Source organism: Saccoglossus kowalevskii, chromosome 2 (genome assembly GCF_978046115.1).
Source record: "Saccoglossus kowalevskii chromosome 2, keSacKowa6.1, whole genome shotgun sequence".
NCBI lineage: Eukaryota > Metazoa > Hemichordata > Enteropneusta > Harrimaniidae > Saccoglossus > Saccoglossus kowalevskii.
In genome coordinates this window covers 39,967,151-40,026,607 of record NC_140642.1, presented here as the reverse complement: position 1 = coordinate 40,026,607, position 59,457 = coordinate 39,967,151, and the positions used below count along the sequence as shown (strand labels likewise).

Sequence of the window (59,457 nt, the reverse complement as noted above, 5' to 3'; positions counted from 1 at the left end):
GATTTTCTTAATTGAGATTATAACAGCATTTTGTTCAAATCGTAACTACTATTACCTCATATCTATCCTATAGTCTTTTAATTGGTGAATTACATCATTGATTAGAGCCCTCAACGGTCAAGTTGCTATTACGCCTTAGCTGGCGGCGCTCTAGGATACTTCTGAGAGGTGTACCTTGAATAGATTTGTCAATTGCATAGATTTTTTCCTGAAAGTAATATTTTTTTCAATAAGTTTTTTTTTTCTTTTAACTTCAGTTGAAAGAGAAATTATTTGTCGTATTATTGAGCCTGTAGATTTGTTTTCCCTGATTTAAAACCTCATCATTTATTTCCCCAAAATCCGTCAGCTGGTATTACACTGTGTAATTTTAGCCAACAATCATTTTTGCTTTGAATTCAATTTATTAGGTGGAGCCCGAAAAAATATTTCAAAGTGTCCGGAAATGTAACCTATATAGTTCGAGTGGTTACCCAGATCCAAAAAGTATGGGTAATCCCTTGTGGTGTTTTAATAACAGTTTGACATTCTATATGTCTTCAATTGATAGGCGGTATCTTTCTGTTCTACAAAATGCTGACAATCGAGGGTCTTTATCACAGAGTATACCGTTATACCTCTCTGTCAGAACCCATGCTTACATTGGAGGCCGCCTTTGGTTTTAGGCGTAATATGCCTATATAATGTAGTTTTGTTCACATGTACTAATTTCTGTAACTAATATATTTGTAATTAAACTTAAGTATATTCGTTACCAACCTAAGTCAACTCTTCTTTGCCGTTTATGTGCACGATGACTCATAAAAAATACCATAATAGTAAATAGTTCGGATTTCAATAAAGTAATTATTAGTATCATCATATGTGAATGTTAGGTGATTTTGTAAGGAGCCGAGTGAGCCGACTAAGTCTGGACGCAATCACTCTCTAAACATAAAAGTTTTCGCCACGTGCTTAGATACTGTAACGTGAACGTAGCTAATGTATCGTATCAAAACTTTCAGATCATCAATATGTCAAATAACAGAAACCCACGTACATGCTACAACATGTTATATAACATAAACAAATCGGGGGTGAGGGCGAAACCTACCTGGGTGGCAGACATAAGGAAACTATTGTTTTTATGTAAATTATAAAATGTTTGGTATTCGCAGAAAGTTGGCAATATTCAGGAATTTGTAAGCGTATTTTCATGTCATTTTAAGAAATGTCTACATTTTGAGTGGCTTACTGATATTTTTTCCTTAGCAAAACTGGTTACATATCTGGAATTTAAGGTTACATTGCAGCCGGAAAAATACTTAAAATCTGTTGTAATTTATTTCCATACAGTAGCTCTTGCACGGTTTCGATGTTCTTCTCACTGCCTTCGCATTGAAAGAGATCGTGGTGTAATTGAGAGAGACGAACGAACGTATTTGCTCTCTTTGTGACATAGATGAAATTGGAAACGAGTTCCATTTTCTCCTTGTTGCCCATATTACCATGAATTGCAAACCTCGTACCTACCCACTACATTTTATAATATCCCGTCTTTTGATAAATTCATAGAAATTCTGACATTGTAAAACCATTGGCTGCATACATTTTTCATGCATTGAAACTGAGGAACGAGATATGTGATTTTATTTAAATATTCTTCTTGTACATGTAAATACTTTTATGGGCCGATGGCCTTCAATTTGTAAATTAAAACCATAAAAGGAAAATTAGTAAGTGTTTTGACAACATACACCGCATCTCAATTCACTAAAACATTGACTCTCTCAATTGTTAGCATTTTTTTCTGTAATTAAATATATGTGTGTGTGCTGAGTAGATATAGTAAAGAAATCTTCCCAAATCATAATTATAAATAATATAGCTATTAGTTTTAATGGTTGTATCTTATGTCTATACCCCTCTCATTGTTTATGTTTTTTCAAAATGTTGTTGTAGACAAAATGTAGACAAATTGTTTTGTTTCGTTTCAAATGATCGAAAAAGTTTTCTTAATTGAACGTGTTTTACTTTTTACCCATGGAGTCCCGTGCATAAACTCCGCGTTTCACATATAGTAATATCACATTCATGACATATATTCGGTCTGTACCGTATTTTTCCTTTCCATTCACATATGACCTTGTATAGTAATAGGTAGTGATAAGACTTTCATGAAACCTTAATGAGATGTCATTGTATTGAATTCATGACAATGTCATCACTGATGCATCTTTTCTTAGATTCTATTCCAGGCACTTTTCATCATTATAAACAGCATCTAATGGCCTCTTTTGTCCTCTAGATTCCAGATTCCATGAAGCTCCATTCATGTTTTGTGATGTATGTTCATCTTCTACAGTATTCTGGTTCTGGATAAGCCATACCATAACAATAAAATCTTTGTATTTTCTTTGCTCTTTCAACTTTCTTTAGATACTCTTCAGTTGTTATTGTAATTTTCTTTTATTACTCATATAATTAATATGTGTTATAATATGTGAGAACGTGTAAACCAAGTGTTTTATTGACTATCAAAACATTAATAATTCTTTGAATACATTGAGGCTAAACGGTTCATTGCGTATCGCGATGAAGATCATTGACTTAATCATTGAACACCGAATTCTCAATTATTTGTTAAACACTGTAAATGTATTCGTTGCATACTGAAACTTAAATGTATTCTTTGAATTATAATTAATTCCTGGAATACGGTGATTTATATGATTCATAGCGTGAATGATTCACTGAATATCGTAACCTAAAGAATAACGTCTCTACATTGAATCTGAATAGTACCTGTACATTGAATACTAAATGTACTTTCACATTGACTATCATCTCATAAATGCTACTTCTACACTAAATCCTGTAACTGTAAAAGATACCTCGACATTTAACCTCATTGCATAAATGATGCCACCATGGTCATTACAAATCGTAACCTAAATGTTACTTCTATGCTTCTGTACCGAGTTCCGTAACCTGAATGACGGATATCTATTGAAAACGGTGGCCTGAATACCCGGCCTAAATATTACCTCTACATTAAATACTGCAACCTAAAAATAATGCCACTGCATTGAATACCGCGACCCAAAATGTGTATCTACATAGAACGTCGTAGTATACTAGTAAATGTTACCTAAATATCCAATTTACAACGGCACCCCAATCCCTTGCATACGAGCACCTAATTACGTGAAGAACCTAGAACACTAAGCCGGGGTATTTAAAACTAAAAATTGGCATTCCAGCTCAGCAGCCAATCAGCGACGGCCTAACGCTTAGATGACAATTTCGGTTTCAAATACCCCGGCTTAGTGTTCTTGGTTCTCCGCGTAATTAGATGTTGTATGCAAGGGATTTTCCCACATAAAAATGACGAATTAGGCCGAATTTTGTTATCGGTTGGCTTAATATAACCCCAACGGACCGTATTTTTGTGAAACATTGGTATTTTCGTCCTGATTTGTAGGAATCTGAAAAACGCGTTTCACAACTTGTCTCTTATTTAGTTTTATGCGTCATTCAAGATGGCGGCACACATATAGTAAATATTGTATTTATTTTATTATCACGTGTGCGCCAGCTGACTGTGGTGGTGAAACATCATCAATAATCATCATATACATGTGACTTACTGTACCAAAGTTATTTATGTTCCTCTAGTTATGCGAGATATAACTCATTTGTTTTCAAAGACTACATAGCATATATAGCATATATACCAATTTTCAATTTTACATACATACATGCGATGTTGATAGAATTACAGTGGACACATTCTACAGTCACAGGATCATGAACGGAATACGAGAAAATATAACACGAAGTTACCGGTAGTCTGTGCATTCCTTTTGACATCTGCGATGGCTTCACCACCTGTCACGGAATCAGACATGCTTACTTCGCAGAGCCAAAAGATTACCAGTATCACAGGATAGAAACCAAAAAACACCCAGAATAGTGGAAATGATCACATAATTGGAATATGATTATTTGCTTAATACAAAAAAAGAATATCACAGTAACCATATTTATTGAACTTGCCCCGTGCAAAAAAAATTGTCTAAGCGTTATTGATACTGTTTTTGACTATGTATACCTAAGTTGGGGTTAGTGACTCATTTCTGAATGAATCTTTATTTGTTCTTAAAGGCCACCGACCCATTTCACAATATACATAGAAAAATAAATACACAACTAATACTTTCCTGAGGTCAAAAGTGGCCTCATGTTAATACTTTCTTGTCTCAAAATGTGTGCTTTATGTACAAACATTGCTAGTTTTGTGATTATTTGGTCAGATTCATTTGACATAATGGAATAATATTTTTCTAACGTTGTGTATGACTATGAGGGTAATCATTTTTGTCCAATGTTTTCATACATTGGTCATTTTAAAACGAAATGGAGTTCATCCTCTATTTCAGGGGATTCATATATTTTACATATTCTCTGTTCTACATCCAGTCCCATAAATCTACCCTGTTCTATTTCTAGCCTATGACTAGTCTAAGAGCACCTGATACAAGCAAGAGCACTTTTTAATTTATCAGTTTCTAGACAATAAAAATATACTTCTTGGTGAAATGAAGTTTTGATATTTCGATATGTCCGCAGCTTTTCTTTTGAGACAACATTCCCCCACCGCTCTTGCTTAAATATATCAGATGCTCTGGTCATACATAGTTGTAAAAATGCATCAAAGTCTCCTGGTCCCTGTCATAGCCATACCTTTCCGATACCCATGCACAGATAATAGATATTTTACTTTTGTTGCCCAATATTCCCTATTATTATTATCAAGTGAAATTGCCAAATCATATGCTTATTCAGTGATTATATTTTGAGACGTTTTTAGTAGTTTAAATTGGAAACCTGCCACATTCTCCTAAAACTACTGCATCAGGTGTTGATGTTTTTACCCCCAAAAATGCTTTACAATATTTTAGCTGTACTCTTTCCATCACATGATATTTACTATGCCCCCATATTCAGCTTCATAGCTTATAACCGGCAAAACCATACTATCAAATAATTTAAAATAATCTTGGTGAGGCATACGAAAAATTGTGTACATGACCTTTCGTGCTTGTTGTGTAAGCGTTGTTACTGTTTTGCTCCAAGTGTTTCTACTCGAAATAAGTAAACCCAACTATGTATAGTACCCAACGGTATTTACAGGATTGCCATTTAGAAACCATTTTTCACTCCACACGTCCAAAAACTATAATTTGTGTTTTAGTCATATTTACTGCCATTTTCCAAGTTGAGCAGAAAGTCTAATATTGCTAAAAGTCTCTGCAGCCCAATAGGGGAGTCACTAAATATCGCAACATCATCAGCATACAAGAGAGAGAATAAATTAATCAACTCTTGTTTAATTTGTATTTCCCGATACCTTGAATTTTCAAGCATAATTATTTAATTCATTTATAAAAAAAAAAACGTAAGAACAAAAAGGGACTAAGCACACCCTTGTCTTACGCCAGCATTACATGGGAAATAATTTGTTATACCAGACTGGCACTTCACACATGATTTGACTCCTTTATACATAGATTTTAAAATATTCAACATTTTCCCACCACCGCCCTCAATGTAAAGTCTATACATCAGTAAGTTGTGATTAACTGAATCAAACGTCTTGCTGAAGTCAACAAACATACAGTAGAACCAACCTTTTGATTTACTTAAATATTTCTGTACCTATAACATGAAGAGTGAAAATATTGTCAACAGTACAATAACCCTTTCTAAAAACCTGCTTGGGACCAGTTACCAGCCTTTTGTTCAAAATGTACGTAAACATTTTTGTTAGGGAGTTTAGTAACGTGATGTAATTTGGGGGGTCATTTACATTGCATTTTTCATGTAAAGGAACGATAAATCTTTTAGCCCATTCCTCTGGAAAAATGCCTGCGTCAAATATTGCATTAACAGCAAATTTCAAAACTGGAATAAGAGCATTCTTTGAACACCTGTAAAATTCATTTGGAATACTATCTGGTCCTGGTGATATCTCTGGTTTCAATTCAATTAATGCTTTCATAATTTCATCTTCTGATATAGTCCCATTTAGTTCACCTAATATTGGATCTTGAAAAGTAAAATCCAATTTTTTTGGGTATTCTTTCACAGTTTTGCCAAAAACAGAGTTGTCAAATATTGGATTGTGAAGCATTTGGAAGTGGTTGACCCTTTCAAAAGGTGTAATACTTGGTCTCTGTGTGTTGACTCCAGCAAAATGTATAGCATTAGTTACTTTTATATTATAATTATTTGTGCTCTCCCTACAAAGCCCCTTATTAATAAACAGAGATTTGGAATTTTTATAACGGGTAAGATTTTCTATTAAAATGGGACGATTTCTGAATTGACGTAATGCTTCATACATATTTTGCTTTGCTATCTCACACTGTGTTTTAAACCAACTGGGTTGATTATTCGATCTCTCTCCCACCCCTTTATTGCATTTTTTAAAATCGGCAGCTGCCCAATTTAGCAAATCATAAAATTATTATAAAAATTGTCATCATGTCATCCGTCCTGGAGTTTATGACTGCTTGTGACCTTTCCCTTCCCTCATTGGGCAATAAATTTCTAATAAAAATATCAGACATTTCTTTATCCCATTTATAAAATACATAACTATTACAAAATTGTTCAAAATTTTCACCTAATTGTATTGCAACATTTATCTCTAATTTACATATTAACGGGAAATGGTCAGAAATACTTTCTTCTCCAACACCAAAATCAACAATATATTGAAATAAAGAACTAGATGCTAACACATAATCCACAACACTAACTCCCCGGTTTGCTATGCATGTATATTCCCCACACATATCTTTCCCATTCATTTCAAAGAATGATTATGACTGTATAGACTCCAACTCGGTCATATCAATGTCATGATTGTGGAAAATTCATATACTATTAAAGAGCATCACAGATTGACACTCACTCGTGATGAAGCCAGTCTGAAGTATTGGGCGCGATGTACATACTGCATTGCGTGTTTAAAACGCACAATTGTATGATTCATCAACATGGACCAAGTAGTCCCCTCCAGTTAAACGGGTTCTTCACTGTACCTTCTGTGCCTGGCACCGAACGGCAATTTCGCTATGTTACATGATGTCGCCCCCTCTCATCATAGATTTGATAACTTTTGTTTTTATACTGCATCACGTGTTTAATCCTATAAAAATCGAGCCACGCGGGAAGAGTCAAGTATGACAGAAAAGTGATTCATATGTGAGCAGGTGGAAGCATTTTGTGATGCTAAAAACAAATATATTTATATCCAGTGTCATGAATGAAAAACAATCTGACACAACACAACATAAACTGTGGGTCTCAACTACTTAATTTATAACAAAGATAAAAATATATGAATATGGTGGATATTAAAAATCTAAATAAAACTGGCGAAATACTATACTAAATATTCATAGTTCTAAATTTAAACCACTGACATTGCGATATTCATGGTCACAAGCACGGTTACTAGGTTTTCCAGTAACAGTGTCACAAGCAAGAGTTGCAGTCATAAACAGCGCCCTCTTTCGCCAGTAAGAGTTGCCAAGTAATTACGACTGTTGAACAAATCTACTCCACCCCACTGGACTTACTTGTAATCACTCGTTGCATTTTAGTTATATTAATTTTCAACAATGAAAAACACCTGTAAGTGAAGCTTTGCATATTCCCTTCTGTCCACAGTGATGATGGTAAGAATATGGAATAAACTATGTTGTCACAAGAAGGGGAGCTATGATAAACTTACAAAGCAATTAAGGGACTCAGTATTTGAGAAATATAACTATGGTGGAAATGTTTGGAGTGTGATTCAGGGAGACGTACAAACAGCATGTAAGTTTCAACAGTTTAATATCCATTGTGTTAAATCTATACAAAGTTAAAAACTTAAATAACATTTTCATAAAATTGAGAAAAATTAACAATATGTGGTAAATTTTGTTTTGATGAATCTTTTGATGTAAACAGATTTCTCAATAAATGTAAACTATTTTAGGTGGAATAATGACCCTCTTCTGAACTGTGAAACTTAACATTTTTTCAATGCTTTCTACTGACTACTTAATATATTGTGAAAACACAACCAATGCTGAGACAGCCTGATTACAAAAATGCATTACAATGTTGACTTATTCAGTGAAGAAAAGCAGACAGTCAACATATTTTTCCCCTCAATTTCAATTTGAGAGTTTCAATCCACTGACTGTGATCAACTAAATTTTTTCTGAATTTATTTTTGAGCAGTGCACATTTCAAGTAAAAGTTGTTTGTATAGTTGGTCTGAGTGTCCTGAGGCATATGAAAATAGTTTTCTATCTGCTTTTCATAAATTGCGAATGAGATGACATTGCATGGAACCCATGATTAGTTTCTAAATTCTGGATGTAGAATCCAAAGACATACATATGTCAGAAATGACATGGTTAAGACATCTCATCAGTATTCTTTATCTAAATTACATCGTCTTTTTTCTATAGTTAATTTTGTAGGAAATTTATCATGGGTTCCCGCCAGCTCATCTGTGATTGGTTATATATGAATAATGTTGCAATGACCCAGTAAGTTAACTAAATATTTTGCCATGGTAACAGTAGTTAGTCAAAAGCATACATTACTAGTACAACTTGATAATGAATGTTCTAGTCTCAAACAAATTTTGTAAAATTACAACAAATATTGAATGAATTGGAATGTAATTATCATTCAAATTAGTTTATAACAAAATTTTTTACCAGCTACTGGGTCATTATATATATATATATATATATAGTCAACATATTAGTATACACTCAAGTAACAGAGTAGATAGTACACATTTATAATATGGAAAAAATCAGTATCAGCAAATCCATGTCAAGTCAAGTCAGGATGTAGGTTTCATTGTAGCGGGTATTTTCATTCCATGTGATGACCCATCTTTATAGCGTCCAATGCACGACCAATATCACCACCCTTGGCATCTAAAAGTTGAGTTAACCAACCACCTTCGTCATCAAACCCCATCGCTTTCATCTGCTTCAATGCTTGCGCTATTTTGCTATCTGTAAAAGACAAACAATTTTACCAATAGCTCAACAAGAACATTTTTTGTGAAAAAAAACTGTATGTTGTGATGGCACACAAAGAAACAATATGCTCTTAATAATTACAATGTATTTTAAACATCAATTCAAGTAAATCATTTTTCATTTACACTTACCCTTTGGAGAAGGATTTCTCAGTTCAGGCATAATGTCAGTATTATCAAAATCTTGTGGTTCAGAACTGATTGGATCTTGTACTACAGTCCAATCATTCTCATCACTTGATCCACCTTGGCTTTGTTTAGCAGGCATTTCAGTTTCCTATGGGTTACGAAAGATGAATATTATAGATTTGAAATAAAACTGGATACCACTGTATTTTAAAACATATTAAGTAAGAATACTTTAAAGGGGAACCAATACTATAAATAGGGGCAATTTGGGAAATATGCCATTTAGGATGTTTAGAGATCAAGCTGTGATTCCAAATACATTTCTATGGGGGCATGAATATGTACTCTAGCGATTACACTCATCTGGTTGGGCTTTTGATATATAAATGTTGTTGTTTTTGGTCGAAACTTGCCGCAACAAGTAAAAATCATGAGTTTAAAATGGCGGCTAATGCCTGTCAATCACAGTTTGAGTAAGCGAGTATAATAAGCATTAATTTATTTAGTGGACAGAGGCGGAGTTAATTACCCATGAGCACATGGTGCAATCCATGGGATTGAGCAATTCCCCTTTAACAAATATAAAATTTGCAAATCGTGGAGCTGATGACCATATTCATAAAATATTCACCATTGGTGAAGAATTTTCTTCATTATTCTTTGTTGCTGTAGTGTCATCATTCATTGGTTCTTCCTGTGGTTTGTCTTGGTTATCAGTTGAAGTGGTTGCTTTTTCAGCATCAGTTTGGGCTTCAGCTTGAGCTCTGCGACGTTGACATCTAAAACCTTGGCCACCACGACCACCACGTCCTCTACAACCATATGGACCTCTACCCCATGGATGACCAGGACCAGGACCTTTACCGCAATGTCCCCTACCACAACGTTTACGCATGCCATGGTTTTCTACATCAACATCGACATCAATACCTGTGGAACAAAATAACATGTTGTAGTATGGAATAACTATTGTTACCATATGTTTCACACCTACACTATTTTACACAATTCATCGTATATAGCAAGAGAAACAAGGGAGAAAATAGAGGACTGACTCAAAGACAAAGTTTATAAACAATCCTACTTACCAAATGGTTTCAACATGTCAGCTACTGCATCACCAACATTTTTCATATAATCCTCTTGTGGGTTGGCCCCCTCAGTTGGATTCTCAGAAGCACCTTCCTCGGCTGGTGCATCACCTTCAGGACACTTCTCTGTTTGTTCTTGGTTTCTTTGTCTCCACATGCGACCGCATTCATGAGCCATTCCGGGTCGTAAACCACTGAAGAGTCGCCAGAGACCCGGACGGAAGGAGAATCCCTATATTAGGAAAACAGAAGAATTGTAAGTATTGTGCTTTAATATAAACTGGGTTATTTACTGTAATGTACGTCTATGATATTTTATTTAAAAAAAAAAAAACTCATTGCAATAGGTCAGCATTTTATTATTTATTAAGGATGGTAAATTTGTATTTTTATTATTATATTAAGAGTTGAAAAATCTATAATATATAGAAATATATAGAAAAATCGAAATAAGTTGATAATTAAACACTAAACATCAGAAAGTATGACTTTTCGAAATCTTTTGATTTAATATAGAAAATGACTTGAGTAAGGGCAAGTAAGTCTTATGCCAGCCTGACGGTGAGCAGGTATTGATTTAATATAGAAAATGACTTGAGTAAGGGCAAGTAAGTCTTATGCCAGCCTGACAGTGAGCAGGTATTGATTTAATATAGAAAATGACTTGAGTAAGGGCAAGTAAGTCTTATGCCAGCCTGACAGTGAGCAGGTATTGATTTAATATAGAAAATGACTTGAGTAAGGGCAAGTAAGTCTTATGCCAGCCTGACGGTGAGCAGGTATTGATTTAATATAGAAAATGACTTGAGTAAGGGCAAGTAAGTCTTATGCCAGCCTGACAGTGAGCAGGTATTGATTTAATATAGAAAATGACTTGAGTAAGGGCAAGTAAGTCTTATGCCAGTCTGACAGTGAGCAGGTATTGATTTAATATAGAAAATGACTTGAGTAAGGGCAAGTAAGTCTTATGCCAGCCTGACAGTGAGCAGGTATTGATTTAATATAGAAAATGACTTGAGTAAGGGCAAGTAAGTCTTATGCCAGTCTGACAGTGAGCAGGTATTTATTTCAAATACCGGGCTGGAGGAAACCGACATAACACATTATATTTAATGCTATTACTGACAGTATAGGCAATTTAATGCATATTAAAAGTCAAAGCAAAGCGATAACATTTTATCTAGACTTACCCCCATATGACTACGACCAATCTGTGGCTTGCGGATCTTAATCACCTCATGTTCAGGATGAAGTCCTTTCTCTTCACAACCTTTACACAGATCATAGTCCGGACACACCACACACTTGAAACGTGGTCCATAGATACGGCCTTCACAACCATCACAAATCACACCAGGATGAAATACTTTCTCACCGCATTTTGATTCGTCACTTTGGTATTTGATACCAGAAGCTAAAATCAAAACAGTTTTTTGAAAACGTAAGTAACTAAAAAAGAATTGTTTCCATGGCAACAACAATTAGATGCCAATTTGGACGAAACTTTTGCATGACATGTTTTTTTTTTCTATCTACTTTCGGCATTATTGAATTATGTACTTACGTTTGATGTAAACTCTGAAGATATCTTCACTGAGTTGCCCAAGAGCGTCCACCAATTCATTATCACTAGAGAAAGCAATAAAGTCACCCTCACTATCTGAAAAGAACAGGAAAAAAATATTCTATTTTATAGTTGACATTATAATAATAATCTAATGAGGTCAAGTAAGTGTAAATGTATAACTGAGAACATTGCTAACTATTTAGATCTGTACACAGATTTTTAAAGGTCAAACCACTTTTCCACACCAATTAATGAAAGAATAACAAAAATCATCAACTTTAATCTTTGCCAAAAAAACATAAATTATCAGTAACATTAACTAAAAAAATGTTTGTAATGACAAAACACAGTAGAAACAAATATATATAATCTTCTAACAATATCATTGAAGTTATTCAGCAAAATTGAACAGCGGCCATGTTTTAATGATTCATTATCAGTCATTTCAAAATGGTGAACTTTCAATTGTGCCATGTAATGACATTTCATGTATACCCCGGTAGTTAGGCAGGATATCACAGTCATGGTCATGTGATTAGTAATATAAAATTACTACTATTTGTATATGACACATCCAGAAAGTCACATCACAAAAATAAACTGCAATGGAATTTTAGATCAAAATTGGAAGTTGCTTCTTTTTTTTAACAATGGTATTTTAAGTGTCTTCACAAAGGTGAAAGTAATTAATCTCCAAATGTGTAGCTAGTTTATTTTCAGGATGATGATACTGTGAATTTGGTCTGCTTTCCTCTAATATGTGAATGTGTTTTCTTATAATGAATAGCAAGGATACCATCCTCACATCCCAGAATTATATATGCAATTAAACTGCAAAACATTAAAAAATATTTGTTTTTAGTCTTAGTACATACTAATAGAAAAATACTGAAAATAAATTCAACCAACTTATTTTCATTCACTTTTTTATTTTCACTTGGATTTTATTTTCGTTATTTTCACTGAAGGGGTGAAATACCCTTTCTCTATTTTACATTTAGCTCATCAAAAATCAGTGAAATTAAACTTCAAACAAAACAGTCAAATTGTCTGCGAATATTAAATCCAGCTAAAATAAAGTATTTTACAGTTTTCGATTTTAAATTTGTAATTATTGCCTACCTTTGTATGAGAGGGTAAAGGAATCCGACCGTCCAATAGATGGGAATACTTGTATTACTTTCATGGACAGGTACTCGTAGCTAGTGGATGCACCCTGATCCACAGCAAATCGACGAATTTCTTGACTGTCGTCGGCAGTCTGCAAATATGCTTTTACTGTAATAGACATGCTATACTGTGGGTAGAAGGACAAACACAAGTCAATATAACACCAACAAATGACTTCAGTTTAGGCTCAGACGACTAAAGGACCAGGTCAGAATCCGTGATTCGACGTTATGAACTTGAAACATATCCGAATGCGCATCAAAACATTGTCAACGAATGCTCGAACATCCAGAAACCACTGGATCCTAAGCCATCGTTCGAATTGCACGGTTCGCGAACAGATGTAAACATTATACAGCACTCGCGAAAACACTGGTAGTGTAAATAAACAAATACCTGTAGCTGCTTCTCTCGTGGAACTGTGTCAATAATAGTCTTATTGGAGATGCTTGTCTGTATGCTCGTCGTCCGCGGTAATAATATTCCTCGGTTCGATCTGGAGTATTTATACACAAATCAAAGGTTCTCGTTGGTTCCAAATTGCAAAATCTGTCAAGTCACCGACGACGAACAACAATATAATTATGCATGTCAGCCAATCAGACTCTGGTTCGGGTCAGATAATCTGCGTATATGTCACTGCGCGGTGTTAAAAATAGCATAATAATAATAATAATAATAATAATAATAATAATAATAATAACTTTATTGCATCCTTAGAATTACAAATGTTCTATTGGTTTACAGCAATAAATATATAAGTGATTAAAAAAAAAAAAAAAATCAAAGTACGATAACGTAAAAAATAGAAAAAAAAAGAGTCAAGGTATTATATCCAAAAAAAGCTCATTTCTTAAAATAAATGATTTATGCAAAAATTCCCCTAAAAGTTTTATTATATTTCTGTCATTACTTTTCATTAAATATGTGAATTTTTGCAGGTTGGTAATGATTTCTTTGGGGAATAAAATATTGGAAATAAAATCATTTCTATCTGTTTGATATCGTGGGCAAACTAAAAGAAAGTGTAATTCGTCTTCGATCTCCTGTAATGGGCATTGTTTACAAATTCTATTTTCTAATGGGGTTTTTGGATTGGTATGTCTGCCTTTTTCAATGGCTAGATTGTGACTACTTGTCCTGAATCTAGCCATTGATATTCTTTGATTATTATCCAAAACATTAATGTAATTTTCCAGATTGTAATTATTTTTAAATTTAATGTATGTTCTCAGTTTTGTTTTTTCATTTGTCATATTCTCTCTCCAGTATGTTATGTATTGTTGTTTAATAGTGCTGCTAATTTCCTTAATATTTTGATGTGATAGCTGTGATGTTTTAGAGAGGGTTACATCTTTCAAGATATTTTTGACTGATGACATATGATGTCATGATCTAAGTTTAGAACATCGCCACCATGATACGTCATCATGAGATCGCATTTTGCGGTTAAACTGCATGCGCCCTCAAACGACAGGTATAGTATACCAAATGGTATGAAATGGATATTCACTTGGGCAGCACATACCTAATCTGCTTGATATACCCTATCCGGGCGTAGTCAACTTAAGAATGGGGATTGGGCACTTTATACTACGTTTAATTTATACAAATTCAGGAGTAAAATCTCATCAATTAACACGATTACGCTGGCCTTTTGGACACGTGACATATGAGTGAATTGTATCTAGAGTTTATCAGAATGTTACATGAACAAAGGTTGTCAAAATTATCTATGTTCATGAAGGCGGGATATTACACATTGTTTATCCCAGTTATGTGATAATTAGCAAACTACAATACAAACCGAATGAAGTTTCATAATGTTTATCAATCTAACAATTTTGTTATTTGGTCTTCTTTGAGTTAGTAACGTCATACAATACAAACTCGAACCTTAAACAGCGTCGGTACCCGAACTATTACCTTAGATGTAAGTAAGTAAGTTTTAGGTAAAGTAAGTAAATAACTTTATTGACTTCGTATCCTTTAAGTTATTGGAATCCTGAAAATATTAAAATAAAGTATGTTGTTTAAATAAACAACAGCTAGCTAAAAAAGTAACAAACTAAAGTAAACAATTAATTTAAAGTATTAAAGTAAACAGAAAATTTAATCAATAAGTAAAACAGAACAAAGATAAAACAATACAAGAAATGTGAAATTGATTATTTTGGGGCAGCTGTTGTTTTTTTCAGTGCAATATTTCTGCAGTTAGAGAAGTTAAAAATGAATTTTGCTTAAACAATGATTTCTTTGTTGTCGGTAGAGGTGAGAATTTTTATCATGATTTCTTCCTCAGCTACACCAGTTGAATTCTCTCCTTTTGGTACAATTTGCATTTTAGCAGAAACTGTTTCTCGTCTTCTACTTCATCAAAATCACAGACTTTGCATTATCTATGGTCAATGTTTTTGTACCGCCCCATTTCTATCTGTAAGGTATGGGCACTTATACGTAATTTCGTAAGGGCTGACCGATGGTTTGGATTCTTAACTATTGTTAAATATTTTTCATAGGTGTGATCCTTTTTCAGCAAAATGTAGGTTCTAAGTTTGTTTTTATGATTTTTAGATTTATTGTCATCATACATGCTGTTTTCAGCGACTGTTTTAAAACGTTTAATGAGTTTATCTAAAATATTGCTGCATTGGACATCTGGCTTTCCAAGAAGTCGTATATAACCCATGAAAATGGCAACTTCCATTCAATGTTCGTATCATTAGGGCCATCGTGAAGTAGACTGTAATTGTTGTTATATTTACATTGTGTCCATGAGTCACCAAAGTCTAGAAAGTTCAGGATGTGTTTTATTCCTGTTACCCCTAATCAAGCTGTATCCCCAGCTGGTAAGCTTCATGGACTAATGTATTATGATCCATGTCGTTTAATCGCATCCAATATTTCAACATTTGCCTTATACTTGAGATGGCAAGTGGAAGCCTACCAAGCTCAAGCAAGCATGCTAAATTTGTTGCTTTGCTGTTAACTTTTAATAAGAACTTGCTGAATTTAATATGTCGTTTTTCCATGGGCGATTTGAGATTTGTCAAGAACCTTTCTTTGTTAATAATGCAATCTGACCAAATTTCACTACAGTGCGGCAGAATGCATGTATGTATGTATTTAACTTGAAGGGAAAATAAAGCCCAAACTAGTCATCAGTGAAAACGTAACCCATTTTGCTACATGTCGCCCTCTATGGCCGATTAAAAAAAACTCGACTGAGCCGGTACCAGAGGGATGTACTGAAAACATTGGTAACATGAACAAATCTTGTTTAACATTTTCCAAAAAATCTTTGTTAGGTTTAATGGTTTATTTTTTTACCTTTTGAATAGAGTAAGAGCAAGAACAGTTTACATATGACGTGGTGATGATGATATATTAATGTATTAGTATACTTTCAAATTTGGCCAGAATCATATTTTTAGTGGACATTTGAAGATAAAATAAATTTCAACTTTTGTCACATGACTCATTAACCTCAGTAACCTAATCAACATGTAGTAGTATAGTATAGTATATTTTATTTGACACTAAATAATATATTTTGTTACATTATCTGTGGTCAAAAGACATTAAATATAATAAAACACAAGTACACACACGAGACAAAGAAAATACATAAATAACTAAATGTATGTCTATGAATAAACTAAATCTCAGGGCATTCCCGTCACGTGGGCTTATGATTGCATCACCTGACATGCGCAAATTTGTCTCCGCCATTTTCGAAGCTCTAGAACATTGACAACCAACGAGCAAGGCCTGTGGTTGCACTCACGCTGCACAAATGATGGCAATATTATCCCGAGGAAAATGACAACAAAGAGCAACTTACTTGTAATTCCAGGAGAAATACTAGACAGCACTGCAAAACCAGGGACTCTAGGACCATCTTATTTACCTCAAGTACAACTAGGCTTGACGGCCGTTTACATAGCCTTGTACGGATTTCTGTTCGCCTTCATTTACGTTCAGCTTATTTTGATTCTGTACTATAAACACAGACGTCTCAGCTACCAGACTGTTTTCCTGTTTCTGTGTTTAATATGGGCAGGACTAAGGGTTACTCTGTTCTCATTTTATTTTAACAACTGTGAGTTGGCGAACAATTTTGGAGTATTTCTGTACTGGCTGCTGTATTGCTGTCCGGTAGTGTTGCAGTTTATTACGTTGTGTCTCTTGGTTCTATATTTCGCCCAGGTAAGTTTTTTTTTTCACTGAATATACTATATTGCTGCTTACGATGGCTAGATTAAGTCATGTGGTATGTATTTACTTTAGACACGTGGAGATTTTATCATAAAATAAGCAAATATATTTGTACGACCCGAAGAAATCTACGCATTCAGTCATCGGTTGTATGGCAGTCCCGCCCACTTCGCAATATTACTTGTCAACTATCAGAACAACTAAAATGTAATTTTGACAGATCTCCCATAACAAGGAATCGGTCAGAGTATTTGTTAATCAGTTTATTTGTAAAAGTAGACATCCCTGTGCTGACGTCGATTACTTGCAAACATCCGTCACGGTAAGGGACGACGTCAAAAGATCGATGTCGGATAAAAAACTTAATTCCTTTAGTTTTTTTTCAAAACCCCCCCACCCCCCACTGAAACATAATTGATAAATATTGGTCATCGCGTCAGACTACATTCACCATTAAATACAAATTGATAATTGGTTGATAGATGTCCCCACCACATCTATAAACCGAAAGCGTCCCCGTGCACACAGCACTGTACGCAGGGCTAGTTGTCGGGTGGGTGTAAAAAGACTTTACAAATACACCTCATTTGACGCACATATTTAAAGTGCCACACCAACACGCTTCCCATTTTAGATCTGTGCCCCACTGAAATGGGCAATTGTTGATTTTTTTGCTGAAAATGATTACTCGTATCCAAGTAAATTTGAGATATTTCCCGTGCTGTAGCCACGCCCAACTATCCTGAAATGGTCGACTGTTTCCGGATTTCCGACTCTCGCCAAAAGTGCGCCACCAAATGCAAAAATATGAGAGGAAGCCATACCCCTGGGCCGTACTTTTAATTATATCACTGTGTCATTCAACGTACAACTGTACTTTTAAACGATATACATTTTTTAATCGGCGTTTTTTTTGTCTATGTTATGTTGTGTTGTGGGCTGTTGCAGTAGTGCATATAATCATAGTGTAAGTATTTACGCGTTTCCAATCGATTCGAAGGTGCGAAATCGGTGGACGAAAGCCGTGAAAATAAAGAGAAAAGGTTGGGGTGGACTTCCTCCTAACAGCGTCATATGCAGTGTCCACTTCACCTCAGATTCTTTTTTTTTGACAATCTGTCCTTGTCCATGACAGAACAACTAGGTTTTAACGAGAAACGCCGACAATACAAAACGTTTTTATTATTATTCCGGACCAGCCCATGATCACTGAGACGGATTTCAGAAAGGAAAGAAACATCGAGTATGCGGTTCAAATGATTTGATTTTTTTTTGCGATCCTGATTATCGCTTTATAGAGACCACCCGTGTTATGTAAAAGCATGGAAGGTACTACCTTCCATGGTAAAAGGTAGCAGTAATTTTGATAATGACGCGAAAACGAAGTGTCAGACAAACAGGAAATTACGCAGCCCTCAGGCTGTTTTCATTTTCGCAGGCTTAAAAGTGTTCGAATTGTTCGGTTATTGGTGTTGAATGTCAAATTCACACCTTTGTTGCCTTTACTTGCAGCTTGATCGGCGTAATAATTTACGGAATAAGAATCCGGGCTTGAGTTGTCAATGTATTTTTTTAATATGATGTCATAATCATGAAAATCACGCTAAATCCACTCTGAATTTGTCTGTATGTGAGTCGCTCTCAATTATTTTTGTTATCCAATTAAACGCCTCCATTCACGCACTTGTCCCCCTCATGACCCGACGCGTTCATCCATTACAACGCGGCAGTCATTTATAAACTGTGTTTTGTCGTTTTTTAAAAATTATTTCTCTATTTTATAAATCAATAGTGTCTAGTAACCTGCTAAATAAGACGATTCAGCCGTCAAATTTGATTTTGTCCAATGCCGGAGTCCAGCAACAGTGTACAAACGTGCTCCGGTGACGGTGACGACCACGGAGAATAGCTACACCAGACCGGACATATTTCGCATCTAGCTCAACCCTGTCCCCATACAACAAACTTGATACATAAGTGGCAATTTAGTCAAAGACGAGTAAACAGCACAAGAAATTTGCCTTATTTACACATATCGGCAATGCAAGCTGCCCAGTGACTTCCCTTTCTGACGTCACAAGGGGAATTTCTGTATGCAAATGAGAAGCTAATGAGGAGCCTCGTTTTAAAATACACAAAAATTAAGTTTCCGTAGACTGAGTTTAAAACACATTTTTCACTTAAAAAAATTATTTATGCTTAGAAACATAAAAATTAAAAATATGTATGTATCAATGGATAATTTTAGGCGTGAAAATAGCAGCCATTTCACAGGCACTTTAAACTCGGACCAAACCACGTGATAGAGGGACTGTGACCAAACCATTTCCTCGTCTTGAATGTTTTTTAGTCCCCGTTCAGGCGCAGCCTGAAAAGGGGACTTTATAATTCAGGTTTTGTCCGTTTTCTGTCTCCAACATTTTCTCAGAAATTCTACAGCAGGTATCAGTGAAACTTGGCAGGTTGATGAACAAGTGTCTTCCGAGTATGCACGTAATTTTTTTTCCAAATCTGAAAATCCTAAGTGGGTCTTTTTCACGATTTTTATCAAAAATTACCTCTCCCGGCAACATTGACAGAACGTCTGCGCATGCTCAGAATAAATTAATTACTGTAAAATACTTTATTTTTGCTTGCAACATTTTTTTGCTATTTTCGCTGAAGGAATGTTTCAGTTAAAATAAAATCCAGCGAATATTCCCTTTTTCCTATATTTTACAGTCAAACTTGTCAAAAATCAATGAAAATAAATTCAATACAAAAAACAGCCAGAAAAAGTCTTTTCAGCGAATGATAATTCCAGCTGAAATAAAAATTTTACAGTAGATTAGATCTGTGAGTAACGCTACAGCACGTGACTTCTTTATTGCGTGCAATTTATTATAGTACTGTTTATACATGTATTCTGTTTGGCTCAGTGGTCTTATTCACTAGTTACTAGAAGAACTAGTAACCTTATTTGATTTCAAGAACTTCAAGAAGGCGGCATAAGAGACGTGTTTGCAAAGGTAAGTTCTCCAGTTTCAGCAAAATTGAATGTATTTCGGGGTACGATTGGTGTACATTTCGTGACGTTCGTACGGACTGGAATATTATGATGATTGCCAGCTTTATATTCTTGTGAAAAGCCAAAAAAGCAAACAATTATCTCCAATCTACGAAACTAGTTCGTAAATTGTATACCCTGTCAAATGATTGTACACGAACGATTAATTCATGAGGACATAGTTTCAAGTAAATGGTTATCCGGTCTTTTGCTTGTGTCGCGATTTCCGAAATATCCACAACTCGGGGGGAGGGGGAGGATGTCCCTGTGTCGATCAACTTATTCATTATATAATAGTAGGTTGCCTATGATTATATTCGTATTTTTATATTGTGGGCATTAAACTGTTAGTAATGAAGATTTTGCCGATCTCGAGCGATTCAACATGGCCGATGTGCAGTGACAACACGTGTATGGACGGTCGGTCGAGTAGTCTGCAACGGACCATGAAATCGCCCGGCGTTTTTTCAGCATTTTTTTTTAGTTTTTTTTTAATATTTTAGATATTTCATTCACTCCTGGCGCCTAAAAGAGTGTAATTTATATTTTACCGTAGTCATTGTCACCTATTGTGAATAGCCCGAATGGGTAAGCTTCGTTTCGACAATGAGCTGTTATTTCTGCGAACAATGTTAAATTATTCTTTGAATGCTCAGTTTATATTTTGAAAACAACTAATTTTTTGATTTAAAAAAATCATGCCGCTTTCCCCGTCAAAATCAAAGCATAAAGATCTTGTTAGAACATCGGTAAATCTACTACTGCGTTGCGTTCACCACGAGGTCACCGTATATTTAAATGAGAACATGGTGAATATCATATCGCTTCGAGCATTTACATTCAAACAAAATCATTCGTTTACGATGAAACTAAGTTGAATATTACTTCCAATTTATATAAATTCAACAAATTAAATTTGTGTGCGTTATTATAATCATTACTGAATAATAATCAACAATTGCAATACTTAGAAAACAAGTAAGTTATCATTGATCGATTGCTACTGGTACTTACCACTAAGCAATGTATTCGTGTTTGTATTTATTCGAAACTTCTTTTAGAACATACTTTACTTTTCGTTATCAACAAGATTATAAAAAATTAATGCATGTTACAGTATGTGAATTTTTTGGGGGGATTCAATTCCAACATTTCGCGATGCCTATGAACCAAAGGCCATTCACTCTTCCCTTGAGTGTGACACCTTAACCAGAGGGTTTATTGTGTATAAACTGACACTAAATGAAAAGGCTGTTGAACCTTATTCAAATTTATAAGTACATGTTATTATGCATTTCATTATGAAAACTGACTAAATTAATTGTGATCTTATTTTTAATTATGATTATGATTTATATCAGTAATGACGTTTTCATCCAATATTAATTGTGCAGTTGTTAAAATGCCTACCTACACATTTGTTTTTGTTTCTGTTGCCCTGAAATAGACATTTGTTAAAAAAAAAAAAATTAAAAAAATCATGCTTGATTAAAATTCAAAAAAAAAAGATGTAGTCATGTAGCCCCTTCCTGTTACCTGTTTTCAACTTCTTCCAAAGTAAAACTGGCGAAGCCTTGTAATTGCCATACAATCATCAACTGTGGGAAAACTTGTATGTTATTGAAAAACTTTATTTTGTTGTCTGTGAATTAATATAATATTTGAAATGGCGTAATGGTGCAAAATATTCTCAAACAAATCGGTCTTCTGATGACACTACACTGCGCATTTATGCACAGTCAGTATCCCAATGCGCGATCACAGCTTACTAAGTGATGATGGTGGTTGAAATGGAAAACTGAATACAAAAATCCAGTAATATCTCAAACGAATTTCCGTCTGCTGTGAATGCATGTTTCGTTGCATCAAATAAATAACCCAATTTTATGATAGAAGCTTGTAATCTTGTGCCATACAGGGTCAAGTGATTGAGCAATAACAAATGTGATTGTATGTATCAGGTCATTGAATGTATCCAAAAACATGGTACCAATGATCTGAAATTTCAGGAGTGCTCGCTGAAGGTTTATCAATCTTGCGTATTGTCTTGTTCTTATTCAATCCTGAATTTCAGTTACTAGAATTCATACTAAAAAATAGTTTCTGTTTTTCTTCTAATAATTCGGCCACTTTCAAAAACAAATGTTTTTCCATGGTCAAAATGCAAGAAGAATACAAAACTACTGTGATTTCATAGCGATACCTATAGGGCCATTGTCAATTAGTTCGCCTGATCAACACAGCGTTATACATAGGACTGATATTGAATCACGGAGAGTAAAATCTTGTGATACTAATCTCTAGAACCAACTCAGATTGGTACATATGTCTTATGAACCCACATGTGTATATCTTTGACTATAATCATTTTAAACTTTTTTTTTTTTACAGTGGTGCTGTGAACTGAATTTTTTCTGGGTTCCTACAACATGGAGTGTCCCTGACTTTATTGAAATGTTCTACACAAATTTCATAAAATCCTGAATATATCTAGAAGTCAAGATTAAATGGTTTACAGTATTTTATACCCATTAATATTAATTGAAATGCAATAATATCACTGCACTAAAAAAGACTTCAAACAATTATTGTTACTTCTCCATTGAAGGTTATGAGCAGACCAACCTTTACTTGCTCTGAAAACATAGCTTTTACAATTGTTTAAATTAACAGATGTTGTTCTATGTACAATGAATACATTTTAAATAATAAACCTTACTGTGTTAATAACAAATTGTATTTGACAACATGAGAATGATTCTGATGCCCAGTGGTGATGTTGAAACAAACTCAGGTCCTGGTAATATACTAAGACCTGATCAACAAAGAAGTCATGTACATCAAGGTTCACTCAGATTTATGAATGCAGTTTCTTGAGCAAGTATACATGTATGACAAATAGTTTTGTTGCACTTGTGTACTCTGAGATTCTGAACATGGGTCAGTGGAAGTTTTTAGTTGTCAGTACAAAACTAGATCATCGGAAATCACTTTATGATGAGTTGTAACCACAAAGAGTACATATTTATTCACCTGTTTGCAGATGTTCCTTGTACAATTTTATAATCAAATAACGGGGACTGTGACATTTCATGTCTTGTTTTTTCATTTTCTATTATTTCTGTCCATGATTGGATAGAAAAAAACAACGAACTACAAATAATTCAAGATTTTTTTGGCTTAATAAAATCGTTTTTGTAGGATGGAAACTTTTTGAGGTCAAGTCCACCCCCCCACCCCACCCCCAAACTAAAGCAAATAAGTTTTTTATCCAACATCGATCTTTTGACGTCGTCCCTAATATTGTCTTGTTGTACGTCCATGTTCAGATACATACTGAAGTGTGTTTAATATAATTGTTAATCTATAGATATGCTTTATGTTTAATTTATGTTTAATTTATGTTTAACTTTTTAAAAATATAAACACAAATGGCCAGTTGAAAACAAACTGACTGTTAACAATGTCTATCTGATATCGCATTTTAAACATTTAGTGAATATTTCACTGCAATCCATGCAAATTTGAAACATTAAATTTTTCATAAATCTGATAAAGCTTTAGTAATTATGTAACTTGCAATGTAACTTCAAATTCAGCTAAAATCACCAACATTGTTTATAAGTATGAATCTGAGTAGACAAAGTCGAATGCCATTTTTGTTGGTCTTGTCTAGAGTTGCATTTAATTCAGATAGATGAAACAAAATTGTTGGCCGGAAATTCTGTCTGTTAAAGGTTAAAAAGTAACAAATATTTGACTGTTATCTGCTATTACAATTTGAGATGTCTCAGTGAACTCACAATTGTTCTGCAAACTTATAATTTAAATACATGCATGCAATGAATACTGTATTATCCTATGACACCTACTGATAATGTTCTTGTTATGGCTCTGTGCTTATTTTATTGTTTCTATTTCTTTTAGGTTGTATTTCGGATACAATATGAGGCTGGTAAATATAGACGACACAAAATTCTTTTACGCTCTGTTATTATAGTGATGATAGCGTTGTTTTTAACGATGAACTTGTCTTGTGCCATCGTAGTTACGCTTAACAAAAGTAGAACAATGAAAACAATGATTGAGACTCGAGTGGTTGTCAATGGATTGTTGTTTGTTTTAGCTGCCAGTTCACTTTCTTACTGTATATGGAACATTGCAAAGACGTCTTCTTCTGCTAATGTTCTCTTAGACTCAGGGGTATGTGAAATCGTTTTTTACTAAGTATGGTATAGCACACACAAAAATCAAGATAAGTATCTGAATCCACCTTTGCTTGTATAGTTGTAATATTTGAATCCCTTGCATAATGAGGATTATTATCAGTATTGGTATAATGTGGTGATAGCCTGTGGTGTGAGAGAGATGCAATGATAATAGTGAAATAGACTTTGCACAAACTAAGTTGTCATCACACCAGAGTAAAGTAAGCTTTAAAATTACCATTTCGTAATACAGTAGTACATCACAATCTGACTGGTAGACCAAATTAGACTAATCATATTATTGTTATATGTGGATCACATGTCTACATGTAATTAATTAAAGACAGCTAGTCTACATGCTATGTTTCTCAAGTAACAGTTGCTAGGCACTAATTACCATTCACTTTAACTGAATATTAATTGACCTAATTCATGTAACACTACTGTAGTAGATGCTTGTTGTAGAGCAGATATCTTGATAGTACACATGTCTGCAATGTCAATAACCTTGGCTGTAGTTCATATGAAGGTCAAATTATGTAGGTCAGTATATAATGTTGACTTGAATACTATATCTAATAGTTCTCCCAGCTGCCTCCATGAATACATTATCCCTGTCTGAACTGATAATGTGTGAAATTGAAAATACAAGATTATTTTACTTACAGTAGACATGTACACTTAGTGTATCATGTACTGTACCTGTGTATATTGAAGCAATTTAAAACTGTTTTTTTTTACCTCATTTCAGACATAGCAAAATAAATGTAATTAGGGGAACATGTGCATGACCAATTATGAAAACTACTGGTATACATATTTACTGAGCTGTTGCCACCTTGTTCCTATAAGATGCATCTCAGTCAGGCTAAATAAAGTAAATTTTGTGTTTCTAGTTAATACAATTGTTTTTTTCTATGCAAATTAGCTATGTTCATTCCACCAATGTTGTATTTTTAGCTCCGCTGTCGACTTTGTCGAGCGGAGCTTATCATATGAGTGATTGTCCGTCTCCGTCGTCCGTCGTCCGTGTCAATGTTTTACTTTTTCGACTTCTTCTTGATAACTACGAGCCTGAATGCTTTGTTACTTGGTGTATATGTACCTTGGGTAGACCTCTCTCAGATTTGTTCATTTCATGTTGATATCTTCAATTCTCTAATTTTGGTGAATATTTTTGTCATTTTTGGTAAAAAGTGATATTTTCGACTTCTTGTTAAAAACCGCAAGTCCAATTGCTTTGATATTACATATATAGGTACTACATGTGGACCTCTCTCAGATTTGTTCATTTTGTAATGATATCTTTAATTCTCTAATTTTGGTGAATATTTTTGTCATTTTTGGTAAAAAGTGATATTTTCGACTTCTTGTTAAAAACCGCAAGTGCAATTGCTTTGATATTACATATATAGGTACTACATGTGGACCTCTCTCAGATTTGTTCATTTTGTGATGATGTCTTCAATTCTCTAATTTTCGTGAATATTTTTGTAATTTTTGGTAAAAAGTGATATTTTCGACTTCTTGTTAAAAACCAAAAGTGCAATTGCTTTGATATTACATATATAGGTACTACATGTGGACCTCTCTCAGAATTGTTCATTTTGTAATGATATCTTTAATTCTCTAATTTTGGTGAATATTTTTATCATTTTTGGTAAAAAGTGATATTTTCGACTTCTTGTTAAAAACCGCAAGTCCAATTGCTTTGATACTACATATATAGGTACTACATGTGGACCTCTCTCAGATTTGTTCATTTTGTGATGATATCTGCAATTCTCTAATTTTGGTGAATATTTTTGTCATTTTTGGTAAAAAGTGATATTTTCGACTTCTTGTTAAAAACCACAAGTCCGATTGCTTTGATATTACATATATAGGTACTACATGTGGACCTCTCTCAGATTTGTTCATTTTGTGATGATGTCTTCAATTCTCTAATTTTCGCGAATATTTTTGTAATTTTTGGTAAAAAGTGATATTTTCGACTTCTTGTTAAAAACTGTAAGTCTGATTGCTTAATACTATACATATTGTTCATTTTCTAATGGTATCTTCAGTTCTTTATTTGAAATGTGCATTGCTAACAGCGGAGCTATCTCAGCCGACAGGCTGCTTGTTTTATTTTATTTACTTCCTTATTTTTCCATGTAGCATCTGATTTCGCGGTTTTGAGCTGTCTAAGTATTTCGTGAAAAATAAAACAAAGGGTAACACCATACAAAGCAGTCAGGCCAATGTCTTGTTGATATCCAAAACTTGGAACCTCTAACAGAACGGTTATTTCCTGTACGCCTACCAGTATTACACAACTACCATTTGCAGCTCATTGCAGTCTGACACTTATTCACTGTACCCCTTTCCTTTTTCCAGACTGTCTAGAAAGTTAAAGAAAAAGTTTCACCCCTTAGAAAACACAAGTCTTTGCCGTACGATCAAAGAAAAAATGTACACATAGTAGTAACCAACATCGTTCTGGCGTTCCTAAAAATAAATTGCATTGCTTAGTAGCAAGTACTTGGTAGTGATTATTAATAAAGTAAAAAAAGTAAATTTGTTGAATTGTTCTGAAATGCAAGTAAATTTCAATTTCATCGTACGCGAATGACTCTGGTCGCATGCAAATGCTTGACACCTGATAGGTCAAATCGCTAATCAGCCAATCAAAATACTCGGTGATGCCAACGTGTTCAAATACCAACACGGAGGAGATTTGCCGATGTTCCAGCACGATCTTTTACCTCTGGTTTTGATGGGAAGACGGCAAAATTAGTTGTTTTCGATGATAAACTGACCATTTGAAGACTAATTTAACATTTTTACCGTTATAACAGCTCATTGTCGAAGCGAAGCTTTACCTATTCACGCTAACCAGAATAAACATCGTACTTTTGAATAGGCGTAAAATAGACTGTAAAATTCGTAAGATTGTGGGTCAAGAGTGAGTGTTGTTTTGACTTGGGTATTGTGTTTTACATGCCAACAGGAAATTTTTGTGTGGTTTTAATTGAAAGCCCGTAACCTAATGTTAATGACATTGTTTACTGTCTTACATCGTCATGTCCCAGTGTTACCGATGGTTAGACATACTAGTAGACAAACTACGTAACGATAATGCTGTTTGCCGGGGTTGTTTGTAAACCAACAAGCTTTGTAGATTGAATAAACATCTAGGGGATTTACATTTTCGTGTATTCAAACTGTGATTGACAGGCATTTTGCATACATTAGCCACCATTTTAAACTTGTGATTTTCACTGGTCGTGGCACGTTTCGACCGAAAATATATATAACATTTATGTAATCGCTAGCGTCCAAATACTTGGAATTTAGGCATGATCACCCCTGTATTTAAACAAGGTATCAAATCTGAACCAGGAAACTATAGAGGAATAACTCTTCTTAACAGTTTGAGTAAGCTCTTTACTGCAATCCTGAAACAAAGGTTAACAACATATATCAAAGAAAATGATATCATTATGAGAGAACAGATTGGCTTCATGCCAAATTTTAGCACATCTGACCACATCTTTGTTTTTAAACAACTTTTAACAAAATACTTAAATAATGGTAAATATATTTTTTCATGCTTCATAGATTTTAAAAAGGCATTTGACTCCATTTGGCATCTTGGCCTCTTCTATAAACTACAGAAATACATTTCCAGAAAATTCTACAATGTAATTAAAGCAATCTATCTTAATTCAATTAGCTGTGTTAAGCTAAAAAATAGATTAACTAACTCCTTTGCTGTGAAAAAGGGCATCAGACAGGGAGATGGCTTAAGTCCTCTACTCTTCAATATATTTGTTAATGACATCACAAGTCACATTGAATCCTCCATTAATGATCCACCAACACTTTTAAAACATAAAACAAAAAATTAAATATTGGTGTAAAATAAAACAAACAAAAAACAACACACTTCTTTCAGAAGCCTATAGACTTGGCATTTATTTAGATAATTTAAACATCTATAATTGGACATCTGGTATAAAGAATCTGTTGACTCATTTAAACATGAGTCACATTTGGGAAGAAAACCATTACAAGGATGAAAAGCTGCCTAAATCAGTCTCTGAAAAGCTTGCAGCCAACTTTCAAACATACTGTTTAGATTCAATGTATGATGATAATAAGGGAACAAAACATCAGAATAAACTCCGCACATACAGACATCTACCCCCGGTAAAAACAAAATTCACTTTTGAAAAATATTTAGAAACTGTGCAAAATCCCTTCCACAGGTCATCCACGACCAAACTAAGAATTAGTGCTCATGTGTTAGGAATAGAAACTGGAAGACATAAAAACATTGACATTTCAAAAAGAAAATGTCAGTTTTGTCAATTAAACGAAATAGAAAATGAAGAGCACTTCCTTCTTAAATGCGGTCTCTTTAAAAAAAAAGAAAGAAATGAGCTTCTCAAAAATTTGATGCTACCTCCAAAACTTCCTGACAAAGAAAAAATAGTTGCAATACTAAACAATGGTAGTAAAAAATTAGCTCCTCAAATTGCTAAGTACATAGATGACTGTTTTAAAATCAGGGAGAACAACCAAAAAAAAGTACTACCAGCTGTCTCAAAATGAATAAAAACATTTACTTTCATTTATTATATTAATACCTTTGTTTTATACTCTTTTAATCTCATTTAATTTTTTTTTTCATTGCTATATCTTTATTGTATTCTTCAATCAAAGTCCCATAGAGGATACAATAACAATAAAGATGATTATTATTACAAATTCATGCCCCCGTGGATATGTATTTGGAACCACAGCTTGATCTCCAAACATCGTAAATGGCATATTTCACGGAGCTCCAGCCATGATGTTAGCAGCTTGGTTCGGATTAGCATACTAATACGGTGTCCATCTTGACCCTTATTTATAGTATCGGTTCCCCTTTAAACAAAGTAAAAAATAAATCCTGTTCCCAGAAACACAACATTTGCTATGTTCACACGGCAGCATTCTACCAGAGCCAAACTACTGCTCTTCCCACCAATTAACAGGAGATTATCTCCAATGCATTCATACGGTCGGGAGCTGAACGAAAGCCGATATCTGCCATAGTTAGATTCAGTTCGATCAGAGCCAAATGGAACAGTGCCCTCAAATAATTAATATGAAAAAAAACATGGCTGAAAACTATGTTGGTGTCGTGATTGTGTTGTTTCTTTACATGGAACGCTTCTGTTGAGCTGGGAGAAAAAAAAAAGAAACTGTCACAATCCAGTCTGAGCATGGAGGTAGAAAAGTCAATGAACTGGTGTTATGATTTAGGTACTAGTATCTCGAATAAACAGGAAACATGGCAGCTAAAATGTGTTACAGCCTATTCGCTTAAGTTATTGTTATTGTTCAACTGTTGTGGTATGTGTTACAGTTGTCAATCTAAACCTACTAGAAACATGTCACCTTACCTTGACCGCTTCTATGATTTTTTATCTCCGGTGTCTTTAAAATAAAAAGTATCTTCCATTTTCATTGGATCTGTTCAGTCCTTCTTTCAAGTTTTTGACGCATAATTTCGTATGCCATTTTTCTGTTTTTCGTTTACCTGTCAATCTATCACAGTATTTTTTCACTCTGCCAAATAGATATTAGGGCGCGTACCTCTTCATCAAATCGGAAATTGCATGAAGTTACGAACGATGTTGTCTCCACCATAATTGAAATGAGAGGTTACTTAAAGAAGACGTTTGAGGGCGTTAGTTGGGCTCCGATAGTTGGGCCCTGCGTATACACTGTCGGGCCATGTCGGGACTCAACCCTATCGGAGTTCAACCCAGAGGGTTTATTGGAGCCGAACTTGGTTCGAGCCGAACTCGTATACGCGGCTATTTTTGCTGGCTCGAGCCGTAGAGCTCCGATAAAATGCTGTCGGGTGAACGTAGCAATTATTTTGTTTTAGTCTCAGTATTTAGGGTAAATTACAAGTCATTGTCTGTAAGTGAATGTACGACTCCTATCTAGATCAGTAATTTTTTGTGCAATTGTTTCTGACCAAACCAATGATTTTTATTTGGTATCGTGTATACGGTAGACAGAACTACATGTATAATAAAATATAAACATATTTACTCTGAAGATTATCAAACTGCACTTTTATTGAACGTTGAGTTCATTTAAGAGTCATATGACCATCTCTGCATTACAAAGTAGTGAAGTAGAGCTGTTACTTTATTTTTTCGCATTAGAACATAGCATGGTACATGTCTGCTTATATCTCCAGAAATACACATCCAACTGAGAGACATGTAATGAATACATTGTGCATCAAATGATTTCCAACACATAGCACAAATGTCCATTTTTAATCAGCAATATCATTTATTACAAGCCTTCTCAGTTTTCACACAAATATCACACATGGTTTAGAATAGAAACACCATAAAACTGTTATTGCCCACTGCCAACTGTGTTTGAGATTGGACCGGGATTTGTTAACTGTGGTGAATGATTGCCTTGGTGAGCAAAATGTATGTAATGTACATGTATTATGGTAATATCAATACAAATTTTAACAGTCCTGCCAAAAATTAAGAAAAGTAAAGTGTGTGGTTTCAATAACATGGGTAGGTTTCAATAACAATTTTATAATTATTTGTCACTCATCAAACATGATTTTCTTTGTGAAAGTTTGTTAACAAAATATATGTATACAGTAAAGTCTTCCCAATTTAACTGAAACTGGTGATAGTTGACAATTGAATTCTTGTGTGATGAGTAAAGTCTTCCCAATTTAACTGAAACTGGTGATAGTTGACAATTGAATTCTTGTGTGTTGAGTAAAGTCTTCCCAATTTAACTGAAACTGGTGATAGTTGACAATTGAATTCTTGTGTGATGAGTAAAGTCTTCCCAATTTAACTGAAACTGGTGATAGTTGACAATTGAATTCTTGTGTGTTGAGTAAAGTCTTCCCAATTTAACTGAAACTGGTGATAGTTGACAATTGAATTCTTGTGTGATGAGTAAAGTCCTCCCAATTTAACTGAAACTGGTGATAGTTGACAATTGAATTCTTGTGTGATGAGTAAAGTCTTCCCAATTTAACTGAAACTGGTGATAGTTGACAATTGAATTCTTGTGTGTTGAGTAAAGTCTTCCCAATTTAACTGAAACTGGTGATAGTTGACAATTGAATTCTTGTGTGATGAGTAAAGTCTTCCCAATTTAACTGAAACTGGTGATAGTTGACAATTGAATTCTTGTGTGTTGAGTAAAGTCTTCCCAATTTAACTGAAACTGGTGATAGTTGACAATTGAATTCTTGTGTGATGAGTAAAGTCCTCCCAATTTAACTGAAACTGGTGATAGTTGACAATTGAATTCTTGTGTGATGAGTAAAGTCTTCCCAATTTAACTGAAACTGGTGATAGTTGACAATTGAATTCTTGTGTGATGAGTAAAGTCTTCCCAATTTAACTGAAACTGGTGATAGTTGACAATTGAATTCTTGTGTGATGCCATTTATTCATATTTGACATTTGTTTATATTCTTAAATGTACATGTGCTAATTACATAGATATGAAATAAATAAATAATGCACTATGAAATATTTACATACTTAGAGACAATGTCCAGCACTATAATACTATGAATCAACAAACAAGTCATTCACTGCCAAGTTAGCGAGCTGCACACATGGAGCTACATAATAGAGAAAATAGAAGCAGAGCATCATGGGTATTCTCTAGTTAACTGTGTTCAAACTCCAAATTCCATCAACCAACATAAACTTCTATAATTTATACTGCACACAATGCAAAGTACATACATTAATTTACAATTCTGAATAAGTATTTCAATGCAAAATGTTATACCGGTAGTGTAAGTATAATTGAAGACTCAATTTTAGTTTTCTGTGAGTATTAAAATGAGAACTTTGTTTATGTTTGAGCTTACTGCCATGACGTGGACAGGCAGACAAAATTAATTTCATATATTGCTCTGTTTTTGGATTAACTCGCTGTTTAATGTGATCATTTCGGCTGCTACATATTCATGAACATATTATCTTGCTTGTACGTGTATATACTACTGTGTTTTTTGGTAGAAAGTCAGTTGATAAGAATGTTGGAGGTCGTGCACTTCTTAAAAAGTTACTAAGTAAGCTACTATAACATCCTATACATCTGACAGACTAGATATAGACAAATACACTAGTACATATGCCATACCAATATTTGTCTAAAGGATTAATGATGACCAATTTTGCTTTTTTTACTATTCAGACTATATTTTTTAACAATTTCAGTCACACAAGTGACCTGTGAATTGCACAGGATGTTCGTAAAGTGTTTATTTTTCAGACACACAGACAGCTTTTTCAAACCTATAATTACGACTTAGTTACATGGTTTAGGTCAATTATAATCTATGGGACTCTACCATGCTTTCAAGGCATTTCTGTAAACCACTATATTGCAGACACAGGTGTGGAGGATGTAGATGCACTGAATATCGGAGCATAACAGATTGAATGAAATAAATTTATCAAATGTCCAATTCTTTTCATTTTCAGGGAACCTCGATATGCCAAGCTGCTACAACATGTGTCTTTATTATATTGTTATATGTATCTAGGGTTATTTATAATCTCATAGCAGTGAGTCCACTTCCTATGCCAACATTCGGATTTATGTGGATAAATGTCTCTGATCAGGTCAGTTGTAATAATGCTGTATTCTAGAAATCTTGTCTATTTGAAAATACATTTAGATTATCATTTTGAGGTTCAAAGTTTTGATTCTTCAAATCTGTCAGAACACTATGGGTGGACATGGCACAGATTCTAAACCCTCCCTCTTTTTTAGCTCCGCTGTCGACTTTGTCGAGCGGAGCTTATCATATGAGTGATTGTCCGTCGTCGTCGTCGTCGTCGTCGTCCGTCGTCCGTGTCAATGTTTTACTTTTTCGACTTCTTCTTGAAAACTACAAGCCTGAATGCTTTGATACTTGGTGTATATGTACCTTGGGTAGACCTCTCTTTTGTTTGTTCATTTCATGTTGATATCTTCAATTCTCTAATTTTGGTGAATATTTTTGTCATTTTGGGTAAAAAGTGATATTTTCGACTTCTTGTTAAAAACCGCAAGTGCAATTGCTTTGATATTACATATATAGGTACTACATGTGGACCTCTCTCAGATTTGTTCATTTTGTAATGATATCTTTAATTCTCTAATTTTGGTGAATATTTTTATCATTTTTGGTAAAAAGTGATATTTTCGACTTCTTGTTAAAAACCGCAAGTCCAATTGCTTTGATACTACATATATAGGTACTACATGTGAACCTCTCTCAGATTTGTTCATTTCGTGATGATATCTTCAATTCTCTAATTTTGGTGAATATTTTTGTAATTTTTGATAAAAAGTGATATTTTCGATTTCTTATTAAAAACCACAAGTCCGATTGCTTTGATATTACATATATAGGTACTACATGTGGACCTCTCTCAGATTTGTTCATTTTGTGATGATGTTTTCAATTCTCTAATTTTGGTGAATATTTTTGTAATTTTTGGTAAAAAGTGATATTTTCGACTTCTTGTTAAAAACCAATAGTTCAATTGCTTTGATATTACATATTTAGATACTACATGTAGACCTTTCTCAGATTTGTTCATTTCGTGATGGTATCTTCGATTCTATAATTTTGGTGAATATTTTTGTCATTTTTGGTAAAAAGTGATATTTTCGACTTCTTGTAAAAAACCGCAAGTCCAATTGCTTTGATACTACATATATAGGTACTACATGTCGACCTCTCTCAGAATTGTTCATTTTGTGATGGTATCTTCAATTCTCTAATTTTGGTGAATATTTTTGTAATTTTTGGTAAAAAGTGATATTTTCGACTTGTTAAAAACCAAAAGTTCAATTGCTTTGATATTACTATATAGATACTACATGTAGACCTTTCTTAGATTTGTTCATTTCGTGATGATATCTTCAATTCTCTAATTTTGGTGAATATTTTGGTCATTTTTGGTAGAAAGTGATATTTTCGACTTCTTGTTAAAAACTGTAAGTCCGATTGCTTTGATACTATACATATTGTTCATTTTCTAATGGTATCTTCTTTTCTTTAATTGAAATGTGCATTGCTAACAGCGGAGCTATCTCAGCCGATAGGCTGCTTGTTTAAATTTTTGAATAACTTTGTTCCTGACCTAGATTTACTCTGGCAGTTAGTCCTGATACCATACTTTAAACCCCCATCCAGTACATGGGCATTCATATATGGTATTGATGATTTTGGCAAATTTGAATTTTTTTTGAACACCAAAAATTAAAAGGATACATTGAATAATCATTTTTTTTTATTGACCATAATTCAATAGTTTCTGTAGTAAAATTGTACCATGATAAACTGCTTTATTTTCCTGAAAGACAAATTTTCGTGAGTTTCCTGAAATAATTTTCATTTTGATAGTACAGCGATTTTCACAAACTTTGGTTTTGAAGAATACCATTAACTCGTTGGTAATTGGATCTTCAATATATTTTGAAAGAAACTATATTGACTTCACCTGAATAATTTCTTTAATCAATAATTCTATAATATGTACATTTGCAGGCAGATGCAGTAGACCTTGAAGGATATAAATATATTACATTTGGAATTATATTATTTGTCTGGGAATTATTGCCAACATTTATTGTGGTTGTGTTCTTCAGAGTAAAAAGGCCTACACCGGTTCCATTGATGGTGAGTACCAATACATTGTAAAAAGTATGTGTATCTGTGTTTTCTATAGCAGTGATATGCCTTGTATATTGATATTAATTTTATTCCAGAATACTGTAGTAGATGCTCAATTCATATTCTGCTACTTTATTATGAATCATCAGATGTAAAATGTAATCTTGCATACCAAAGCTCATCACCTAATTTTATCACAATTCGCGTTGCCTCCCCTTCCCTTGCCTTGACTGTCTGTTAATTATGATTGGTGTATGCTGCCCTCAATTGTAACTTTGTGTGGGCTATCCATGGTGGAGTCACAGTAATTCAGCACTGAGAGGCTGGATTCAACGCTATCCATGGTGGAGTCATAGTAATTCAGCACTGAGAGGTTGGATTCAACGCTATCCATGGTGGAGTCATAGTAATTCAGCACTGAGAGGCTGGATTCAACGCTATCCATGGTGGAGTCGCAGTAATTCAGCACTGAGAGGTTGGATTCAACGCTATCCATGGTGGAGTCACAGTAATTCAGCACTGAGAGGCTGGATTCAACGCTATCCATGGTGGAGTCGCAGTAATTCAGCACTGAGAGGCTGGATTCAACGCTATCCATGGTGGAGTCGCAGTAATTCAGCACTGAGAGGTTGGATTCAACGCTATCCATGGTGGAGTCGCAGTAATTCAGCACTGAGAGGCTGGATTCAACGCTATCCATGGTGGAGTCATAGTAATTCAGCACTGAGAGGTTGGATTCAACGCTATCCATGGTGGAGTCATAGTAATTCAGCACTGAGAGGCTGGATTCAACGCTATCCATGGTGGAGTCACAGTAATTCAGCACTGAGAGGCTGGTTTCAATGCTATCCATGGTGGAGTCACAATAATTCAACACTGAGAGGCTGGATTCAACGCTATCCATGGTGGAGTCGCAGTAATTCAGCACTGAGAGGCTGGATTCAACGCTATCCATGGTGGAGTCATAGTAATTCAGCACTGAGAGGTTGGATTCAACGCTATCCATGGTGGAGTCATAGTAATTCAGCACTGAGAGGCTGGATTCAACGCTATCCATGGTGGAGTCACAGTAATTCAGCACTGAGAGGCTGGTTTCAATGCTATCCATGGTGGAGTCACAATAATTCAACACTGAGAGGCTGGATTCAACGCTATCCATGGTGGAGTCACAGTAATTCAGCACTGAGAGGCTGGATTCAACGCTATCCATGGTGGAGTCACAATAATTCAGCACTGAGAGGCTGGATTCAACGCTATCCATGGTGGAGTCACAGTAATTCAGCACTGAGAGGCTGAATTCAACGCTATCCATGGTGGAGTCACAGTAATTCAGCACTGAGAGGTTGGATTCAACGCTATCCATGGTGGAGTCACAGTAATTCAGCACTGAGAGGCTGGATTCAACGCTATCCATGGTGGAGTCACAGTAATTCAGCACTGAGAGGCTGGATTCAACGCTATCCATGGTGGTGTCGCAGTAATTCAGCACTGAGAGGCTGGATTCAACGCTATCCATGGTGGAGTCACAGTAATTCAGCATTGAGAGGCTGGATTCAACGCTATCCACGGTGGAGTCATAGTAATTCAGCACCGAGAGGCTAGATTCAACGCTATCCATGGTGGTGTCGCAGTAATTCAGCACTGAGAGGCTGGATTCAACGCTATCCATGGTGGAGTCACAGTAATTCAGCACTGAGAGGCTGGATTCAACGCTATCCACGGTGGAGTCGCAGTAATTCAGCACTGAGAGGCTGAATTCAACGCTATCCATGGTGGAGTCACAGTAATTCAGCACTGAGAGGCTGGTTTCAATGCTATCCATGGTGGAGTCACAATAATTCAACACTGAGAGGCTGGATTCAACGCTATCCATGGTGGAGTCACAGTAATTCAGCACTGAGAGGCTGGATTCAACGCTATCCATGGTGGAGTCATAGTAATTCAGCACTGAGAGACTGGATTCAACGCTATCCATGGTGGAGTCATAGTAATTCAGCATTGAGAGGCTGGATTCAACGCTATCCATGGTGGAGTCATAGTAATTCAGCACTGAGAGGCTGGATTTAAGTATATCTATCTTTAAAATGACCAACAAAAAACAGTTATCAATTTGTTATTCTTTACTTTGCAGACATCTTCTGGCAGTCCTGGCCACAACTATCGTGATTCACGTGCTTATTTCTTTGATAATCCTCGAAGATATGACAGCGATGACGATTTATCAAAAACTAACGCACCAAGAGACATGTAAGTATCATCATCTCCAAGTAATAGTAAAAATTAGGAATGAAACTGGATACTGGTAGCATAGTGGTTGTTGCATCAGGCTCATGTTCAGTAGACCCAAGTTTAAATCTTACCTTAGGCTGAACATCAAAAAGGGTCAATCTCTACCCTGGGTGGGAGTGCCACAGACACAATGGGAAGGATCATTCCACTGGTCGAGATTCATTCACTAACAAATGCGATTTTCTGGGAACTTTAGTTGGGATTCATAGGTGCTTGTGCTTCTGGTTGACGCCAGGTTTGTACATTAAATTGCCATTTGACAGCCCTGTCCCAAACATGAAAATGGCTTTTGAAAGAAAAGGCTTCATCCTAATATTGTTTGTTTGTGGGTGTGTAGGTTTTTTTGTAATGTAATTTGGTTTTGTTCATATTCTTTAATCTGATTTTCCTACCATCTTAAAATTTGTCAACTTTCACGACATGGATCTGTTTTCTGTGATCAATGTATTCTCTGCAATAGAAATGCTTCAAATTACCAGTAACTATGGTAACCATTCATTCACTGTGGATCATCAGATGTGCAGCACTTCTTTTTATACCAAGTTTTGATGGATTGTGGCAACTAATAGTCAGTTTGCAACAGTTGGTCTCATTACCATGCTTTAACTCCCTACACTGACTATATAATGGGACCCAGAACAAAGGCAATTATAATGTCAATAATCTGTGTACGGTCAACATCTATGATGAAAAATCCAGAAAACCTGCATAATTTGCTGTAATGAATATAGTAAGTGTGATATGGATAGCACTGATTGTATGACGAATTTATGATTACTGATTATATGTGTTACATTTATGTCCTTGTTGAATTTCCACTGCTAAAACGTTCGGTCCTTAAGGCCTCCTCACCCATAACTCTAAACCTAACCTTGCATTGTATATACTCTTCTGCAGAAGATGCATAGTTATCTGGAGGAGCATATACATTGGGGGTGGTGGTGGTGAAGTGATAGTGTTAAAGTTTAGGTTAGGGGTGAGAGGACCTTAAGTTTTCATGATTTCAGGATTCATGAAGACAATTTTGTGATTTTCACTAACTTGCATAATTTTCAAAAAAGCAACAAAAAACAATTAACAGTAATTTCAAACTGCTTCACAGAGTAATGATCAAATATATTTATGTTTTAATATATAATTCATCCTTATTTTTACATTTTCAGTCACAATTGTGACATTTCATCACTTCCTAGAACACCTATTAACAGCATCACGCCGGCTGAGAGGGGTTACGGCACAATTACAAGAAGTAGCAGTTATCCGTCTGGTCAGTTTGCTGGTATACCTGGTACAACGCCACCACTCTTATTCTCATCAGGCAATGTATTTTTAGGTGGCAATACACCTGTCAATGACTAAGAACAATGTTGTATTAGGTGATTAGTTTGATTGTTGGTAGTTACCTCCAGAACAGTTCACTTGCTGGATTGGATCGTTCAGGTACTTTCAATCTGTTACTGGACTGTGATATGGTTTTTCAATGCCCTTTATTGACAAATCTCGCTATGATATAGAAATAATCGACTTTAGTTGGGTATGTGGTCACTCGATAGACTACAACATCCTTCAAAAATAGTATTTTGAATGATAACAAAATGTCACAGCTGTATTCCATCACTAGAGGGCGCTGTTACTTATGGAAAGTTTATTGGTTGCAGTCAATCCAAAGTAATTTGTGCCTGATTGGTTACCTAATCCTAACAGTCAGACCAATCAGAGAGCAACTTCTTTGGTGACAGTTTTTTTTTTTTGACTTGTTATGCCTTGTATATATGCTTCAACTCAGTTGCAGTATTATAAGTTGCTTTTGGGGAAGTGGGATTACCGTACTCGACCGTGATAGCGCCCAGGGTCCTCAACTCATAAAATTTAGGGGCTTACCCGAGCACCCCCTCGGAAAAGAGTGCAACTGACAATTTTAATTCACTGTGTGACAGATTGCGGGGATATTATGTCTTTGAAAGTTTGAGGGAAAATAAAATTACGAAATTAGGTGCGTCGTCATTGACTCTTACAATGAAGAAACAGAAATGGTCAAATATGCACATTTTATTACAATATTAAAATTTACGAGATTAAAAATATTTGAGTCTGTTTGAACACAGTCAAAGTCAAAATCTTCATCATTATTGCCACTAACGTACGTGTCGGATCATACGCAAACTCTTGATAAAATGCACTTTCCGCCATGATATATTTGCATTTGACCTGCATCAATGTCCTTTGACCTAATGGGTTAAGTCTGTTATTATCCAATCAAAATGCTGTGTGGTACCGACGCAATTCTTTGGAAATTCTCGAAGACTCTGGTAACACAATGCGGAAGTGAATTATCGATGTCGAAGTACGATCTATTGGAATTGATTTTGGCGAATAAACGACATGTTTGTTTTTTTAAAATGGTAACTAGCAATTATTATCGGTAAACTGAATACGGCATGCAATATTTACTGCATTTTACTTTTATTAACAGGTCATTGTCGAAGCGTAGTTTATGCATTGTTACCGTAGTCTATGCATTCACAACATATTCGCGGCAGTCGATATCCATGCTGTATCATGATACAAAAACGATTACCAGTATTCGTTAAGCAATGATCAAAGACCAAGTTTTAAATTATCGGCATTGTGACCCTGAGTATAAAAATTGCGCAAAAGTGGGGGGGGGGGGTGCTTGACCGGACGGGCATGGGCGCTAACACGGACAAGTGCGAAATTGTTGTTGTAAATCAAGTAGTGATTACAATTTATCCGCCAGAATTTGGATAGCACCATCATCTTTTGACATTTGATAATATGGTAATTTCAAGATATTGTAAGTAAATTGATATTTGGAAAATCAGTTGATTGAAATGAATTATAAATTATAATAGCACAATGTACTAGTTCAAGTTTATGATGTCCATTGTACAATAAATTAATTTTTGATTTATGTATGCTTTTATTGGGAGTGAACTTCTAATAGAGCAAATACTGTAATGTATTCTGTCAGATAAATTTAAAAAAAGATAATATTTAAGTTCAATCATGATCTGTAATTGAGATTTTATAAATTTAGAATGTCTGCCAAGAGAGTTCGATTTTGGGGTGAAATCATTGTGTGTGAAACCAGTTCACACATTTTCCCACAAAGTACTGTATTTGCTCTATTATTATTATTCCATGCACTTACATAAATGACAGATGCATGTCTATTGTCATACTCAATGATCCAGTATACAATTAAATGCAATTTTTTGTTCTAGTTTTTGTTCACTTCTATGAGAACATATACGTGATTGTGCATTTGTCTGGAACTTTGCTCGGAATTTCCTGTATCAAAATCAAATTGTCCAGAAAATGGGATTTGCATCAGATTTCCCGAAGATTGTACTCTTTGTGCATGCATATGTTTCATCAAGTGTAGTGTTTATTACTGCTGAGTTTTTATTGTGTGCATGATAAAAATGAAACCATCCATCCATGCACCTATCTATTCATTTTTTACTTAAAACCACATAATGTTATATGATTGTAATTTTGTAAACCTATCCATTAAATGTATTATGCAATATTGGTCACATGGCTTTAAAGTAGTATTTGGGTTCAACAAATTAACTAGTTTTTAGTGGATTAGCAATGTCTTAGTTGGACAAACTCTATTTGTATATATTCATGTACCAAATGATTCAAATTTAACTGGAACATCAATTAATGAATATTTTTGGAACAGTTCAGCAATAAATATCTTTGTAAATTGAAGGATGTTTTACAGTCCTATTGTGTAAATGTGTTTATCATGTGACAGACTATTCAGTTTTTGAAAAGCAATTAGTATACCAATTTAGTGCAATTTATTAAATCTTTGGTGCTTATTTTTGCTAAATCAACCATCCATTAATATTATACAAAACAACAAATAACTGGGTTTGTTTGGCCATAAGGTTATGTTTATCAAACATTCACCAAATGCAGTTTCCACTTAATTTTTGCTGTACAATAAATTTTCATATGAAATGTATTATTAAAAGATGTGTCTTTCTCTATTGTATTGGGGAACATGTGCACAATTTTTTTGAGGGTTGGAGGGGTTAACATCCATTTAGTTTAACATCCATATATTAAACTACTTACTTGGGGTGGGCCTTTCCCTTCAATGTACATATTGGACAGCTGATAGTCAGCAACGATTTTTTGCTGTTGGCCATATTTGATACAATCTTTGATAATCTTTTCACTGTCAGTCATATTTGATTTAGTACATGTACTTGATAACCTTTTCCCTTTCTGCCATAATAAATACAATTCTTAATAACCTTTTTACTGTCAGCAATATTGGATTTAGTACTTGGTAAACTTTTTACTGTCAGCCATGTTGGATTCAGTAATTGGTAACCTGGTTACTGTCGGCCATGTTGGATTCAGTACTTGGTAACCCGGTTACTATCAGCCATGTTGGATTTACTACTTGGTAACCCATTTACTGTTGGCAATATTGCATTTAGTACTTGGTAACCCATTTACTGTCAGCCATGTTGGATTTTGTACTTGGTAACCCATTTACTGTCAGCCATGTTGGATTTAGTACTTGGTAACCCTTTCATTGTTAGCAATATTGGATTGGTAACCCCATAGACCCAGTCAGTTTTGATAGCTATGATAAATTTTACTTAAACAAGTCTATAAATATGCCGCCTTAAGCAATTCCCGTGTGACATAGAAGTACAATATATATCATTCATCAAATGAATGTACATCTTGTACAAATGGGTTGGTAGGAGCTCAGAATACATTCATTTAGCAAAAACTGATTGAAACCTAACCACAAAACAATGATCTGATTGATCTTTTGGGGAACGTTACAGAGTTTTTGCAAAACCTTGCTTGTACATTTGTTCCTGCAATATTCTTATTACACAGTTATTGTCAAGCGGTTTTTATTAATTTTGTTTTATATTTATTAATTTTAAGAATTTAGTATAACCAAAGAAGGTGGTGTTGAGACACATTTTTGTATTGTGTAATATTGGTATAAATAAATGAATGCAATTGTGATAATATATTTCTATTAATTTGTTGGTTTTTGGTCAAGAAAATTGTCACACAATGAAAGTGAACATAATTATGACCAGCAAAAGATTAACATTTCGTTGTTTCAGGTGCTGCAAACAGTTTTTATTGGATCTCATAGATATATCCACATTTATTTTATCCACAAACTGTAAAATTTGGTAACAATCTGAAAGAACTGTGCTGTATGGAGGCAATGATTGAATAGCTACAAATTAGCTAATTGATCTGCACATATTTCAACCACTAACTAAAGTTTGAAGATTATTTCAAAATACACTACTGGTAATTACCCAGATTCATTGAGATATATGAAGTAGTTCTTGAGATGTCAATGCAAAAAGCTTGTAATTTACAAGTAATTTATGCAAATTAGGCCTGCATAGATTTAACTGCAAAAACTAGCTCTGCACACTGGAATATAAACAACCCTTCTTTAGCATGATTTATTTAGAAACAAATTAATACAAGATGAAAACTTTAAGCTTTTTGTAAGAGGTGGAGCATAACAGATTATCATGGATGTCATCAAAGAGACATTACATGTATCATGACTGCTTGTTTTTATGTCATAACGCAAAATGGACTGATCCAGTCAAAAATGACATTACAACCGGTAGATACTGTAAAACTATTTATTTTCATTGGTGTTTAATTTTACTATATTTATACTGTGAGCAATTTCATTGGGTTTTAGATGCATGAACTTGGCAGAGAAACAATGAGTTTTATTGCTATTTTACATGTTCATGTGGATTTGATTTAGCGAATTTTACTTATCGATGAAAATAGCAAAATAAAAACCATTGAATAATTAATGCATTTACAGTATGAACATTGTGAGGAATTTTACATTAAATGTAATTACTGTTGACATGGCATGCCATTAAGGGAATCTCTGGAGGGTTCTTTTTATAATGTCATGGTTTGAACTAAATATTGAAAGAGCTGAAAGACTTATTTGTTGTATGTGAGCATGTGCCTAGGTCCATGCTAACCTATTGCCAGTCATCAATGATGAATTACTTATGAATATAGGCAGCAAATATAAATGTCACTATCACCATCAATGGCTCAGATGAATAAAAACCAGGTATTATTCTGAGACGAGTAATTACAGTATATAATCCCTGTGAGTTCTGAAGTTTAGGAAATATATAAGAAGTTTGAACATAACAGTCGGAGAATGTCAGACATATGGCTCCAAAACTGCATTCACTAAAACTGCCACCAGTCGGCCATTTTCAGTCTCATCCATCAAAGTTACGTGCATAAAGTTTCCATCAATGTGCATACCACGTTGGAACCAAATCTGCCAATGCAAGACTGAGACCCAGATCCAAAATTGCAGAAATGCTTGCTTTAAGGAACATTAAAAACAACTGCAATTCGAATAACCAAATGAATAAACTTGCGACATGTATATGTACATGATAGGCCAGGAAATGTCGGAGATATAACTCTGAAAACAAATTTGATAAAACAAAATGGCCATCAGGCAGCCATTTTGAATCCGATCTGAGAAACGAAATGACTTGCATTCATGTCCCATGATGTCTGATGTCAGTACTAAGTTTGAACAAAATCTGTCTATACACGCCAAAAGATCTGGCTCTGGAATGGCAAAAATGTTTGATTTTGATGAATTAAAATGACCGCCATCTTAAATTGAATTGCTCAATGAATACATGTGCAGATGTGCAACATGATTTATATATGAAATTTAGAAGTTTGGAAAAGCAATAAAACAAAATGGCCATCAGTCGGCCATTTTTAATCCGATCTGAGAAACAAAATTATGTGCATCAAGGTTTCTATAATTTTCAATGTACCAAGTTTGAACACAAAAACTTCCTTACAGCACCAAGATCTAGCAGCAGAAAGGCAAAAATGCTTGATTTTGATGATTTCTCAACATTAAAATGGCCACCAATCAGCCATGGATGCGCATATGTCGCCCGAGATATGAGACATATTTGTGAAGTTTGAATGTTATTGGACCAGGCGTGTCTGAGATAAAGTCCTGTCCAGAACTTTATATCTAAAAAGAGTCCTTGTATGAATACTTTATTCTATACATGTACTGTTTATTAATTGCATGTAATAGTAGCATATTGTATCATTATAGTATTAATAATTGTGACCAAACTATTTTATCTTTAGCAAGTAAATTATATTTAATCTGTGTAAACACTGATTAGTCCCCGTCCGGACACAGTCCGAAAACGGGGACTTATGTTTTGCCCTGTGTGCGTCCGTCCGTGCGTCCGTCCGTGTGTCCGTGCGTCCGTCCGTGATCACCTGTATCTCGAACATGCATGGACCGATTAAGTTCAAACTTCACTCATACATCACACGTTATATGGGACATATGCACATGCATTTTTTTCATGATCCAATTAACGATAGCCGAATAGCGGCCATTTTAAGGCCGAAAATGCATCAAAATCGCACATTTTCACCATTCCGGACCCGGATCTCAGTTATGCATGGACGGATTTTGTTCAAATTTGGTACATACATTAAACATAATAGGACCTTGAGGCACGTCATTTTTTTTTTGGATCGGGTTCGAAATGGACGACTGGCGGCCATTTTGTTTTAAAGAATTCAGTTCTGGATCCGTATCTGAGACATGCTTGGATTGATCGAGTTCAAACTTCACACACACAAGGTACATCATGTCACAAATATGTATGTGCATTTGTTTCATGATCTCATTAACGATAGCCAAATGGGGGCCGCTTTAAGGCCGAAAATGCATTGAAATCGCACATTTTCACCATTCCGGACCCATATCTCAGTTATGCATGGATGGATTTTGTTCAAATTTGGTACATACATTAAACATAATAGGACCTTGATGCACGTCTTTTTTTTTTTTTTTCGGATCAAGTTCGAAATGGCCGACTGGCGGCCATTTTGTTAAAGAATTCAGTTCTGGATCCGTATCCAAGACATGTCTGGATTGATCAAGTTCAAACTTCACACACACATGGTACATCATGTCACAAATAGATATGTGCATTTATTTCATGATCTGCTTAACAATAGCGGGATGATGGCCATTTTAAGGCCGAAAATGCATCAAAATCACGTATTTTCACAATTCCAGAACCGGATCTCAGTCATGCATGGATGGATTTTGTTCAGATTTAGCACAATGTGTTGTACATATGCAGGTGCATTTCGGTCATGATCTGCTTTGAATGTATATGTTACTCAAATATGAACGGAACGGGGACGTGTCATTGACAATGACTTGTTTATTACTAATTGAAGAATGTAGGGATGTGTGTAGGGTGAAATTACTGTCAAAAAGATATATCTTACTTACAGCACACCTCTAATAGATTTATATAATACAGTACTTTATTAACAGATGGTGATAAAATTGTAGTCTATTTGCCATGAACTTGTATAATGTGGCAATGTTACATTCACCAGGACCCTACACACATTGAAGGGATATTACAACTTGTATAATGTGGCAATGTTACATTCACCAGGACCCCACACACACTGAAGGGATATTACAACTTGTATAATGTGGCAATGTTACATTCACCAGGACCCCACACACATTGAAGGGATATTACAACTTGTATAATGTGGCAATGTTACATTCACCAGGACCCCACACACATTGAAGGGATATTACAACTTGTATAATGTGGCAATGTTACATTCACCAGGACCCCACACACATTGAAGGGATATTACAACTTGTATAATGTGGCAATGTTACATTCACCAGGACCCCACACACATTGAAGGGATATTACAACTTGTATAATGTGGCAATGTTACATTCACCAGGACCCCACACACATTGAAGGGATATTACAACTTGTATAATGTGGCAATGTTACATTCACCAGGACACCACACACACTGAAGGGATATTACAACTTGTATAATGTGGCAATGTTACATTCACCAGGACACCACACACACTGAAGGGATATTACAACTTGTATAATGTGGCAATGTTACATTCACCAGGACCCCACACACATTGAAGGGATATTACAACTTGTATAATGTGGCAATGTTACATTCACCAGGACCCCACACACATTGAAGGGATATTACAACTTGTATAATGTGGCAATGTTACATTCACCAGGACCCCACACACATTGAAGGGATATTACAACTTGTATAATGTGGCAATGTTACATTCACCAGGACCCCACACACATTGAAGGGATATTACAACTTGTATAATGTGGCAATGTTACATTCACCAGGACCCCACACACATTGAAGGGATATTACAACTTGTATAATGTGGCAATGTTACATTCACCAGGACCCCACACACATTGAAGGGATATTACAACTTGTATAATGTGGCAATGTTACATTCACCAGGACCCCACACACATTGAAGGGATATTACAACTTGTATAATGTGGCAATGTTACATTCACCAGGACCCCACACACATTGAAGGGATATTACAACTTGTATAATGTGGCAATGTTACATTCACCAGGACCCCACACACATTGAAGGGATATTACAACTTGTATAATGTGGCAATGTTACATTCACCAGGACCCCACACACACTGAAGGGATATTACAACTTGTATAATGTGGCAATGTTACATTCACCAGGACACCACACACACTGAAGGGATATTACAACTTGTATAATGTGGCAATGTTACATTCACCAGGACACCACACACACTGAAGGGATATTACAACTTGTATAATGTGGCAATGTTACATTCACCAGGACACCACACACACTGAAGGGATATTACAACTTGTATAATGTGGCAATGTTACATTCACCAGGACCCCACACACATTGAAGGGATATTACAACTTGTATAATGTGGCAATGTTACATTCACCAGGACCCCACACACATTGAAGGGATATTACAACTTGTATAATGTGGCAATGTTACATTCACCAGGACCCCACACACATTGAAGGGATATTACAACTTGTATAATGTGGCAATGTTACATTCACCAGGACCCCACACACATTGAAGGGATATTACAACTTGTATAATGTGGCAATGTTACATTCACCAGGACCCCACACACATTGAAGGGATATTACAACTTGTATAATGTGGCAATGTTACATTCACCAGGACCCCACACACATTGAAGGGATATTACAACTTGTATAATGTGGCAATGTTACATTCACCAGGACCCCACACACATTGAAGGGATATTACAACTTGTATAATGTGGCAATGTTACATTCACCAGGACCCCACACACATTGAAGGGATATTACAACTTGTATAATGTGGCAATGTTACATTCACCAGGACCCCACACACATTGAAGGGATATTACAACTTGTATAATGTGGCAATGTTACATTCACCAGGACACCACACACACTGAAGGGATATTACAACTTGTATAATGTGGCAATGTTACATTCACCAGGACCCCACACACATTGAAGGGATATTACAACTTGTATAATGTGGCAATGTTACATTCACCAGGACCCCACACACATTGAAGGGATATTACAACTTGTATAATGTGGCAATGTTACATTCACCAGGACCCCACACACATTGAAGGGATATTACAACTTGTATAATGTGGCAATGTTACATTCACCAGGACCCCACACACATTGAAGGGATATTACAACTTGTATAATGTGGCAATGTTACATTCACCAGGACCCCACACACATTGAAGGGATATTACAACTTGTATAATGTGGCAATGTTACATTCACCAGGACCCCACACACATTGAAGGGATATTACAACTTGTATAATGTGGCAATGTTACATTCACCAGGACACCACACACACTTGAAGGGATATTACAACTTGTATAATGTGGCAATGTTACATTCACCAGGACACCCACACACATTGAAGGGATATTACAACTTGTATAATGTGGCAATGTTACATTCACCAGGACCCCACACACACTTGAAGGGATATTACAACTTGTATAATGTGGCAATGTTACATTCACCAGGACCCCACACACATTGAAGGGATATTACAACTTGTATAATGTGGCAATGTTACATTCACCAGGACCCCACACACATTGAAGGGATATTACAACTTGTATAATGTGGCAATGTTACATTCACCAGGACCCCACACACATTGAAGGGATATTACAACTTGTATAATGTGGCAATGTTACATTCACCAGGACCCCACACACATTGAAGGGATATTACAACTTGTATAATGTGGCAATGTTACATTCACCAGGACCCCACACACATTGAAGGGATATTACAACTTGTATAATGTGGCAATGTTACATTCACCAGGACCCCACACACACTTGAAGGGATATTACAACTTGTATAATGTGGCAATGTTACATTCACCAGGACCCCACACACATTGAAGGGATATTACAACTTGTATAATGTGGCAATGTTACATTCACCAGGACCCCACACACTGAAGGGATATTACAACTTGTATAATGTGGCAATGTTACATTCACCCGGACACCACACACACTGAAGGGATATTACAACTTGTATAATGTGGCAATGTTACATTCACCAGGACCCCACACACATTGAAGGGATATTACAACTTGTATAATGTGGCAATGTTACATTCACCAGGACCCCACACACATTGAAGGGATATTACAACTTGTATAATGTGGCAATGTTACATTCACCAGGACCCCACACACATTGAAGGGATATTACAACTTGTATAATGTGGCAATGTTACATTCACCAGGACCCCACACACATTGAAGGGATATTACAACTTGTATAATGTGGCAATGTTACATTCACCAGGACCCCACACACATTGAAGGGATATTACAACTTGTATAATGTGGCAATGTTACATTCACCAGGACCCCACACACATTGAAGGGATATTACAACTTGTATAATGTGGCAATGTTACATTCACCAGGACCCCACACACATTGAAGGGATATTACAACTTGTATAATGTGGCAATGTTACATTCACCAGGACCCCACACACATTGAAGGGATATTACAACTTGTATAATGTGGCAATGTTACATTCACCAGGACACCACACACACTGAAGGGATATTACAACTTGTATAATGTGGCAATGTTACATTCACCAGGACACCACACACACTGAAGGGATATTACAACTTGTATAATGTGGCAATGTTACATTCACCAGGACACCACACACACTGAAGGGATATTACAACTTGTATAATGTGGCAATGTTACATTCACCAGGACACCACACACACTGAAGGGATATTACAACTTGTATAATGTGGCAATGTTACATTCACCAGGACCCCACACACATTGAAGGGATATTACAACTTGTATAATGTGGCAATGTTACATTCACCAGGACCCCACACACATTGAAGGGATATTACAACTTGTATAATGTGGCAATGTTACATTCACCAGGACCCCACACACATTGAAGGGATATTACAACTTGTATAATGTGGCAATGTTACATTCACCAGGACCCCACACACATTGAAGGGATATTACAACTTGTATAATGTGGCAATGTTACATTCACCAGGACCCCACACACATTGAAGGGATATTACAACTTGTATAATGTGGCAATGTTACATTCACCAGGACCCCACACACATTGAAGGGATATTACAACTTGTATAATGTGGCAATGTTACATTCACCAGGACCCCACACACATTGAAGGGATATTACAACTTGTATAATGTGGCAATGTTACATTCACCAGGACCCCACACACATTGAAGGGATATTACAACTTGTATAATGTGGCAATGTTACATTCACCAGGACCCCACACACATTGAAGGGATATTACAACTTGTATAATGTGGCAATGTTACATTCACCAGGACACCACACACACTGAAGGGATATTACAACTTGTATAATGTGGCAATGTTACATTCACCCGGACACCACACACACTGAAGGGATATTACAACTTGTATAATGTGGCAATGTTACATTCACCAGGACCCCACACACATTGAAGGGATATTACAACTTGCTGCAGATAAATCTTATACACGTTAACATGCTGTCAATCAAAGACAGCTTAGAAAGAACTCCCGTGTGCTGAGAGTATTGAAGACACATTAAAAATTAATTAAATATTACTTGTACATGAGATATTGATGGAAAAGCTGAAAACTAATTATGTAAATCAGGTAACTAATATGAACAATACAAAAAATTATGAATTATGGTAGAGATTTAATATGAACAAATTTTAACCCAAAATTAATCAGGCCTGTCTATTGTCCTAGAGCATTTATGTACCAAATTTTATTCAAATGTGATGATCAGTAATTGAGATATCAGTGTTAATATATTATGTTAATTAGGTGATTAATAAGCATAAATATTTACCAAAAACTAATTGAGTCTCTGCATAGTTCTCTTTAAAAGTTTCATTAAATCCAATTTTTGGTTCTTTATATATCATTATGCAAATTAGGTAATTAATATCCAATTAAAACTAATCAGGTCTCTGCATAGTCCTAGAAGATCTATGTAGCAAGTCTCATTGAAATATGATTAGTACTTGAGATATCACACAAAAAGCTGAAAATTAACTAATTATGCTAATAAGGTAATTAATATGCACAAATATTTACCCAAAAACTAATCAGGGGTCTGCACAGCCCTTAAGTAACTCCGTACCAAGTGTCATTGAAATGTGATGATTACTACTTGAAATATCAAAAGCTGAAAATTAATTAATTATGCACATTTGTATTACCCTAAAAACTATCAGGTCTGCGCAGTGACCTATGACATCTATGCAAATTTAATTGAAATGTGATGTACTTGAGATATCAGTGGAATTCAAAGCCGGAAATTGATTAATCATTATGCAAATTAGGCGATTAATATTGCACAGATTTTTACCCAAAACTAATCAAATCTGCATTAGTTTGGAGCATTTATGTGCCAAGTTTTATCAAAATCCAATGAGTGGTTCTTTAGATATCAGTGGAACAGCTAAAAATCAGCTAATTATCATGCAAATTAGGTAATTAATATGCATGGGTTTTTATCAAAACCTAATCAAATCTGCGCATTGTTTCATCAAAAATCAATGTATGGTTCTTGAGATGGCAGTGGAACAGACACACACACACACAGACAGACACACTAACTGCAAAGACTCCCATTTTAAGCTTCGCACACGGGAGTAAAAAATAACATTGAAAAATAGGACTGAATTCACTACCATTATATTGGAAGTGTACTTTTGATAAAATTTATTATGTAGCATTTATTTCTAAAACTATTACATCATGATATTTATACAAAGTCTATACAGGCAAATATAGAACTGTAGTTTGAAAATAGAAGTATACAAGCAGTTTTGAATACAGAGGTTAAATATTCGTAATTAAAATACAAAAAATCTCTTGATATAGCACAAATGAATTGAAACTATAATATTGAAATATAGAATGATTCTGTAGGGTGTTCACACATGTAGCAAAACGCTGGGTTCGACTTAAGAGTTAATTAAACCAACAGTTGAAATACATGTAAAAGGATTAACCCGGTGAAGCTGGGCTTACAGTCAGAGGGCTGATCTTGACCCTGAATTCCACAATCATACATAAATATGGTCTCTAACGGTTTAACCCCATGGTAAGGGCATGAATAGATGTGAATGCCACTGCAATATATGAACACAGGTTTATCCCACTGAAAAGGAATATATTAACAAAGCGATCTAGCCTTTTGTTTTTCAACATGTGCGACATTGGTTAAACCGAATCTTCATTCACCTTGTAAATATTAAATAAAACAGCTTTGGATTACAGCAGTGACACTAATTGATTGCACATTATCTGATAACAAATGATATGATCATATAATCTTCACAAATAAACCCTTTCATCTCTTTGTCATGTTTCGTATTTCTTCTAAAAGTTTAATACTGTTTGATAATCTGCAAATGAAACATATGAATTACTTATTTGTAAAACTGCCCCAAAGCCCAAAAAAGAAATTTTACTTTGTTTTTATTATAGTTCATACGATTATATGAAATCAATTTGAAAGTACTAGCATTAGAAACTGTGGCTTCTATTAAAATGGTACAATGCAACAGAGGGAATGCGGCTTCTATTAGAGCATCTACACATATGAGGAATGGTGAATGTTTGATTCTCAATTGTACGAAAAGAATGGGTGCGACTTCTATTAGGGATGCGGCTTCTAATACAAATTTTACGATATATGGAAATGCAACTTTGTATCATACACATATCATCAAATCCAAACAACAACAAGTCATTGAAAATGACACAGTCTCCGTTAAATTTTTGAAAGTTCTTTTTGTGCTCGTCATATTAAAGTGGAGGGGTTGTTGCTAGCGTGTCCTTGAAACTTGAGTTCCAAGTGGCATATACAACAGATTGTTTATTTACATCAAAACACGAGTTCCGTGTAGGATTGTTTATTTACATCAAAACACGTGTTCCGTGTAGTAGTAATATGACCAAAAATAAAAACATCAATTATTCCGCCATCTTTGATCTGATTATGAAACACACTGATATGTATGTGCCAAATACGAATGAAAATGGTACATAAATTGTGGAAATATAGTATTAAGGCCAAAAAGTCAGATGGCTGTCAATCGGCCATCCTTGACCAGAGTTTGAAACAAATTGTCATGGACATGCATCCTAACATGTATAAAGTACATGTATGTGCCAAATTTGAATCATAACTGACAGAGCATGTCCAAGATACCGATAAAAAAACAAAACAAGATGCCTGCCAGTCGACCATCTTTGATCCAATTGCGAAATAAATCGTCATGGACATGTATCCTAACATGTATAATTTATGTACCAAGTTTGAATGACAACTGACATTTAGCATGTCCAAATTACAACATTTTCAAAAAACAAGATGGCTGCCAGTCGGCCATTTTGAATCGAATTGCTAAATTACTGCATGTGCATATGTCCCACTTAAGGTACTAGGCACATGTAAAGAATGGGTCCACAGGATTCCGAAATATGATTCTGGACAGACTGACGCACGGACAGACGGACACATGGATGGACAGACTCAGGAACTCGCAGATGGTCAGGGACATGTATTCTAACATGTGTGATCTATGTACTAAATTTGAATGAAAACTGACAAAGCATGTCCAAAATATGACATTTTCAAAAAACAAGATGGCTGCCAATCGGCCATCTATGATCCAATTGTGAAATAAATTGTCATGGACATGTATCCTAACATGTGTGATCTATGTACTAAATTTGAATGAAAACTGACAAAGCATGTCCAAAATACAACATTTTCAAAAAACAAGATGACTGCCAGTCAGCCATTTTGAATCGAATTGCTAAACCACTGCATGTGCATATGTCCCTCATAAAGTACTAGGCACATGCAAAGAATGAACGAAATCGGCCCAAGGGATTCTGAGATATGACTCCGGACGGACACACAGATGCACGGAGACCGAATTATAAGTCCCTGTTTTAAAAAGACTGGAAAATGAATTGATTTACAGTTATACAAGGACAAATATACGCAGATATAGACATTATAGACATTATAATATGCAGATTATCTACAAACACTATTTACAGTATTCTCACCTTCCAAATGCATTAAATAAAGACACTATCTCTGTTCTTCGTAATGAAAATGCAGGTTCACCAGTAACTGTGTCATAAATATTGCCAGAAAATAATATTTTTAATGCTGTACCCATTCCTTGAGTCTAGAAAGAAAAAAAAGAGAAAAAATTGGATTGAAGTTTGGCAAAAATGTTGGTATAATGCAACCCCTGTCATGAATATTTAGACTATAATAGACAGAAATATCAGTTATAACAAGAATACATCAAAAGATTGTCCTGGTGATGTATTGGAGCCAGCACTAGCCCCAAAATATGACCATTCCTCCAAAACATCACCCAGGCCAAATATGGTATAGTAAAAAATGTATTATGTAGCTAAGAATGGAGTTGTGGACAGAGTTTTATGCTATACATATTTTGGAAAATTGCTTTCATCTTCTAAGAATTTATTAATTTATATTATTCAAGCAGATTCTTTTCTTGAAAACATCTAACAGTGATAACAAGATGAACCTTGTAGTGCAGACAGGATGAGCAAACAGGCTACTGAAAATACTTTATTTTTACTTGGAATTAATTTTCGCTAAAGGAATGATTCAGTGAGAATAAAATCCAGCGAAATACCTTTCTTCCTACCGAAAATTAATTCCAGTTAAAATAATTTTTTTTATAGTAATGCTGAAGATAACATTGTTAGTATTTAATATGTGAAGCAACAATTAAATTTAACAGCTCTACAAGACATGATACAAGTACACGTGCTAGTTTACGAGACATTTTCTTTTCCTCTTGTTATGCTACAGTTGTTGTTTCACAACGAATACAATTTTTCTATCAATATGCAAATACAGTGTCAAGTGAGACATGTTTGTTTTAACTAGCCTGAAGGACATTGTGTCTTACCTGCAATTTTCCCCATAGTTTACACTTATCACATCCAACACAATCCATTATTCTGGATATATTACGGAAGTGGCTACGAAATTCCTCCTGAATAAGAGGGAAATCATTTTAAGTGGTGAAGTAGAGCCAATGAATTCATAGCACAATAACATTAACTGAATTTAAACATCATATTATGATATACTACAGCCTTATTTGTGGTACACATGTGACAACATATAATACAAGTCATTGAAAATGACACAGTCCCCGTTAAGTTCTCTTTGTGCTCGTCATATTAAAGCGGAGGGGTTGTCGCAGATTGTTTATTTATATCAAAACACGTGTTTCGTGTCATAGTAATATGGCCAAAATAAAAACAGCCGTTATTCAGCTATCTTTGATCTGATCATGAAACACACTGATATGTATGATGTATATGCCAAATACAAATGAAAATGGTACATAAATTGTGGAAATATAGTAGTAAGGCCAAAAAGTCAGATGGCTGTCAATCGGCCATCTTTTGAAACAAATTGTCATGGACATGCATCCTAACATGTATAAAGTACATGTATGTGCCAAATTTGAATGAAAACTGACAGAGCACGTCCAAGATACCGCATAAAAAAACAAAAACAAGATGCCTGCCAGTCGACCATCTTTGATCCAATTGCGAAATAAATCGTCATGGACATGTATTCTAACATGTATAATCTATGTACCAAGTTTGAATGACAACTGACAAAGCATGTCCAAAAAAACATTTTCAAAAAACAAGATGGCTGCCAGTCGGCCATTTGAATCGCTAAACCACTGCATGTGCATATGTCCCATATAAGGTACTAGGCACATGCAAAGAATGAACGGAATCGGTCCACAGGATTCTGAAATATGACGTTGGATAGACTGACGCACGGACAGACGGACGGTCGGACGGACAGACTCAGGAACTCACGGACGGTCGGAGACATGTATCCTAACATGTATGATCTATGTACTAAATTTGAATGAAAACTGACAAAGCATGTCCAAAATACAACATTTTCAAAAAACAAAATGGCTGCCAGACGGCTATCTTTGATCCAATTGTGAAATAAATCATCATGGACATGTATCCTAACATGTATAATCTATGTACCAAGTTTGAATGAAAACTGACAAAGCATGTCCAAAATACAACATTTTTAAAAAACAAGATGGCTGCCAGTCGGCCATTTTGAATCGAATCGCTAAACCACTGCATGTGCATATGTCCCACATAAAGTACTAGGCAAATGCAAAGAATGAACGGAATCGGTCCAAGGGATTCTGAGATATGACTCCGGACGGACGCACGGGGACTAATAAAGATGTGCTGTGTTATGGTGGGTCATCTTTCCTCAGTGATAACACTATTTATTAAATACAAATTTTGTGACCAGTCTGTCGAGATAGCTCTGTTGTCATATCTGCTGCTTTACATAATTCAGAATTAATTATGATAACATTATTGGGTACTGTTAACAGTCATGCTTTTAGTTTTCAAGAAGAAGTGGGAAAAAAACAATTGATCCTGAAAAAGACAAAAACATTCGCTAAAATTAAAGAATTTGTGATATTGTTTCAAAATGAACAAAACTGATGAATGTCCACCCAGGGTGCCAAAATGACAATATCAAAACTATCAGGCTGATAGTTTTCAAGAAAAAATTGGGGAATTGATGATACTGTCAAATGAAATGAAGTTGGTTTCTAAATCATAATAGTGATAATGATATTGATTGGAAATTTATATCTGCGGTAGTCCTAGAAAAAAAATGAATAAACTCACTTTTAGTTGCAATGCTTGGTTTTTATCTCCTTGAAACATCTTACTCTCATTGAATGGTGTAGGAAACTCTTTCATTGTTGATAGTAATTCTGATATCATGACTTTCACCTCAAAATCAGCCCCTTTATCACCTAGTAGGAAATAAAGATTAAATGCATGAGTCAATGACAGTAATTATTATGAGTGGATATGATACCAGGAAAACCATTATTCACCAGGATGTTTTACTTACTACATGTGAAGGGAAGGAAGTTTAGGGAATGAGGTTAATTATCATGCATACAGATCGCGTTGTTTTATCGCGTTATTTTTATCCAATTTTCTACTCGTCATATAATTGAGTGAAGATAAATGACTGGTACAGATTCAGATTCAGAACCTACCAAAGTGCACATTTTCATTTAATTCAGTGGGTAATTCTTTCATTGTTGATAATAAGCTAGTCATTAATATCTTGACTTCCGAATCCATATTGGCATCGCCTAACAATAACAGTAGACATGTAAATAACATTTATTAGAGATTAACTTAATTAGATCACAATTGCTTGATTGGACAGTGTGAATTTGAGATATAAGCAGAATTAAAATTAAACGATTAAAATTCCTTATTTTGAATGGGGTCGCCACAAAAATCAACTTGCATCATTACCTTGGTACGAAGTTTAAATAGTGATTGCATTCAATTTACATACAAAATTATCAGAAATGTCAACCAGTTGGCTAATTGTGAAGAAATTTTGAAAAATACTAGATGTGTCTTAGTACACCAACAAGTGTGAACAGAAACGGTCTGCTCTAGATAATTGGTCAAATAAGGCCAAAATCTGATCGAAAAAACAAACAAATGTATCAACTATGTACCATGTTTGGAAAAACAAATCGGTTCATGAGAAAATATGAGGGACAAACAGAATGCAATCTATAAGCCCTCAGACTGTGTCCAGTCAGGGACTAATTATGGAATGGAAATATTCTAATTAGTAAAATGATTAAATGTCACTGCATTCATAAGATTAAGGATTGAGTTGGATAGGATTACGACTTTTAGACTAAATTTCAACTAGACTAAAAATGAATCAAAGAAAGCTTAGAAAGAACTCCTGTGTGCTGAGAGAGTATTAGAGACACATTACAAATTAATTCAAAATTACTAGTACATGAGATATTGATGGAAAAGAACAGAACAGAACAAGAAAATTATGAATTATTATGCTAATTAGAGAATTAATATGAACAAATTTTAACCCAAAATTAATCAGGCCTGTCTATTGTCCTAGAGCATTTATGTACCAAATTTTATTCAAATGTGATGATCAGTAATTGAGATATCAGTGTTAATTAATTATGTTAATTAGGTGATTAATAAGCATAAATATTTACCAAAAACTAATTGGGTTTCTGCATAGTTCTCTTTAAAAGTTTCATTAAAATCCAATTTGTGGTAATTACCGGATTCGGCTGATACCCCACCCTGGGCGATCTTATGGAGGATTCGTTTTTTTTTTAGAAAAATGTGGACCAAAAGATCGCCCGGGCGATCTTTTGGCAGATATTACGAGGCCCATCTTGTCTAAAAAAATAACCCTGCGTTGATAGAAATGGTCTAGAAAAAATAATGTTTCGCGTTGACCAAATATAATCATGCAAAGTATAAATTCAAAGTGTTTTAATACATTGGTGAGAGGTCGCATTTTACGTGAACAAGAACAAGGAAAAGCAAGTCAAAGTCGAAACGGGGTGCATCATGGACATGACACAACACACGCTGCGACAACTGAGTGATTAGCGACATAATTTTGGGACGCAATTGAACTTGAAGTACTTCTTTGCGAAACTTGCTGCGCGGTGATGCGGTGATCAAGTGTGTGTTGACCGAAGTTTGACCCCAAGTCACGCGCTGAACTGGTGCGTTACCTTAGCAACCTTTTTCTTTTGCGGTCCGCGCGTCGATCTAGTAAAATTTTTATTATATCCGACGGTACTGTAATTATGCAACTTGTATGCAACTCTGTACAGGCTTTGAATATATCAACGTCGTTTACTTGTGCACTGCACTGCTTTTCTAATTACGCAAATTTGTTTACAATATTGTACCAGCTCTGAATATTTCAACTTTGTATTAAATGTATTGCTTTCATGATAATTACGCAAACTCAAGTTAATTTTTACTATTGTTAGGGCACTGACCTGGGGTATTGGGTCTGTGAATATTTCAATATTACCGACTTGATAATGCGTTGCATTCGTAATAATTACGCAAACATAAACATTGGCGCATTTAAATCATTAAAAATGATAGTAGTCGGGTATCTACGGAAAGTCGAGAAAATATTTTAAATACTTGTGATTCACCAAATGAATGTTCCAATGGTGATTTTTTTATTCGAAATGAAGTGAACATGTAATATAAACCATACCATGCGTCAAGTTAAATTTTACTATAATATAATAAACTCTGGACAGCGCACTTCGATCGCAATATTCACGTACATTTTGACTGAACTCTAATAACCACGCGTTTTAGTTCACGCACTGATATTTAAATTCGGGCCACCCAG

General features: G+C 35.1%; 3 protein-coding genes across 7 annotated transcripts in view; 1 reads left to right on the top strand and 2 right to left on the bottom strand.

The window, feature by feature from the left end:
- Nucleotides 1-8,810: 8,810 nt before the first annotated feature.
- On the bottom strand, nt 8,811-13,599 carry LOC100375829 (sequestosome-1-like). 2 transcript variants are annotated; one of them, XM_085507493.1, is made up of 8 exons: nt 13,460-13,599; nt 13,016-13,190; nt 11,891-11,986; nt 11,517-11,740; nt 10,324-10,558; nt 9,867-10,165; nt 9,239-9,383; nt 8,811-9,080 (listed from the first exon to the last, which is right to left on the bottom strand). In XM_085507493.1, the coding sequence occupies exons 2-8, from the start codon at nt 13,182-13,184 to the stop codon at nt 8,935-8,937; spliced, it is 1,314 nt and encodes a 437-aa protein (XP_085363619.1). In that variant the 5' UTR covers nt 13,185-13,190; nt 13,460-13,599; the 3' UTR covers nt 8,811-8,934. The 2 variants fall into 2 exon arrangements, with proteins under 2 accessions (XP_085363619.1, XP_006819842.2); XM_006819779.3 differs by lacking the exon at nt 13,460-13,599 and having other exon boundaries at nt 13,016-13,314.
- Nucleotides 13,600-16,784: 3,185 nt separating this feature from the next.
- LOC102800859 (G protein-coupled receptor 137Ba-like) lies at nt 16,785-42,594 on the top strand. The gene is made up of 6 exons (XM_085495506.1): nt 16,785-17,272; nt 24,255-24,530; nt 33,079-33,219; nt 35,139-35,270; nt 37,396-37,511; nt 38,717-42,594. Exons 1-6 carry the CDS (start codon nt 16,886-16,888, stop codon nt 38,910-38,912), a joined length of 1,248 nt encoding a protein of 415 aa, XP_085351632.1. The 5' UTR covers nt 16,785-16,885; the 3' UTR covers nt 38,913-42,594.
- A 9,242-nt stretch (nt 42,595-51,836) lies between these two features.
- LOC100377396 (ERO1-like protein alpha) overlaps nt 51,837-59,457 on the bottom strand; it is a 42,067-nt gene continuing 34,446 nt past the window's right edge. For 2 of the 4 annotated variants that reach the window (XM_085495490.1, XM_085495491.1), the window contains 5 exons: nt 57,281-57,379; nt 56,898-57,028; nt 55,106-55,192; nt 54,219-54,343; nt 51,837-52,540 (listed from right to left, as the gene is read on the bottom strand). In XM_085495490.1, coding sequence (XP_085351616.1) covers nt 52,486-52,540; nt 54,219-54,343; nt 55,106-55,192; nt 56,898-57,028; nt 57,281-57,379 — 497 coding nt within the window. In that variant the 3' untranslated portion in view covers nt 51,837-52,485. The remainder of the gene's footprint in view (nt 52,541-54,218; nt 54,344-55,105; nt 55,193-56,897; nt 57,029-57,280; nt 57,380-59,457) is intronic. The other 2 variants (XM_078013518.1, XM_085495501.1) reach the window with 1 other exon arrangement.

Bases quoted from the DNA above. Each gene is read 5' to 3' on its own strand.
- LOC100375829 (XM_085507493.1), bottom strand. From the start codon at position 13,184: ATGTCTATTACAGTAAAAGCATATTTGCAGACTGCCGACGACAGTCAA. The intron at 11,741-11,890 runs GTAAGTACATAA...TTTTGATTTTAG, and splicing joins CTTCAGAGTTTACATCAAAC to CTTCTGGTATCAAATACCAA. The intron at 10,559-11,516 runs GTAAGTCTAGAT...TTCCTAATATAG, and splicing joins TTGGTCGTAGTCATATGGGG to GGATTCTCCTTCCGTCCGGG.
- LOC102800859 (XM_085495506.1), top strand. From the start codon at position 16,886: ATGACAACAAAGAGCAACTTACTTGTAATTCCAGGAGAAATACTAGAC. The intron at 24,531-33,078 runs GTATGTGAAATC...TTTCATTTTCAG, and splicing joins ATGTTCTCTTAGACTCAGGG to GGAACCTCGATATGCCAAGC. The intron at 35,271-37,395 runs GTGAGTACCAAT...TTTACTTTGCAG, and splicing joins CTACACCGGTTCCATTGATG to ACATCTTCTGGCAGTCCTGG.